General features: G+C 34.9%; 1 protein-coding gene across 1 annotated transcript; it reads left to right on the forward strand.

Annotated features, from left to right (window-relative positions):
- Nucleotides 1-7,255: 7,255 nt before the first annotated feature.
- LOC133337379 (ral guanine nucleotide dissociation stimulator-like 1) lies at nucleotides 7,256-56,783 on the forward strand. The gene is made up of 6 exons (XM_061545608.1): nucleotides 7,256-7,307; nucleotides 53,210-53,311; nucleotides 54,095-54,874; nucleotides 54,937-55,089; nucleotides 55,470-55,619; nucleotides 55,692-56,783. The coding sequence occupies exons 1-6, from the start codon at nucleotides 7,281-7,283 to the stop codon at nucleotides 56,736-56,738; spliced, it is 2,259 nt and encodes a 752-aa protein (XP_061401592.1). The 5' UTR covers nucleotides 7,256-7,280; the 3' UTR covers nucleotides 56,739-56,783.
- The last annotated feature ends 15,306 nt before the right edge of the window (nucleotides 56,784-72,089 follow it).

Consider the following 72,089-nt stretch of genomic DNA (forward strand, 5'->3'; position numbering starts at 1 on the left):
TAATAAGCTTATTTAGATACAGGCGTGGATTTTTATACCCTTTGTAGGTTTTTGTATTTTTTATAGATGTTTCTGTAATATTTCAATTCCATTTCGTAAGTATTTCGTGTATAAAACTTTTAAAAATTTTAAGACAATATTATTAAAAAGTGTTTAACTACGATGTGTATTATTATAAAAATATTTAAAAATATAATCTTTTTACATATCTGATCGAAAAAAATGAAAAAACTATAAAAAGTACATTCGGGGTACATCTTCGGCATTTTAAAGTGGGGCACATTCGGCCATATACAGCTTGTGCAATATTATTTCCGTAAAATGTTTTTGAGTTTGTTTTTAAAACTAATCCTTTAATATGGTTCGAAATTGGATATATAAGATCAAACGTGCTTGTATTGACGAAAATGAGATAGAAAACCTCTATTTCTGATGGTGTGTGCGACCTTGAGATGTAAACGTCCGCCGCTAGAAAATAAAGCCCTATAATTCAAACATTGTGTGGCGTATTAAAACCAAATAGAGCCTTTAGAGGTTTTGAATTTCAACCAGACTGATAGCGATGACAATTACCCGGCTATGACTATATATATTGTGCCCCATCAAATGCCGAAGGTACCCCGGGTTGCACATTCGGCAATTTGACTTTGTTTACAAAACTGTAAAATTTTTTAACTAATACTATTTTTTAATATCTTTTTGGTACTATTTTTTATAATTAAGAGTCAGAGGACAATAATCAGCCATAAAGTTGTTATATATGTTAACCCATTACCACATATAGAGCTCTAAAAAAATATCGCGCTGATGGCTTTGTTTATTACTTTTTATGCAGGTACAGGGACGTACGCAGGACACACCCCACCCCCCCCCCCCCCCCCCCCCCCCCCCCCCCCAAAATGAATTTTTTCACAGTAAATTTATGTTTGCAATTTTTCATTTTGTAATGGCCCCCCCGGAGAATGAAATTTTTTGTGTTTTTGACATCCTGTTTTTGACAGTCGAAAACCTTGACCAACCAAACCTGAACTATGCCAAATTTCATCCAATTCGGATCATTAGAAGGACTGTACTTTGTTTACAATTTAACAGGAAGAGGTGTTGTTAACCTCTAACCGGACAAGAGGGGGCAAATATCGACTTAGAAATATTCTATGCATATTCTCGGAATAAACATGTGCCTCAGAAAGTTAGAGTTCGTGGTAGTCGCAAAGACATAATACCCTGTACCACAGTGTGGCGAAGGGTATAAAAATATAAATAGTACCCAACACAGGCGTGGATTTTTTTTAAAATATTTTTTGATGATTAACCAACACTGTCGTGGATTTTTCAAAAATATTTTTTAAAGTCCATAAACGGTCGTGGTTTTTTTTTTAAATATGATATATTTTGAAAGATCAATTCTTTCTACAGAATTTATGCTATCTGATATGAAAGACACTTAACATTTGAAATAGCTGGGAACTTGAAATCTCAATTTGTAAAAAAAATCAAAAACAACAATTTTTCAAATAGGAATTTAACATAAATTGTAAGCTTTGATGGTACAACTGGCACACTCAACGTCGGTTGTTAGCCAACTAATCCACAAAACCCAAAAACCGTCATACCTCAATTTCCAACTTTAAATCATTAAATTTTGTTCAGTCTCGTTGTTGGTTGGCTGGTTGGTCGTCGTGCAATTGAATTCCTCCATGTTTGGCGTTTCAGCTGTCTGTCGATGTTTTTTTAGGTTGCTCGAAAATTAACATTAATTCCGCACGGTGTTGGGTTGGTATTTGATTTTTTTTTTGCTGCTATTGTTGTTTATTTGGTAAATACCACAAGAAAATCAATCTGAGTTTTTTATTTATATTTTTTCTCCATTGTTGTTTTTTGTGCATTAAACAAGTCAATATGGATTGAATATTGGCTTAATTAATGCTGCTGAAAAAAATTATGTAAAGGTTTTTGCTGGTATGCAAACACGGCAACATTTTTTTATTTTTGTACAGCCATATTGTTAACTTAAAATGCCGCAAAGGTGTTCTGGAATTTATTTATAATTTTTTTTTCCATTTATTCAGACAGTGAGCCAGCCCAGCTATCGAACCACCACCCAAACCACATTAACCAAGCTTGTCTTTTGCAATCAAGTTGAAAAAAAAACTAAAAAAATATATATAGTTATTGGAAATTGTTATGACGATGGGTTTGGGATTGAATGAATGAATTTGTGAGGGATGCGTGTGTCTGGTACACCGTGACACTTAACAAGGTATTTGATGGAGACGATAAGTTTTTTATTTACATATACTTATGTATATATGTTTTGTTGAGAGGTAGTCAAGGTCCAGTGTCTAAATTAATTTATTTTATTATAGTAAATAAAAACATTTTTTAATTCTTTTTTTTTAATTTTGTATTCCATCAATTATCAGAGGCGGGGATTTTTTAATCGATTTATGGATGTCCGTCCGTCTGTCCATGTTAAATTGTAAACAAAATACAGGTCGCTTTTCGATTCGAATTGGATGAAAATTGGCATAGGTCACTTGTTTGGCCCAAGGATGAACCCTATTAAAATTGGGAAAAATCGTTTCAGATTTAAATATAGCTCCCATATATATTTTCGGCCGATTTAGGGTAAATAGTGCACCAAAGACCCTATATATCAATCGATTTGCACGAAAGTTATGCCAACTGAATTGAGTATAGAATGATGAGTGGTGAGTTTCGGAAAAATCGGTTCAGATTTAGATATAGCTCCCATATATATATTTTCGTTCGATATTAGGTAAATAGTGCACCAAAGTCTTTAGATTTTCAAGAAATTTGGCATAGCGTACTGTGATGTGTGCTAAGTGATGTGTGCTAAGTACAGTGATGTGTGCTAAGTTTCGTGAAAATCGGTTCAGATTAAGATATAGCTCCCATATATAGTTTCCTCCGATTTTATGTAAATGGTGTACCAAAGTCCCTATATATCTTTCGATTTGCACGAAAATTGGTATAACGTACGGAATTGAGCCTAGAGTGATGTCTATATGTATTATTTTTGTCCGATTTCATGTAAATTGTGTACCAAAGTCCGAATATGTTTTTTGATCTGTACGAAATTTGGCATATCGTACTGAATTGAGTCTAGAATGATGTGTGTTAAGTATCGTGAAGATCCGTTCAGATTAAAATATAGCTCAGATTTAATGTAAATGGTACACGGAGGTCCCTATATATCCTTCGATTTGCACGAAATTTGGCACAGTGTACTGAATTGAGTCTAGAACGATGTGTGTTAAATTTCGTGAAAATCGGTTCAGATTTAGATATAGCTCCCATATATATGTTCGACCGAATTAAGGTAAATGGTGTACCAAAGTCCCTATATATCCTTCGATTTACACGAAATTTGGTATAGCGTACTGAACGAAATTTAGAGTGATGTGTGTTAAGGTTCGTGGAAATCGGTTCAGATTTAGATATAGCTCCCATATATATTTTCGTCCGATATAAGGTAAATAGTGCACCAAAGACCCTATATATCAATCGATTTGCACGAAAGTTGACATAGCGTACTGAATTAAGTCTTGAACGATGTGTGGTAAAATTTGTGAAAATCGGTTCAGCATTAGATATATCTCCCAAATATATTTTCGTCCAATTTTATGTAAATGGTGCACGGAGGTCCCTACATATCCTTTGGCACACTTAATTGAGTCTAGAAGGATGTGTGATAAGTTTCGTAAAAATCGGTTCAGATATACATATAGCTCCCATATATATTTTCGCCCGATTTAATGTAAATGGTGCACCAAAGTCCTTATAAATCGTTCGATTTGCACGAAGTTTAACACAGCGCACTTAATTGTGTCTATCTCCCATATATATTTTCGCCCGATATAATGTAAATGACACGAAATTTGGCAAAACGTTCTGAATTAAGTCTAGAATGATGTGTATTAAGTTTTGGAAAATGTACCCATTACCCTCTTGTATGTACCCATAGTGGTGAAGTGTATCATATAGTCGGCCCGTCCGACTTTTGAACTTTAAATGACACACTAAGGCGTGATATTTTAAAAAATAATGTTTTACATGCGTGGATTTTTTGATCTTATAAAAATGTTTTTCAAGGCCTACAATATGCGTCGAGTTTTTTAAAAATTATTTTTCTATACCTATCGTAGATCTGGATTAATAAAAAAATATTCTTTAAGAAAATCATGTTAGTGTTGCTTTTGGACATTCTTTCACTTATTTTTAATGATCCATGCCTTCGGTGGTTTTTCTAAAAATATTTTTTAAAAATAATCTGCGACATCGTAATGTATATATTTTTTGGAAATACATATCTAGGATGGATGGGGTCTTAAAAATACTATTCTTTAAAAATGCATATTTTTGGGTCATTGAAAAATAATCTTTTGTGTGGGCATTGACAAATATTTTTTTTAAAAAATCCACCCCGGTATTGGGTCCATGGAAAACTATTTAAAAAAATATACTTATTGTCCTTGGAAGCCTTATAGTTTCTTTTAATTCATGCCTATGACTCTTGGATGTCCTGGACATTTTTAATCCACTTTTTGGCTATAGGAGGTGAAGACAAATTTTTTATTCTATGCCAATGGCTTTTCGAAACCTTAAAAGACTTACTTACTTACTTTTAAACTACTCCCATGAATCATTGATGCCTTATCTGTAAGGGCTTTAGGTGCCTCACAGATAGTTTTTAATACATGCCTATGACTCTTGGATGTCCTAGACATTTTTTAAATCCACGTTTATGGCTTTTGGAAGGCTTAGACATTTTTTAATCTACGCCTATGACTTTTCGAGGCTTTGGAGATTTTTTTACTCCACAATAATGGCTATTGCTATGCCTTTTTTAATCTACGTCTATGACTCTATGGCCCCACAATGGCTCATGGCATCCTTTGAGATTTTTTAATCCACAGCTATAACTCTTTGAGACCCCAGAGATATTTTTTTTTAATCCACGGCTATGACTCATGGTGGCTCTATAAATATTTTAATTCATGTCTATGGATCTTGGAGGTCCTGGAGTCACTAGAGAATTTTTTTTACATTCACACCTATTTATCTTGAAGGACTAAATTTATTATTGATCCACGCCTATGACTTTTTGATTCCTTATAGATGGTTCATGGCGCCTATAGAGATTTATAATCCACTCCTCTGACTCTTGTAGGCATTTAACCTCCATTAAAGACACTGGGTTAAAAAAGCTCGTATAAAAGTATTAAAGTCGGACAGGGCCGACTATATGATACCCTTCACCACTTTGGGTATATTGAACATATGTATCCTTACAGTTGTATGTTCCCTCGATGGAACATACTCATACCTTTCTGTAACCTATGATAAAAATTTAATTTGGGACAAATTTATGGAAAACGATTTATAACAAAATCTATTGAGGCTATTCGGTACGCCGTACTGTTAAAAATGTAATTTCAATCAGACACCCGTTAGAAACACATATGGAAGCTATGGCTACATCTGTACCAATTTCAACAAAACGCAATAACGTCATTCAAGTCTCAATTTGATACGTTGTCCAAAATTTCGTGTCAATCGAACAAACATTAGGAGTTTGGTGCACCATTTATGTAAATCGAACCAAAATATATATGGAAGGTTTATTTAAATCTGAACGGATCTTCACGAAACTCACATCAACACACATCATTTTATACTCAATTCAGTACGTTATGCCAATTTTCGTGCAAATCGAATAATGGTGCACCAAAGTTCCTATGTGGTGCACCATTTACATTAAAACGGACGAAAATATATATGGCAGCTATATCTAAATCTGACCCGAATTTCACGAAACTTAGCACACATCATTCTAGGCAGAATTCAGTACGCTGTGCCAAACTTCGTGCAAATCGAAAGATATTTAGGAACTTTGGTGCATCATTTACCTTAAATCGGACGAATATATATGGGAGCTATATCTAAATCTGAACCGATTTTTCCCAATATCAATAGGGTTCGTCCTTGGGCCAATTAATATAAAATCCACGCCTATTGGTCTTAAGAAATTTCTTTATAAAATCCACGCCTATTGGTCTTAAGAAATTTCTTTATAAAATCCACGCCTATTGGTCTTAAGAAATTTCTTTATAAAATCCACGCCTATTGGTCTTAAGAAATTTCTTTATAAAATCCACGCCTATTGGTCTTAAAAAATTTCCACGCCTATTGGTCTTAAGAAATTTCTTTATAAAATCCACGCCTATTGTTCTTAAGAAATTTATTTATAAAATCCACGCCTATTGGTCATACAATTTCATCCAATTCGAATAATAAATGTTTGTTTACAATTTAACATGGACAGACAGACGGACGGACATGCATAAATCGACTTAGAAAGTGATTCTATGCATATTCTCAAAAGGAACCATGTGTCTATCTGGTTTCCTTTGGATGACATAATACCCTGTACCACAGTATGGTGAAGGGTATAAATATTGTTAAGAGTTCACGGCTGTATTGGGTCCCTGAAAAAATATATATTTTTAAAAAATCCACACCAGTTTACAGTCTGACTAAATATTCTTTACAAAATTCTGGGTTACTGCTCTGCCGACAAAAAAGAAATGAAGTCATTTTTACTAAATAAAAAACTTTTACTAATTTATTTCGATTATTGAGTTAATTTGTGATTTTCGTGTTAAACTACAAAAACAATTTCCACACCAACACACCCATACATGTAGACAGATATGTATTTATTCCCACACATCTTTAACCATTTTTGGTTAATTATTTTTTTGTTAGTTATTTGTTATTAATAGTGTGTCTAACTGATGGTTTCTTGTTTTCTCCAATTTCTTTTCTATTTTTTCAGTACAAAAAATACGAAACGAAATACGTAGATGTGTCTGGCAGGTTATTAAACGTCATTAACAGCAGCAACAACAATAACAACTAAGAAGATAACGTCATTATCATCAACGTCAAGATCAAGATCATTAGCCAACATTGTCGTCGTCGTCTTCGTCATCATCATCATTAGTAACGCCAGTCGTCTGTCCGGTCAAACAAATTTTCTTTAAATAAAATCCAACAAATTTTTGTGGGCTTCTCTTTATTTTCTTTTTTTTTTTTTTGTAAAATAAATTTGGATTATTTATTTTCAAAATTTAAAAATATTCTGTTTAAAATTTGTTTCTGAAAAGCAGCTCAAAAATGTTGTTTTGTTTGCTGGAATTATTTTTGCAACGAAATCCTGAGAGTTTCATTCCGAAGACGAAATCTGCCAAATAATGTCTCAAAATGCTGCCGATAGTTTGGTAAGTACAAGGAAATGTTTATTTTTTCGTCTTCAAATTTTCGAATGGATTATTTTTTGTTATTGTTTTTATTTAAACAAAAAATGTGTAATTTATTTATTTTTTTCGCTACACAATGACGGGCGTAATAATTTATATTGTTTTCGTTTTTTTCTTGACGCTTTTGATGTTCTTCTTCTTATTTTTTGTTTGATCTCTAGCGTTTGTTATTTTTTGGTTAATGGCTATTAAAGCCATTTTCATTATTTTCTTCGCTTTATTTTTAATAAAAAAAGTGTTTGGTTTTTTATAGAGATTTGATTTGAGCGGATTTCTCTAATAAAGAAGCTGCTACATCATTTTTTCAAATACAATATGTTATGGTCGTACCCTACATGCCGGAAGGGGGGTATGTTAAGAATAGAAATCAATCTTGCTGTGACCTATCAGAACTGTGGCGAATTTATAAAAATGATATTTAAAAGCCTAATATGGTCGTGGATTTTTTTAAACAAATTATTTTTCAAAACCTATAATAGGTGTGGTTATTTCTTAAAACTTTTTAAGGTCTATCACAAGCATAGATTTTTTAAATTATTTTATAAGGCCTATTGTAGGCTTGGATGAGACTGAACAACTGATAGAGACTGAAAAAACTCTCCTCCGAAACCTGTGCCTATATTCAAGATCCATCGAGAAATATATTACGGAACCGATATATGATATCATCAAATGTTCAAATGTTAAATATCTTCAGCCGTAAAATTTTTTCTACATAATAATTCAAAAATTTTCCCAGACCTCTATATTCGTTTGCGAATCATTTTTGATGGTTTATAAATAGATAAAATAACTTTAAATGCAAATACGTCAAACATTTGTGACGTAGATCTCTTTCGAATCCTGTGCCCATATTTGAAATCCATCGGATAATTGAGAAATGTATTACGAACTTTATATATTCTCGACAGTATGCACACAAGTCTAAGAGAAAGTTCTCCGAGGCATTATTTGTGTACCCTACTCAACTATTATGTGAGGATATTATAAGTTTATGTGGCCCAAGAGTGCTCCAAATTACAAAAATTCCATATTATGACTTCTATGTTCACTCCGGGAAGACAATACCGGAAAAGTTTGATTTTGTTAAAATAACTTTAAATGCAAATATGTCAAAATAATTAAAATATGCCAGAAATAGTCAAAGCCATTCACAAAAATTGTGTTGTGTTTTCCGAAACCATCTACTCCAAATAAATATCATACAAAAGGAACTGGATTTCGTTCTGGTTCTTTCGTTCATCTGGTTATTTTTGTCGTTGTTCCTTTTTACTCTCGTTCACATAGGTCCTTCTGATCCAATCGTTTTTCTAGTTCTTCCCGTTCATTGACCAAATTAACTGCGATGAACCAATTAACGATTTAACTAATAGGAACTATTGAACTTAATGAATGGTCTAGTTCATTTTGCGAAGCGAACCGAAAAACACCGAACCGACACTCTATGAAGTTCCCTAAAGCGAAAGTTTGTGAGATCTCTGAAGTTTAATTTATGGCGGTACCAAGGTAAATAAAATATTTATCTACCTCGAAGTTGTAGTTTCCAATTTCCATACTTGGTCCTAGCCTTTTGGACGTCTTGCGGGTTGATACCATCAGATTGGTCTTATCGCAATTTACTGCCAGACCCACTCTAGCAGACTACTTTTCAATTTGTTCAAAGGTGGCTGTTACCGCTCGCAATTTTCTACCCATTATATCGATGTCAACGGCGTAGGCGAGTAACATGTGCTGTTTGGCATAAAGAGTTTCATTTTTGTTCACCTTGTTATCACCCTTTCTAGCAGGATGTTAAAAAGGTCACACGATAAACTGTCACCTTGTCTGAATCCTCGTTCGGTATTGAATGGTTCCGAGAGGTTATTTTCAGATTTAACTGCTGATCTTGTGCCAGTTAAAGTTATCTTGCATAGCCGTATTAATTTTGCAGGAATGCCGAACGCATACATGGCTTTAAACACCTCTGAACGGAAAGGGATGTCGAATGTAGCTTTATAATCACATATCGTCTTGTATCCTTTTTTGTGCAAGGACGCAGGATGCTGAGGTTCCAATCATGGGCATGTATTCCTCTAGCCAAATTGTACTAATCACCGGTCTTGAATAGTTCGGCTGGTAACCCATCGGCTTTATTATTCTTCAGCCGATTAATTGCCATTCAGACTTCATTTTGGCTAGGTGATTTACACTCTATACCGTCATATCTAATTGGTTCTGGGGTATCTTCTTCACCGTCACTATTTGAGACCAGAAGCTTTTCAAAATGCTCCTTCCAGAGCCTCAACATGCTGTCAGTATCTGTTACCAGGTTTCCTTCTTCATCTCTACAGAAGGATGTGCCTGCAATAAAGCCTTCAGTTTACTCCTTAGTAAAAATTCCGGATTTCATTCCGACTCCTGTACATCTCGATTTGCTCACGCTTACGTTTTTCTTGTTCTTTCGTCTTTTTTTCTGAAAACACGTTTATCCTCTCTCTTTTTCTCCCGATAATTCTCCATCATATTACTCTTTGGTAAAAATTCCGGACTTCATTCCGACTCCTGCACATCTTGATTTGCTCACGCTTACGTTTTTCTTGTTCTTTCGTCTTTTTTCTGAAAACACGTTTATCCTCTCTCTTTTTCTCCCCATAATTCTCCATCATATTACGTGTTGCTACTGTCTTCAAGGTTGCCCTATACGCTGCGTTTTTCAGATCAGTAGCATTACGACACTCCTGATCGTGGTTCTTGATGGTGGTTTTTGCAACCCACGTGTTGCTTTTGCTGTAGTTTGTTTGATTTCTCGCTGTTTGGTCGGGAGAAATTCAAGTGGCCTTGTGTATATCGAGATGCTTGTTTCTGGTGCTGCTATCTACCATGGTTTTTGCAGCTGCGAAGTCAACCTCATGTCGTTATGTGATGTTTCTTCATGGAGCCTGAATTTTCCGACGGTAGGGCAAAGACTGATTTAGAAGAACTTCGCTTTTATAAGGATTAAAGCAATTCGCTCATCTACTGCAGCGAATCTGGAGACGAGGTCTCTTATTCTCCTGTTAACCATAAATCCGCTGTCAAATTTATGTCCCATTTCATGTCAGCTATAATACAGTGCGTAATCATCTGATTTATTAACGCCTGCCCCTTTCCATTTTTATCCACAAAAAAACTGTCAAATTCTAACTTTAATTAAACTCCTTACCTTTTTTTGACTTCTAACTAAACTGCTATTATTTTGTAATTTTTTATTATTCCCAACCACATCATCAATGTGACATGTCGCACGTTCTAAACCCAACACCCCCATCATTGTTAAATAGCTTTCGGAATTGTCAATGGCAGACAGAAACAAAAGTTCAAGAATTCTCATTCACGTTTCTGTTGATAAAAGTGTGGCCAAAACAATTTTGTAACGATTATTTATAATCACGTTTTTCGAATTGAATGTGAAACTTGTGTTGACGTGTGCTAAGAATTTTAAATATTCCCAAAAAATATTCTTTTAAAGGGACCTTCACCTACAAAAAAGACACAGTAAACCCGAAACATGTAATTAACGTAAGACAAATTAACTATTTAGGGTCACGATTTGTCTGTTACTTAAATAGAGGTTACTGTAATTTTACAATGTAAGACTTGGTCGTGAATTTAGTTGTCAATTAAAAGAACATAAATAAATTAATTGCTATTCAATTAACTGTGTCAGTATTTTTTTAACGCCCATAATGACAAATGTGGGGGATGGAATTGGATGTTTCTTAATCTTAATTTCCTAAATAAAATATATTAGGGCAATTCACTATTTTCCTGACTATGATATATTGGCAAAAAAATTCCGTAAAAAACTTTTTCAATTTAGGTGCAACTTGATAGCCTCTATCTAAAATTTTCCTTGTCGAAGTAATTTTAAATGCGAATATGCCAAAAATCTTTAGAAATCTGTATGACAGTTCTCTATTAAACATTCGCAAAAAAAAGGTATAGCCTCCGTCTGAAGTCTCCTTGTCGAAGTACCACAAATTAACTTTAAATGCAACTAAGTCAAAAATTTATGTAAAAAACACTTCCTTAAATTTGAATCCTAACCAAGTATTTTTTTTTACTTGGATACGTCAGGTCTCATTTTTCTGTCACTAGGGATACATTTTTGAAGGGTTATAAAGTATGTTTTAACCTTCTGATCTGTGTTTAACCTTCTGACCTAAAATGTACTTTTTCTTCAGTCTATGGTTACAACTTTTATCTTCTCGTTGCTTATTCTGGATAATTCTATTCTATATAATTCTTATTCTAAATTATTATAATTCTTATTCTATTACTTATATCAATATCCATCTCTATTCAAAGTAACCATAAATTATATATACATCATATTGTAATTGATCAACTCAAAGATCACTAAATAAGATAAAATATATGTGTTGCCAATTGCATAATTCACAATATTTAACATTGTGTCCGCATTGGGAAGGACTGGGAATTCTGCACCTTACTATTCTTCTCATTCGGATTATATCCTGGGGTACTCCATTTTTGTTCAAGGCTTCCCATATTACTGTTTATTATTATTAATATAATTAAATATTTTAAAAATCCACGCATTTTAAGAAGCAATGAAAAAATTCTTTTACAAATCAACATCTTATAAGAAACTACGTAAAAATTATTTTACAAATTCACCCCTTTTAAGAAGCTAGGAAAACATTATTTTAAAAATCCACCCCTTTTAAGAAGCTAGGAAAAAATTATTTTTATAATCCACGCCTTATAACTTACTTAGCTGGAATATGACAGAACGCTTGTTCCATAAGCCGAACTTAAAAAAAGATTTCCAAGCGCGGCGGTCTTGTGCGCATCTCATCAAATTTGATCTTGGCTCGCTTTTATATGCCTTTTGAGCTCGGGCATCTTCATCCATTCTCACAAGATGGCCTAGCCAACGTAGCCGCTGCAGCTCGATCCGTCGATGTCCGAGAATAGATTGTATGGTTCATTCGACGGCTATATTCACCATCGAGGCAGATCGGCCCATAGATCTTCCGGATAATTTTTCTCTTAAAATCCCATGTTCTGCCTCATTTGCTTGCGCAAGTACCCATGCTTCAGATCCATACAGCAGCACGGTTAATATCAGCGTCTTGTAGACTGTGAATTTGGTCTGGCGAGAGGTGGCCTTGCTTTTGAGTTGCTTACTTAGACCATAGTAGCATCTGTTGACCAACACTAATCTCCTCCGGACTTCAAAGCTGATGTTATTAGTTTTGATTATGGTAGTACCGAGGTATATAAAATCGTTCACTAACTCGAAGCTGGAGTTTTCTAGTTCCACAGTTGGTCATCTTGCGCGTTGATACCATCAGATTGGCCTTTTCGCCATTTACTGCCAGTCTCACATTGGCAGACTCGCCTTCAATTCGTTCAAAGGTGGCTGTTACCGCTCGCAATGTTCGACCCATCATTTCGATGTCGTTGGCGTAGGCGTGAAATATATGCTGTTTGGTGTACAGAGTGTCATTTCAGTTCACATTTGCATATCGTACGACCTTTTCCAGCAGGATGTTAAACAGATCACACGACAAACTGTCACCTTGTCTGAATCCTCGTTCGGTGTGGAAGGGATCCGAGAGGTTCTTTCCGACATTAACTGCTGATATTGTCCGGTTAAAGTTATCCTGCATAGCCGTATTAATTTAGCAGGAATGCCAAACACAGACATGGTTTTTAACACCTCTGAACGGATAAGGCTGTCGAATGCGGCTTTATAGTCGACGAATAAGTGGTATGTGTCAATGTGTTTTTCGTAGGTTTTTTCCAGCATCTGGTGAAGAGTGAAAATCTGGTCAATGGTGGATTTGCCAGGCCTGAAGCCGCATTGATATGGTCCAATAATGTAATTGATCATTGGCTTCAGTCGTTCACACAGCACGCTGTTTAGAACTTTATATGCGATGGGTAGTAGACTTATTCCTTTATAGTTGGCACATATCATCTTGTCTTCTTATAAGAAGCTAGGAAAAATCCACACCTTATAGGGTCATCGATATGTTTCCTACTTGGCATTCTTCACAACGATGCACTTCTTCTACGACGAAGGCATTTTTCTGGTAAGCTGATATGATGTGAGATCGAATAAATCAGTTGCAGATCTGTCGTCGACTTCTAATGCTTCCAGTTCGTACATCATCTTCTCCAGTTAATTGGTTTATTAGTTAATTGGTTTATTGCCTCTTTTATTTCATTCAAACTGCTAGGATTATACGACATATATTCAGTGTATATTCCATTAGACTGCTATTGTACAAAGCCTTATTTTTATAGTCCTTTCCGACGTCACTAATTTCTTTGAAATGTTTTCAAATTTTGGATTTTTCCATATTTTTTTATTATCGGCTTAAAATTACTATATTTTATTGATTGGGTCCTGGTACACCTTCTATTTGTGATATTATCTAGTGTCCGGTGTAACTTTCTCATAAAGCACAATATGACATCCCTTATCTGAATTATGATAGCATCTTCCTTCAGATATGTCCGATAAATTAACTTTAAATGCAAATACGCCAAATTTGTGTTTCAAAAGAATCTTCTTCAGATCTCCCCTAATCCCCTATCTGAATTAAGATAGCATATTCCTTCAGATACGTCCAATAGATTAACTTTAAATGCAAATACGCCAAAAATGTGTTCCAAAATAATCTTCTTCAGATTAAAAATCTCATCTCAGTACAGTTTAGTTCATGTACACATTAATCCGCGCGATATTCATGTTCCCATTTTTGTTTATTTTCATTTACATAGTTTAGCTCTTCTCACTTCTGTTTTGGGAAAAGCAAAACGTGAGAATTATTATATTTTCAAAACCCAAAAAATGATTGATGATATTGCTGGGAAGATATACCCTTCCACTCACCGCATAATCTTCGTTCACACCTAAAGATATTTGAAGAAAAAACATGCATATTAAACAAATTATATATATATATATATATTTAAATTATTTACCACCGGAAACTGGCCATTCACTATCTTAGATTTGAATGCCACAATGTGAATTTCAGTTTACAGCAGCTTGAAACCATTAGCGATTTAAATTAACATGTTCGGTGAATGCATTGTTGCTTCTACTGCTTTTACAACGACGACTGCTACTAGATTCGTTTATGAGTAATCGCTTAATTGTGTAGATATTGTTGCAAACTCATATAGAAATGCATAAATTAAGTAATTTTTATGGTTGTTGTTGGTATTTTTCTCCTCACATTTCATGATTTGACTTTGAAAAGCGTGGGAGTTTTTGAGACCAATTCTCTCGATGATGATGTTGTTTATTTCTGTTGTGCTAAAAAATATGGCAAATGACGCTTACTTGTTGTCTTATTATGGCGTCAAATGCAAACAGTTTCTCAAACGAATAACAGGAAATGTTAGGAGAGAGAGAGGGTGAAACCAGAGCAGACAACAGAGAGTGTGAGAGTTGAGAATAATAACAGAGACTCGATTCTGTTGAGTTAACAGAAGTGCTGTTGATTCAAAGAACAACATGAACAGAACAAAATTTGTAATAGATTAATGTTAAGAATTTGTAATTCAATAGCAGAGAATGTTAATGAAATGAGATAACAAATAACAGATATGAAAATAAGAGAAATGGAATTAATTTACAGTGGGCACTCAAGAAAAACTATTAATGAAAAAATATGGATTTCCTGTTCATTCATGTAGCTCATCTCGAAAGAGAAATTAATAAAAACATTTACATGAATTATCCCTCGCCCTAAAAAGGCATAACACTCAAAAATTCAGCTTGATCCCGGCTAGGATTTGAACCCTGCTTCCCATGGCATTTGTTGATTGTCTTGATTTAGATTAGACGAGTTTACTTGCGGCAATTCTTGTCGTTCTCTTTTGAACTTGCTTCATGCGTTTATACAAGGCAATTCGGTTTCCAAAATATTTTTCTATTTGTTGTTTTTTCTCATTTAAATCTATATAAAATGTCAACAAATACGAAATACACAAAACGAATTGCCAGAAAATTGTCGGAACGAGCAATTTTTTTTCATTTCTATTCCCCTTGCCCCTCTCTCCTACAAAGACTTGCCGCAAGTATACTCGCCTAATCTAAATCAAGACATTGTTGTCGTTTTTTGTTGTTTTCCTAAGTTGCACAAACATTGAAGAAATATTGTAGTCTGTATGGAAAAAAAGTCAGTCACTACAAGAAAAATCTGCTCTGGTGTGATGCCAAATGTCCGAACCTTGACACGGTTGAATTGAATTCGTAGATGCAATTTCGCTACAATATTCAATTTAAATACAACATATCAAGTAACAACATTTGTAAGCCACATTGCCAATATGCCTGATGAGTCGCTTAACCAACGGCGAAACGCATCACATAATGCTGGGAATGTAGTATCTCTCTGGCTTTCCTTTTCATTGCAACATCGATCATGTAGCTCATCTCGAAAGAGAAATTGATACAAAATATGACATTTGTTAAAAGAAAATTATGACTCCAAAGAAATTCGCCAGGGTTCGCTGGATACGTAAATATATCACGGGTTTACAAGTGACATAGGGGATGATAGATACCAAGGAAAGACTCTGATGGGCTTCAACATGACAAAGCCCAGGCTTATCTTGGTATTATAGCTGCCGAGACGAGACATGAATTTGGCTGTGGATTTATGGTTAACAGGAGAATAAAAGACCTCGTCTCCAGATTCACTCCAGTAGGTGAGCGAATTGCTATAATCCGTAGTAGAGCAAAGTTCTTCTACATCTACATCGATCTTATTTGCCAAATTATCTTATTTGACCAAATACATTTTTTTCGAGCACCGAGCGCACATGACCGCTACCATGGACATTGCATTAAAATTCTGGTAGGTAGTTTTAATGACAAAATAGAAAGGGCAAATATGTTTGACCCCACCGTCGGAAAATTCAGCCTCCATGAAGAAACATCCGACAACGGCATGAGGTTGAGGACTTCGCTGCAGCAAAAACATGGTAGTTAGCAGCACCAGAATCAAGCATCTCGATATACGCAAAGTCCGAGGACCATTGGCTTGTGGCAGCGAAGGTTCGCACCCGTCTTAATGTAGCAGCAAAGGTGCGATCTTGAAAAGCTTCTCGTATCAAATAGTGGCGATGAAGAAGATACCTTAGAACCAATAAGAAATGACGATATAGAGTGTATACCACCAAGCCAAGATGAGATCAGAATATCAATTAATCGCCTAAAGAATAATAAAGCAGCAGGTGCTGATGCATTGCCAATCGAACTATTTAATACCGGTGGTCAGATGCTGATCAGGAGCATGTATCAACTGATTAGTACAATTTGCCTAGAGGAATGCATGCCCAATGATTGGAACCTCAGCATCCAGTGCCCCGTGCACAAACGTGGAGACAAGACGATATGTGCCAACTATAGAGCAGATTTTTACTCTGCGGCAGATCCTGTAAAAGACCCATGGAAAACACATCGACAAATTCCATCTATTCGTTGACAATAAAGACGCAGAGGCTATCCGTTCAGAGGCGTTTAAAGCCATGTCTGCGTTTGGCATTTCTGCAAAATTAATACGGCTATGCAGGGTAACTTTGAGTGACACAAGGTCAGAAGATAAAGTCGAAAAGGACCTCTCGGAGCCCTTCGATACCAAACGAGGGTTCAGGCAAGGTGACAGCCTCTCCTCTGACCTTTTTAACATCCTGCTGGAAAAGGTCATACGAGATGCAAATGTAAACAGTAATGGCACACTGTACACCAAACATCATATGTTACTAGCCTACGCCGATGATATCGACAAAATCAATGGATTTTGGGCACGTTTTTCTAACGATTTGGTTTTAATTTTGCATTTTGCGGATTTTAGACAGGTTTTCCAACAGGTACATCTCCGTACCAAAAGTGATTAATATTGACCCAAGATTCAGGGTATCCGCTATATATCGGCACCCCCGGGATTCTGGGGATTTCGGACATGTTTGTTTACTGATTTGGGTGTAATTTGTACCAAAAATTATTGATTTTCACTCAATAATATACACTTTACCTTTACGTAAAAGGATTTAGAGCGTATAAAAATGTAGGACCGGCCAAATTTTAGATGCGAGTTTACTTTTTTTGCACTCACTTCATACATTTTTATCCTTTAAATGAATTTTCTACAAAATAGTTCCCATCCCCAGAATAACCTCCCTCTATTGAATGTATTTGGAACTTGTGTAACTTTAAATGCAAATACGTCTAGACTCCAGACGAACATGTAACCACTATTTAATACCATAATTCGTCTTTTAACACTTCCCACTCCAACCCTCGTACCTCATCATAAAATTAAATCTCTTAAATTGTTGTATCCATCCCACTACAAGAAAAATTATCTAATAATACACATTTGAACGTCGTCATATCAATTATCTTTGATAAAAAGACAACAAAATGCGAAAATAATTCTGAGAGTAAAACATTTTCGTTAGAACATGTTCTTGGCGATTTCTTTTGTTGTTGATTTTTTGTAGCTCAAAAACAGCAAGATAATTTCTTAGTGCACAAAAACAATTTGTCAAAACAATACAAACGATGTTTGAATGCGACAACAATTTTGTTATTTTGTGATTGAGAACTGTGAATGCTGTCTGAATGGCTGCTTGACAGATGAGAAACAACCCCCAAATGTGACAAATGTCACATTTTCTGTTTGTGTTTTCTTCTCTCTTTTTACTCTTCTTTGTTCTGCTGAGTATTACATTTTGTTAATCTCAAAACAAAAGCAAAGAAGAATGAAAACAGAAGATGAATTTGTTATGCGAAAACAGGCGTAAAGCATTTTATTAGGGTTTTTTGTACTGAGTGCAGAGATGGGAGTGATTAAACACAATAATTGTCATGTTCAAAACTCTAGAAATGCGTCAGTACAGTGATTCACAGTCAAAATCCTGCAAGCATTTCGAAGCGAGTTTTATCTTCCAAGAGAATAAAGTGTCACAACTTCTTTCTTTTAAAAGAGAGATTTACAATAACAATTGTATTGCACCGTTACATTTAACTTCTTGTAGTATCTTTTTCGTTACTTCACTTCGATATTAAAGCTATAGTTTACAATTATTCTCGAATTTTGGAAATTAGACAAAAATAAATATGCTTAGTTTTTTCGTGAATTATGGTGAGATCGGTTGAAATTAAAGTAAATAATTTTTGAGTTTTTTTGGGAATGTAGTATCTCTCTGGCTTTTCATTGCAAATTCGATCATGTAGCTCATCTCGAAAGAGAAATTAATAAAAACATTTACATGAATGATCCTTCGCCCTAAAAATGCATAAAAAAACTCAAAAGTTTAGCTTGAGCCCGGCTGGGATTTGAACCCTGGTTCCCATGGCATCTGTTGATTGTTGTCCGGCGCCTTAGCGTTAAATGCCACCTCCTTATCTTCCTGAGGTTGCACAATATGCAGTTGTATACCATTGAAGAAAAATATTGTAGTCTGTATTGGAAAAAAGTCCGTCACTACAAGAAAAATCTGCTTTGAAAAGGAATGTTCTGGTGTGATGCCAAATGTCTGAACCATGACACGGTGCAGATGCAATTTCGCAACAATATTCGACATAAATACAACTTATCAAGTAACAACATTTGTAAGCTACATTGCCCAATATGCCTGATGAGTCGCTTAACCAATAGCCAATCTTCTGGTGGAATATCAAATCAAGTTAGATATTACACCAGAATTTTTTTTACACTTTACCTCTGATTTTGCACTAATCGAAATAGAATTTTATTCTGATCAGGAATATATAAACTTGTTGTGGTCTCCGGTAAATATTTCGAGGTGTTGCAAACCATAAGGTGGAGTGTATAGAAAAACTATGGATACTCTTGTCTGTGACTCACTGCACCTACATGTCTCAACACAAGACTCCAACTCTGACAGCAACGGAAATTTAGTTCTATACTAAATTTGCTACCATTTATTACCTTTTGTACTCTTGTAGCACTTATTCCCCAAAACTAATTCCACATTTCATGATTCGACCTCTATGAGTTCACACAAATCCAAATTTTACCGAATTGAATACCCATTAATATATAACTCAACAATTCAATAGAAATCATATTTCCAAATATTAGGATTCCAGTTCACCCAAATCCAAATTCTAAAACTTCCTACATCCTGCAACCCAACAGTAATCCTAACTCCAAATATCAGGATTCCACCTCTATGGGTTCACTCAAAATTCAAATTTAGTACAATTTAGAACACATTAGTACGATTTTTTCCAAATTTCAGGATTCCAGCTCTATCGGTTCACTCACATCCAAATAGTACCAAATTTAGTACAATTTTGTACCAATTTCTACGAATTTCTAAAACTAAATTCAAATTGTACCAATTAAAGTACATCTAAATTCAAATTGTACAAATTAAAGTACCATTTAGTACACATAAGTACAAATTTCCCAAAGTACATATATATATATATATATATATCTAAATCGTTCGCTTTAACAATACTCTAATTTCCAAACATAAGTGTTGTAGCTCTATCGGTTCACACAAATTCAAATTGTAACAAATTTGGTATACATTAGTAAACATTTCTATACATACATAGATACGTTAATCCTACACTTCAACAGTAATATAATTTCCAATTTTAAGTGTTCCAGCTTTATCGATTTACCCAAAATTCAAATTGTACCAAATATAGTACCATTTAGTATCCATAAGTACGAATTTTCCAAACTACATCCATTCCAATCCTACAATCCAACAGTAATCTCTATTCAAAATTTCTGTGTTCCAGTTCTATCGGTTCACCCAAATTCAAATTGTACACAATATAACCTTGATTCGGATACTAACTTTCAAGTTTTTATGTTTATCCTTTCACATGCTACGAAATTGTACCAAATTTAGTACACTTTAGTACTTTTCGGATAATCAGAATTCGAAATTCCAAAAATACCCGGTGATAAAAACAATTCTACTTCATCAGTGACCCTCACACCTAATTTAAAAGTTCTAGCTCTACCGTTTTCCAGCTCCATCCGTTCCTTCAAATTAAAATTTTACCAAATTTAGTAAACTTTAGTACTTTTCGTGTACACGCTTCCAAAACCACCTCCTTATATTGACCCTATTTCTCAACCTTGATTCACTGTCCAAATTTCATGTTTTAGCTCTATCCGTGCACATGCTACAAAAATGTTCGAAATTGTTCATTTTATTACTTTTCGAATCTTAAATTTCGAATTTCCAAAAAAAAAAAAAAAAAAATCCATTGGTAAATCTTATCTACCCTCCATCAGTGACCCTCACACCTAATTTAATCGTCCAATCGTTCTTTCAAAATAAAATTGTACCGAATTTTATACAGTTTAGTACTTTTCGTGTACATGTGAACACACTTCCAGAACCACCTTCTTATATCGACCCTATTTCTCAACCTTCACTCACATTCCAAATTTCAAGCTTTTATAGTATGTTTACATTTATCCGGATTTCGTTAACCCAGTGGGTTTCAATTGTCAATTCCTTTGCATATATGTCAAATAAATCTTCATAAAGTAGGTTAACCCGATAAAAAGTTCTAATGTATATGCCGTTTTAGCTCTATCCGTGAACATGCTACAAAATTGTACCAAATTTAGTACACTTTAATACATTTCGGATACTTATAATTCGAATTAAAAAAAACCCGGTGATAAACACTATTCTCACACCTAGTTTATAAGTTCTAACTTTACCGGATTCCAGCTCCATCCGTTCCTTCAAATTCTACCAAATTTTGTACTTTTCGTGTACATGAGTACACACTTCCGGAACCACCGCCATTTCGGTTACTTATAATTGAAATTTCCAAAAAAAACCCTGTTGTAAATCTATTCTACACTCTATCAGTGAACCTCACACCTAATTATAGAGTTCTAGCTCGGTTCGCCAAATAAAAATGCGCCACATTTAGTACCTTTCGTGCCGTTCTAGTACGAATTTCGACACCTTTTGGCTAACTTTGACCCTCACCCCAAATTTCAAGATTTTAGCATCAGTCGATTTGTGTAGGCATTGATGAATCGTTAATCAATCAGTAAGTCAATCACTTTACTCTTTTATTACTATAGATTGTGTATGACTAATTTATTTAATTGTTAATTATTATTTTTTAAAAATTATCCCCATCAATTTGAAACTTCCCATCTCTGTCGTGTAATGTTTCTAACATTTGGATGAGTAGATGTTCTATAAATGATGCGTTTTCTCCTTGTATTGTTTTGTGGATGCATGCATTCTCTCTGTTTCCATCTCTCTCTCTCTCTGCCTAGCTCTCATTGTTTACCTTTTTGCAGAGATGGATGGTAGGGAGTCCCCACAAAAAGGAATTTCATACGCACACTCACTGTGTGATGTTTTGTTGTTGTAAAAAACTGTTGTTTATTATGGGGGCAGTTGTGCAGTGTGGCCTCTCTCGCTATCTCTCTCTCTGCCTTCAATATGCCCGTTGTATGGCAGAATTATTTTTGTTTGGTTCTGACAGTTTGTTGGCAGCGGTGAGCGCGTTAAATACACACAATTGTTGTGAAAAGCGGCGCGGCGGTCTATAGAATTCTGAATTGAAATTGAAAGAATATTCGAAATAATTTTAATTCTGTTCGTTCTTTGTGTATATTATTTTTTGTTGTTCTTAAATTATTGCGGTTTTTTATTATTGTCTCGTGTGATGATGACAAATTTGTGTGTATGAAAACAAGAAAATGATTTAAAATTTTGTGTTTGAAAAAAAAAGAAAATAGCAAAAAATATAAAAATTTATAAGCAAATAAAATTTTCAAAGTGCGATAAATTTTTGTGTACCAAAAGAAAGTGGGAGTAAAAAAGGAAAATTGTGTGTGTGTGTGCCAAAGTGAAGGAAAGAAATTTTGGTTTACCTTGAAATCCTTGGAGACTAGTTTTAAGTGGTCATTTATGGTGTCTGCCTTTAAGTGCGAAGAAGAAGCAGAAAATCTCTGCTGAAGTAAAAAAAAAACGTGAAAAAAGTGCAACGAACCCTTGAAAGTGGTAATTTCCAACCACTTGAATACTGAAGTCGTCCGTCTAACATTACACATATTTTGCTGAAAATTTTCCTAAACGAGACGACACTGCTCTGCTGCTCATCCCTTGGAGGGGGTTACAACTGCACATACACAGCCCAGCTCAATTTCCAATTTAAAGGAAAGGAAAATAAAAATAACAACAACTTTGCCTTTGTTTTCTTAACCAATATAAACAACCACCATACCGCCAACACCCTGACTGCGTGCCTGGCTGCTGTCACACTCCCTCCCGCCAAGCCGAACAGGAAAAATAATACCACTCCTTGTCTGGCCAGAAAGGGAGTTCCAATTCAACACACACACGCACACGAAAACAAGTAACGGGACTTTTTGTTATTGCAATTGTTGCATGTGTGGTGGTTAGTTTCAATTGGCAAGGATAGCTGAGTGACGAACAGGGAAAACCCCCATAACGTACACCACCCGAAAAACCAGTTACACTTGGGAGTAACGGTGAATCATCATCACAAGCTTATTTTTGGGAAAGGGGAGTAGTTTCCCCCCTCTACAACCCAAATAACCTGGGATCAAATACAACTACGTTGACATTTTATTGACAAATCACTGCCAGGCTATCCAGCCAGTAAGAAGCCTTACCTTCTTTCCCCTTTGTTATCCCCCCATAACCGGTAGCCATAACGGCCCACACAACCATCACAACGGCTTCAATTACCACAAAATCCATTTCCAAATCATCCTCATCGAATTCATTAAGTATTCGACAGAAATTTGAGGATTTATTAAATTTGGTAAAATATGATTTGAAGAAATCACCCTCAACACCCGCCGCCTACGCGTGGGCCACATTTCCGAAACGTTATCGGGGCAAGGGGCAACGACAACCGTTATTCGTACAGCCACAACAGCATCATCAGCAGTCGACGACGACATCGACAACACCACGTCGCCAACGTCAACGATTACAGCCAGGAGCCGGAGTTTCGGATAAACGTTTTCAAATGGTAAACAAAGACAAACTAACAATTAAGGATAATAAATGTTGCGTGCCAAAGGTTGTAAATAACATGAAAAGCAATGTGACTAACCAAGAAACAGGAAAAAACAATTCTTTAAATATTCTTCCCTTCGCAAAAAAATGTAACAGCAACAATAACCAAATATAACCAAATTTTTTATTAGAATATCCAAAAAAGATCAACAGCAGTAATAATTATCCTCAACAATTTAAAACGTTTTTGTGTTCGAACTTTTTATAACCTCCACCATAAGGATATTCAAAATACCTAAAACCATTCAGAATATTATAAGCGTATTTTGGAGTAGGGATACGTAGTCGAACGTCGACGAAAGTCGACTTTTAAGTCGATTTTTAGATTTTTGCCTTTGACTAAAAAGTCGACTTTTCGATCTTTTGATTTTGTCAAACCTGAATTTTTATACCCTTCACCACACTGTGGTACAGGGTATTATGTCTTTGTGCATATGTTTGTAACAGGCAAAAGGAAACGAGATAGACACATGGTTCCTTTTGAGAATATGCATAAAATCACTTTCTAAGTCGATTTATGCATGTTCGTCCGTCCGTTTGTCCATGTATTTCTGTGAGCAATGTACAGGTCGCATTTATGATCCGAATTGGATGAAATTTGGCACAGCTCATTTGTTTGGCCCAAGGACGAACCCTATTGAAATTGGGAAAAATCGGTTCAGATTTAGATATAGCTCCCATATATATTTTTAACCGATTTAATGTAAACGGTCCCTATATATCTTTCGATTTGCACGAAATATGGTACAGCTTAATCATTTAGGTCTAGAATGATGTCTGCCAAGTTTCGTGAAAATCGGTCAAGATTTAGATATAGCTCCCATATATAGTTTCGTCCGATTTCATGTTAATGGTGCCCCAAAGTCCCTATATATCTTTCGATTTGCACGAAAATTGGCATAACGTATTGAATTAAGCCTAGAGTGATGTCTGCCAAGTTTCGAGAATATCGGTTTAGATTTAGATATAACTCCCATATATAGTTTCGCCCGATTTCATGTAAATGGTGCACCAAAGTCCCTATATATCCTTCGATTTGCACGAAATTTGGCAGAATGTACTGAATTGAGCCTAGAGTGATGTCTGCCAAGTTTCAAGAAAATCGGTCCTAATTTAGATATAGCTCCCATATATAGTTTCGTTCGATTTTATGTAAATGGTGCACCAAAATCCCTATATATATTTCGATTTGCACGAAATTCGGCATAACGTACTGAATTGAGCCTAGAGTGATATCTGCCTTGTTTCGTGAAAATCGGCCTAGATTTAGATATAGCTCCCTTTTATTATAGATTGATTTTAAGTAATTGACGCACCAAGGAACCAATAGGAACAAAACGTTCTGAAATTAGAATAACCTAACCTGTGACAAGTTTGTTTGACATCGCTTAATATTTGGATAAAGCTTCCATATATATTTTCGCCCGATTTCAAGTAAATTGGGCATCAAACTGCTCATGTTAGTCAGATTGACATCAAATTTTGCACAATTTACAAAATTGAGCATATAATTACGTAGTTGCGTTTTCTAGAAATACAGATATAGTCATATAGTCGGCCCCGTCCGACTTTACTACTTACTGGTTTTTTAATTAATTGTTGTCAACAAATAAAATAAAGCTCTAGAATGTATAATTGTTAAGCAATTTGGGTTTTGAGATAATAAACCAAGTATTTATGAAGAAGATCGAAATTCGATCTTGGAAAGACGACTTTGAGATTTCCTCAAAGATCAAAAGTCGACATAGACTTTTCAACTTTTTAGTACATAAAGTCGATTAATCGATTAGTTCAAAGTCGTTTTACTTATCCCTGCTTTGGAGATTTTAATTATCCCGGATGGAAAATTCGTCTAAGATATTCAGAATGTCATAAAGTATCCAAAGGATAACTATGTCAACAGTGTTTGGGATCATTATCCTAGTGGAAGTAGTGGCCGTTCTTCAGACACAATTTATTGGCGCTCTGCTTCAAATTTGCCTTTAAAATATTAAAGTACGCATATTTGTCCATAGTAGACTCGGTGAACTCCAATTGTCCCACGTCACTACTAGCCATACATCTCCATATCATTGCACCGCCGTCGCCATGTTTCACAGTCGCTTCCAAACGCCGTACCCATTTTTCGCTATAGCATCCTGCGCCCTTTGATTCCAAAAACACAAAACATGCTCTCATCTGGGAAAATAGCTTTTTCCCGAAAATCCCGAGGTATATTTAAGTGCAACTTGGCGAAAGCAATGCGTTTCTTTCTATCAATTATAGATATGATGGACTTTCTACGTGCCACACGGCCATGATTCAGGATTTTTCTAATTGCGTAAGGGCGGATGGTCTTGTGAAGCTGTCCTTTTAAGCGTTCAGCAATTTGGATGCTGAAAGATGTTGGATTTTGTTGCACACGTTGCAACACTTTGCGCGTTTAAAGGCTTGTGGGTATTGGCGGCCATCCAGAAAATGGGCAATAGGCAATATATGTGGATGTGGAATATGATATTTAAACATTAGCCGAAAAAAGCTCTTTTATAAGATTATCAAAAGAATTTAATTAATCCCGTCAAAAGGTTTATTATCAAATAAATAAATTTATAAAAACTAATAGTGTTCAAAATTTAACAAGGACAGGAAGGAAATGAAAAATAAACAACTAATGGGGATAGGGAAAGTCTACGAAAATTTAGAGAAGACGTCACACTAAAGCGAAAAGTTGCTGCAGACGAGTGGAATTTGAGTTCATCAAAATCAATTTGTCGACTCTTGAAAGAAAACAACTTTAAAACTTACATAAGCAGAGTTATAGCACAAATTTTCTATAGAATTTAGGTCGGGAATTAATGAACCCCCTCAAGTGTTGACGACCCAAGCTACCCCCTGGACCTCTCTTTTGCCTCTTGTCCCACTCCCGACGACGTTAACGAAAGCCTGGGGAGGCAGTCAGGTCTTCTCCTCAACCTTTAGAGGAAACCAGCTCCTTCCGTCTTCCTCAGTAGAGCATCCCGAATCAGCTCTGGGATGACTCGCCCTTGTCAGACGAGGAAGACATCATGGAAACTACGGTGAAAAACACTGTAGCGACCATGGCGTCTCCTCCGAAGCAAGGAGAGTTTACTGACTAGGGAAGTAAACCCTGGCGAGGTTGAAGATCTGCACTTAATCTCCACGACCTGTAGTGATGTCGCGAGACTACTCACGCTGTTGGCCGTCGAAACGGATACTGGTACTGATGAGACCCCTGTCGATGGATGATTGGATGATGGATGATTTATCAGTACCAGTAACTGCTAGGCAAGTCAATTCCACGGAGATCGCTGTCAAGAAGATGTATCGGAGAGCAGTTAACTACTGTAACCGATACGTCGGACGGGACAGCGACTCCATCACGGGAAAGGAGTTCCTTTTAATCAAGAGGAACCTCAAATTCAAAGTTTGCAGCACTGGTTACCAAAGGTTTTTGTTTTTAATGTTTGCGAAGGATTCTGCCAATGTGGGACTGTCAGCAATGGCGAGAAGACAAGGCGCAACTGTAGAACTTGAAACGATGTTTTATACCTCGATACTGCCTTTAATAAAGCTATAGGCTTCAGTTTTGAAATTCGTAGAAGGATAGTGTTGGTCAACAGATGCTACTATTATCTGAGTAAGCAATTTAAGAACAAGGATATCTCTCGCTAGACCAAACTCAAAGCATCTGAAGCATGGTTATGCACCGATCTGCGTCGAAGGTTAATATCGCCGTCGAATGAACCACCATACTCGGACATCGACATAGTCAGATGTATCGGGCTGCAGCGGTCATGTTGTGAGAATGGATGAGTATGACCCTGCTCAAAATGCATATTAAAGCGAGGCAATATTCAGTTGGGTGTGAAATGTTCATATCGGCAAATGAAAACTTTTTGTATATATTTGCTGCAGATAGTAGGGATTTTTTTGGGTGCTGCTCTTGATAAGTATTTGTTTTTTAATATTGTATGTCTTCCACGAATTCCCTCGCAAGCGTCCTTGTAGAAATTTGCGGATTTTCCATAATTTTTCTAATAATTATGCGCTTAGTACGCTTATCCAAAGAAATATCAAAAATAATATAAATAGCTTCTACATTTGAAAATGTTTAACAATTATCCATGTGTAAACTCATTCTGTATATCTATATTGGTCTTCTTGATTATCCCCTTTCAAAGGTCAATTTATTGCAATCCCAAAAGATTCCTATTAGAAAATGTACTGTACTCATTGTGTTCATCATTTCTCTGCATATTCTAATTAGAATCTTTTGAGCTTTTAACAGAGTCCCAATTAGACAATAGATGAATCTTCTATTAAATGCGTGGTCGAATTAGAAATCTTTCCAAAACTCAATCCATTCTCAAAAGGATAGGGAATTTCCTGAGATATGCCATAATTTAGTAGTTCTAAAGAGCTTGTTGAGCTCATATTTTCGAATTGGAATCTGTTGAGCTTTTAAAAGGATTCTAATTGAAAATAGAGGAAAGTTGTCGTACAAATAATACCTCAAAATATTTCTTTCCTATTAAAAATTCAAAATATTCTTATTAGAAATAAAGAACCACCCTGACCTCCATTCTCAAATAGAAAGTGAAAACCTATCAACAAATTCTCTTATGGTCACATAAAGTTTAGAATATTAGTTTGAGGTTTAATATTAATCCACAAGTACACCAACAATAACATTACAAATAGTTAAGCATATAACCTAAATATAGCTGACATTCTGTCAGTATATAATAAAAAAATACTGAACAAAAAAAAAAAAAAAGCAAAACACAAAAGAAAGAACAAATTATGTTGTTATTGCGCTGTCTGTTTACTATGTCGTGAAGCATAAAACCAAAAATGGACGAATAATTCGAAATGTGCCTGCCGCGCAAAATATAATGAATGAAAATAACAAAAACAAAGAAAAGACAACAAAAGTTGTAGCTCAAACGAGTCCGGCTCAATTAAAAAAAAATCTGTGTAGTTTTTTTTGGACATAATTCATTATTATTTGCAATAAATTCTGATATGACAGGGTAGAAACTTTTTTGTGTACTACTGTGTGGTTATTTTAATGGACTTAGAACTTTTTTTGCGTCTTCTTTTTTAAAACAACAGTAAAGAAGAGCTCACGAAGATGTGATCACAGATTAGCGGATGGAACTTTTCGCAAATTATTGCCATAACAATTTCGTAATTAGCAGAAATGTGTTACAAAACTTTATATTCAAGAGGTCAACATAAGAATTGGTCCCTCAATCATGGTGGAGCAAAATTATGGAAGGAAAATCTAAATATCGAAATTTATTTATACAGAGAAGACCTCTAGTAGATCTATTTTCTGTCCATGATCTTTTGGTTTTATTAAATCAGGGGAAAACATTTTTCAAATCTCCGACTGGTGTATAAATGTAGTAATGAAACTCGTATAGTAACAACTCAATAGGTACAAAGTGAAATTAAGAAGGCTAAATGCAGATCATGGGCATGTTTTACTGAATTGATTGAAGGAGTTAACGAAGCGGCCAGATTTCGTAAAGTAATATCTAAAGATCTAAAATAAATCTCGTATTGGAACAATTCAATGGATACAAAAGTGAAATTATGAAGGCTAAACGCAGGTCTTGGGCATGTTTTAGTGAATCGATAGAGGATGTTAACGAAGCGGCCAGATTTTGTAAAGTAATATTTAAAATCTAAAATCTATGGGCAGTATTAAGCGAAATGATGAAACGTGGAATAACTCCGGTAGAGAGAGAGACTCTCGATCTAGTATCGCCGACCTACTTCCCCGGTTCTATATATTTCGATGGCTGTGTGCAACAAACACATCAGCTTAGAGTCGAACCGATGAAGAGAAGAAGCTCAAAAAAGCTCTGATAAACTATCCAAATTGGTATGGTCACTAACAGCTTTCAGCGCTACTTGCAGTTGATCAAATATTGGTCATACTAAAAAATAAAGTCTAGTCACATGCTGCCAAAAAACTATAGACCGATTAGCCAATCTTACTATCTACTTGAGACACTAGAAAGGTTGCAGGACGTTGAAATTATGAGAGCAGTGGATGCTGGCCTACATGAGGTGTTATGGCAGTAATTTACCGAGTCCGAGTTAAAGTAACCTACATCCAAATGCTGCGAAGCCGAATCACGTGTTACCAAAATATTATAGACCGATTAGCCTAACTTCCTTTCTACTTAAGACTCTCCATATTAGAAACTCTTTCGATGTGAACCAGATCAGTAAATCTGAGCAGGAATATCTAAAAGCAAATCGGTATATACTGCCTTACATAAGTTGGTTGCGCACATTGAGAAGAATATGGATAATACCAGTTTCACCTGAATGTTCAGGAATGGAATGCTAGAGAGCAGAATTATCAATTTATATATTAGGGAAAGGTTCGGGCGGAAATTATTCAACAGAGGTATACTACAGGGAGGAAGAGAGATAAACTACGATATCATGTTATGTAAAATGTAAATATCAATATTTCGTAGTAGTATTAGTTTTGTTCTTAAAACTTAAAAAAATGTTGGTTGTATAAGTTTGATACGTTCTGACCCAACTTCCCGAGCTCAGTCAATCACGTCTGCTGATTGACACCACGGGCATCTCCTCTGCAAGTTCCCTCAGCGGAGACCGTAGAGTGCAGATGCCACCGAGCGGTGGTTGTTGCTGTTTTGCTCTCCTTGCTCGACACTTTTCTCCCATTGGAATATGTAAATGTAGTAGTAAACGACAACCGATCCTCAGCGATCACCGCAATCCTCTGTGATTGCATGAACCACAGCGTTCACTTGTCGTTTAACCTCCTTAGAGTTAACTTGTCGTTTAACCTCCTTAGAGTTAACTTGTCGTCTAACCATAGAAGTAACTAGTCGTATAACGTCTACGCGTTATTAACAGGTCTCAGCGCCGCCACCATAAATTACAAGAGGTAATTTATTTGTTGTAATAAGGAAAAGAATACCACCAATAAAACTAAGATTATTAAGATTATTTAACTAATACTTTCTTGTGTTTTATTTCTTTGGACCTTTCTTTTCTTTTCCATTTACACCATTAACTGCTTGGGAGCTCTCGTTGTCGCCTGCACCCCGCTCCCTTGAGTTAATACATTGAACACCCCAACCACACACAATCACCACCACGGCGAGGAGTAGACCGAACCCCTCGCCTAAACATTGGTATTGTAGTCTCCTCAGAGAAATCTGTTCTGTAATCGACAATCCACGTTGGATTTGACTTAAATTTTATTAAGTTTATATACCATCATTATTAGAATATTTGATAAGAATGCTAATTTACAAAATGAAATGAAAATAAAATATTGGTAAAGTTCGATCTTCTTAAAATAAAGGTGGTAGCTATACCGATGATGTTGATTGGTGCTGGACCTTGAAATTATTTCGATCATGCATGTATCAAAGACAAATCAGCTGATACTGCCCTACATGAGGTGGTCGAACACATAGAGAAGATCCATGTTCTTCTCAATGTGTAGTAATATCAGTTACACATTGTCTGATTTCCTCGATATTTAAAGAGCTTTCAACAATGTGAAACTGGAACCCGTACATTCTGCTCTCGAATGTACAGGTGTCTCCCCAACTTTAACAGAGTGGATTGATGGAATGCTAGAAATCAGAATTATTATTTAATCTATTGGAGAGAGAGTTCTGTGCGGAAAACATTCAGCTGAGGGACATCACAAGGAGTAGTTCTCTATTTCTGTCCTGTTAATAATAAACTAGGATTACCCTGTTATATAAAGTGTAAATATCAATGTTTGGTTGGAGTAGTTATGTTCTCGAAACATGAAAAAATTTCCTGTACTTTCTATTCAGAGGAACCAGTTTGTAATCCAAATATCTGCTGGCCATATCCGATATCCGATAATAGAGTTGCTAAGGCACAACTCTCTTTCTGTGGTGTCACAGTTGTCAGATTTACCGATTAAGAGAACTGTACGAAGTCGAATCGGTTAGTACATTGACGATATTCAGAAGATCTACAGCGAGAAATGGTTTGAGGTAGGGACAAGTAGTCGAGCGCAAATGTCGACTTTTAAACATTTCAAGTTTTGCCTAGGACTATAAAGTCGATTTTTAGACTTTAAGATTTTTGTCTCTGACTAAAAAGTCGACATTTCGATCTTTGTATTTTGTCAAGCCTGTTCAAAGTCGACTTTCAAATTTTACCGACTAGTGCAAAATCGACAAAAAATTTAATTTTTTATAGGAATTATTGTCAAAGATCAACGAGAAAGCACAAAGAATCCGATATAAAATGCCTCGGCAAAAAATGTTAGATATGCTCGTACATAGCTTTTAGCTTTAGCCCAACAATAATTTCGACTTATATTGGGTGTATTTGTTAGTCTTCTATTAAAAGGACTCAATAAAAAGGTTCGGAAACTTAGACTAAAAAATTGTTCTTACAAAATACCTGGCGTCTCTGACACACGGCTTTATTTGATGCGCATTTAAGGTATGTAGTTAATAATCGTTATTGGGCAAGAATTCGTTACAGCTCTAAGTAAGACTCTCAAATTAGGTCGAACGTGACGCAAGTTCTTCCATATTGGCTCACGAGGCACTTATAGCTTTGGTTTCCATATCATAACCATAAACCCATAATTCATCCATAGTTATAACCCCTTAAAGCAGATCAGCCTATTTGACACTAAGTCCAACATCTCTCTGTGAAAAATTCACATTATTCGTATTTTCCTTCCCTGAAAAGTCCTACCACAAATATATGACTCAATGACTACGCAAATTTGTGGGTGTTTTATTTTTCGCTGTCATAGGTTCCGCAACTGATAAACTGTTGTGTGGCACAAACAATGTGACACAGTAAAGTTCATTCAACAGTAGCGGCCCCCAATTTTAGCACCATCTGGCTGGTATATGATGACGATGATGGTCAGAGATAGGTGTGGTGTGTTGTGTTCCAACCGCATGATGGTTGGAAACGAGTTGCAAAAAAATAATGTGTACTGAACATGTGAGTGTACATTTAAATATAAAATGTATGTACGTATGTATGTTCGATATCCATTACGGTACACCCCCAAACTAAATGGAAAACTACAACAACAACAACGGCAATACGAACTAAATATTATTGTTATTATTATTGAACAACATTTGTGTTGTTTGATGTTTTGCAAACATCATGGAATTGTTTTATAACTGATTCATACATGACTATAATATCTTACTGCCCTCCACCGACTTCATGTATGAATGTGGGAATGTTGTATGTGCAATTATGTATGACTGACTGCCTGACAGACGGAGTGACTAGCTGCTAGAAATATATATTTATGCCTCCCCCTATTTATATTTGTTTTGTGTGTTTCTTATATGGCAATAGAAAAAAAGTAAATTTGTTCAATACATATTTATGGATATGAGAATGTTCTTCTTCTTTCCTTGTTCGCAATTTTTTGTATTTTTGTTTCTATTCCTCATTTCTATTTCTATTTTATATTTGCACATTTCCGTTAACAGTGGCAGAAATAAAACAAAAAATAATAATGGCAATACTGACTGACTGACTGGCTGACATGTACGTTTCAAATGTGGTTATGGCCATATAAAGAAATGGGGGTATTTTTGTGGGTGCAAAAAGGTTGCCAGATTTTGCAAAAAAATTCCATATATATTTTAAAAAATCAAATCGGACTTGGGTCTTTCAGAAAATATATGTTAACAATCCACGCCTAGGTTGGTTGTTCTAAAAAATATTTGACTTGAGTTGGGTCCTTGAAAAAATATTTGTTAAAAATCTACACATGTCTTGGGTGCTCAGAAAACCTATTTTTTTAATCTTCACCTTTTTATACCCTACACAAATATGTTGTCAGGGTATTATAGCTTTGTGCAGCCCCAAAAGTTTGTAACGCCCCGAAATATTGGTCCTAGACCGACCTTTAAGTATACCGATCGTCATATCTCGACAAGCTGAGTCGATCTAGAGATGTGTGTCCGTCCGTCTGTCCATTATAATTTGCAAACACGATACAGACTACAGTTATGGACCAATCTTCGCGAAATTTTGCGTCTAGGATTGGTTCTGGTCAAAACCCCTATTGTTTTTGGTACATATCGATTAATATTTAGGGACAAAAAACTTTATTTCTGTTTGATTTTTTGGTCGCTCTAGAGGCCGCAATTATGGCCAAAAACTTCGCGAATTTTTATTCGGGGAAGGGGATCGGGGCAACGAATAAGCATGCCTGTTCTGATAAAGATCGACCAATATTTAGCGGATCATTTGTGTGATAAATGTGATAAATAACAAAATGAACAAAATTTGTATTCTATAGCGTATATATTTACCTCAGAAGGACATAGACCCGAGAGGTTGATAGTATATCCAAAGGGAGTGGTTGACCTTTAAATTGATAACAATTATATTGTCGTATATATTCGGATGTGAGTTACACGTAAATATTTACAGGTGCTTACGTATTCAGATATTATTTAGTAAACCATTACCACACTGGAGGGCAGAAATATAGCGCTGATCGCATTGAAATGTTCCATGAGATTCCAGTTATGGTCAAGGACAATGCCTATAATTTTCGGTGATGATCAGATAATAATTTTGGGATGAAGTGGACCAAAAACCGAACATCACAACACAACCCACGGTGAAGGGAATCTGGACAAGTAATTAGAAGGACTGTATTGAATATTAGTAATATTCGGAAAATTAGTCAGTGCAGTTGACCTCTAATCGGGCAAGATTGTGCAACTATATCGATATATTGCCCAGGCTCGGAATAAAAATCCGTATAAAGTTAGAGATCCGCGGTAGTTTTGTAGGGTATCGTATGGTCGCACCCGTCTGACTATACTGCTCCGCTCATTGGTTTAAATCCACGCATGTGTTGGTCCTCCGGAAAATATTTTTTTAAAATCCTGGCCTTTCTTGGATTCCTCAGATGACATTTTTTAAAAATCCAGTGCTGTGTTGCGTCCTACAGAAAATAATTTTTAAACAACCTATGCCTGTGTTGGGACCTCGAAAAATAATATTTTAAAAAAATTATCCCTGTGTTAGGTTCATGAAAAAAATATATACAACTGTGTTGGGACCTTCAGAATTTTTTTTAATCCAGGCCTTTCCAACTTCAGAAGACATTTTTTACAAATCCAGGACTGTGTTGGGTACTTCAGAAAATATTTTTGAAGAATCCAGAACTGTGTTGAGTTCTTGAAAAAATATTTATAGAAAATCCACGCCTGTGTGGCTCGTAAAAAAAATTAATAAACCTAAACCTTCTTTCAGAAAATATTTTTTAAACAATCCACGTATGTGTTGGGACCTCTAAAAAATATTTTAAAAAAAGAATCCATGCCTGTGTTGGGACCTCTAAAAATATTTCAAAAATCGATTCCTGTGGTGGGTTTATGAAAAAGTATTTTTAATAAATCTACGCATAGGTTTTTTTTGTTAAAGTCCACGCCTAAAAATTTTATTTTTTATATGCCTGTGCTAGGTCCCTGAAAAAACACATATTTTTAAAATTCATGCCTAGGTTCTTGTTCTAAAAAATATGTTTTATAAAAATCCAAGCCAATCCAATAATTTAAATAATCCACATCTGGGTTGGTTGCTCTAATAATTTTTTTAAACCACGCCAGTGTTGGATGCTTTAAAAATATTTATACAAATCCAAGCCTTTATTGGTTACTGTAAAACATATATTTTTTTTTAAATATCCACATCTTGATTGGTTGCTATAAAAATATTTTTAATAAATCCATGTCTGTGATGGTTCGTCCAAAAACAAATTTTTAATGCAAATTTTCAATTATTTTTTTAAATGAACCACAGTTTAAATTTAATCTTATAATATTCTTTCCTCAAGAAACCTTTTTCCCTCTTCACTCCCTCTCTAATTTATTTTCTCCACACCTATATTTATTATTTTTCTCCACACCGCAATAACTGTTTCCCATCCATTGACACCCAGGCCGCAATTTATCAAAATCTCTTCACTGCCACTTAGCCGCTGACATTGGCAACTCTGTGTGTGCAACAACGTGAAATGAAAGAAAACAACAATAACAACAACATAATGTAAAATTTGTTGTTTACAATAATTATTGTTGTTGTTGACTCATTGATGCGATGCGAGATATGATGATGATGATGCCTACACATTTGTTTTAAGTTGCAATTTAATGTTCTTTTAAATGAGTTTGCCCAAACCCCCACTCCACTCTCTCCCATTCCCTCTCCTTCTCACTCTCACCCTTTATCATAATCGTACTCTCACTTGCACCACCCTCACCATAGTGGTGGTTATCATGTGCATGGCATCTGTCATTCATTTGTTCGTTCGTTTAAAAAATAAACATTGATTTGACTCCCTATACTCGTCTGTCCGGCCGAATGATGGTGCCACACAGTTACAATTTACAAGGGCCAAATATCACATGTAAATAAGGTTGTTGTTGTTGTTGTTGTTTTTGTTCTTGTTGTTATTATGATGTACTACTGCTGTTCTCTTCAGGGCTTCTTATCTCTCTGTTTTTCTGTTGTTTTGACGAAAAAAAAAAATTTTTCACAATATTAAAGTGAGAGACTCTTGTGGATAACTATGTAACGGATGTTACAAGTTCGAAGGGGGGAAGTAGAGATTATTTTGTTTATACCTTTTTCTCTGTATCCCCACAAATATCCACCCCCATGCCACCTCTCTCTCTATCGACTAAGCCAATTGAAGTTCTAAGTACTGAAAAGATGCAGTTGTGTAATTGAGAAGACCATTGTCGGTCGGATGACGTATTTAAAATTGAATAAGAATTCCCTCATCTAATGAACTTCCTTCCACTTGCCCTCGTTTCTGGAAGTTGTTTTGGTTTTATATATTTTTTGGGGGGAAATATTTACTTGTGATTTGTGTTTCCAGTAGTGATCGGAATTATTTATGCTTATCATTGATTGTTGGGGGTGGCGTTAGCTACTAGATTTCGTCAGCCCATTTACAGGAAGTGTGAAAGATATGTTTTTTTTTCGGGGGGAAACTTCCAATATGTGTTGTGCTGTTTAATGTAATAATATTTTGGGGTCCATTGATGGGAAGGTGGAGACGATTGGGGGTAAATATTTAGGATAAGTTTAATTGTGAATAAAATAAATCGATAGTTTTTGGTACTCTAAAGAAAATTATATTAACCAATAAGGAAAGTAGTAAAGTCAGGAAGGGAAGACTATATGATACCCTTCACCACTTAGGGTATATTCAAAAGATGAATCCTAACAGACGTCGCATTTTTAGAAGGACCATTAACATGAAATTGGATCCATAAACAGGTCATTCTGCAACCTATACTACATTTTTCATTTGGTCAGATATAGAGTTGCTTCTTACAGTGGGATAAAACTATGAATATCAATTTAAAGCAAATATCAATCGGACACACGTTGATTATTTGGATAAATATCTGATAAACATGAGGAGTTCGGTGCACAATTTACTTAAAATCGGATGAAAATATCTTGTAGAAGCTATATCTAAAACAGAACCGATTTCAACGAGACCTGCCAGAGATTAATTTATATTAAATACATTTCATTGTAGAAAATTGTGTGGCAAACGGATAAACTTTGGGTATTTAGTGCACAATTTACATAAAATCGGAAGAAAAAATATATAGGAGCTGTATTTAAATTTTCACGAAACTTAACACACATCATTCTAGAATCCAATTCAGTACACTATACAAAATTTCGTGCAAATCGAAAGATATTTAGGGACATTGGTGCGCCATTTACATAAAATCGGACGAAAGTACATGTGGGAGCTATATCTAAATCTGAACCGATTTTCTCGAAACTTAGCACACATCATTCCTGATATAATTTAGCCAGTTATGCCAAATTTCGTAAAAATCCAAAGATATTTAGGGACTTTGGTGCACCATTTACCTTAAATCGGACGAAAATATATATGGGAGCTATATCTAAATCTGACCCGATTTTCTCGAAACTTAGCACACATCATTCTGGACCTAATCGGAAGATCGGAAGATATATAGGGACTTTGGTGCACCATTTACATTAAATCGGAGGAAAATATATATGGGAGCTATATCTAAATCTGAACCGATTTTCAGGAAACTTAACACACATCATTCAAGACCTAGTTCAATACGCTGTGCCAAATTTCGTACAAATCAAAAGATATATAGAGACCGTTTACATTAAATCGGACGAAAATATATATGGGAGCTATATCTAAATCTGAACCGATTTTTCCCAATTTCAATAGTGTTCGTCCTTGGGCCAAATAAGTGACTTGTGCCAAATTTCATCCCAATCGGATTATAAATGCGATCTGTACTTTGTTTACAATTTAACATCAACAGTCTGACAGACGGACATGCATAAATCGACTCAGAAAGTGTTTCTATGCATTTTCTCAAAAGGAACCATGTGTCTATCTCGTTTCATTTTGCCTGTTATAAACATATGCACAAAGACATAATACACTGTACCACAGTGTGGTGAAGTGTATAGATATAAGTCTGTGTTGGGTCCTTCAGGAAATATTTTTTAAAAATCGAAAACTATTTTTTTTTAAATATAAGCCTGTGTATTGTCATTCAGAATCTACTAAAAATATTTTTAATAAATCCACGCCTAGGTTGGTTGCTGTAAAAAATATTTCTTTAAAAATCGACTTTTTTGTTGGATTCTTAAAAAATATTTTTTATAAATACAACTCCAACACATATCTGCTTCAAATCTTTAAATAAAAAAATATTGAAAATAATTTTTAAATTGCAATTTAAGAACTAATCAAATATAAACCCTTCGGACAAAGAAAAATAGTTCCCCCATTTTCAAAAGAAAATATTAAAATAGGCCCTGTTTGTATAACAACAGTGTTTACATCCCATCCCCCAAAGCAACTGTCCCGCCAGCCAAATGTAAACATTGTAATACCTCTAGGTAAGCAATGCAATTTTTTTCTTGTCTTTTGTTTCGTAGACAGAACAGAACTGAAACGAATATTCAAAGTGGTGGAATGATACAAAATGCTGCTCGTTAATAATTCATGCCTTCGTTTTTTATTTACTAGTTCATATTTACAAAGTCCACTTGGAGCGTTTTGGCATTTTTTGTTACGCTTAGATTTTGCTTTTTTTTTTCGTTGAAATGCATTGACCCAAATTCAAATCAAGGCAGCAGGCAAGGCAGGGTGTACCCTACACACGGCACAGTGATTGTGGTGATGGCGTTCACGATGATGATGACGATGAAGGTGATTATAAATAAAGTGGCATAAGTAAGCACACACTCTGTAAAGTGACTAGACGAGGCGAAGACTTACCACAGATAAATAGAACCACACAGAAAAAAATATAAATAAATACCGACAGAGAAGAAGAAGAAGCAGAAGACTTGGCGTGACCTCCGCTGAATTAGGGGCAAAATACAAAAGGTAGAGATCTGTAGAAAAAGAGTTCAAATGCAAAACATAAATATTTTTTGTATTTTGAAATAACAACAACAAAACACAAAATCTGAAAAAATAAATAAACATCTCACAGTGACGCTGATGACCGTGATTAAATCGTGAGAAGGTCAAGGGCCAACTCAGGCGTGGATTTATTAAAGAATATTTTTTTCAAGGGCCAACTGAGGCGTGGATTTATTAAAGAATATTTTTCAAGGGCCAACTGAGGCGTGGATTTATTAAAGAATATTTTTCAAGGGCCAACTGAGGCGTGGATTTATTAAAGAATATTTTTCAAGGGCCAACTGAGGCGTGGATTTATTAAAGAATATTTTTCAAGGGCCAACTGAGGCGTGGATTTATTAAAGAATATTTTTCAAGGGCCAACTGAGGCGTGGATTTATTAAAGAATATTTTTCAAGGGCCAACTGAGGCGTGGATTTATTAAAGAATATTTTTCAAGGGCCAACTGAGGCGTGGATTTATTAAAGAATATTTTTCAAGGGCCAACTGAGGCGTGGATTTATTAAAGAATATTTTTCAAGGGCCAACTGAGGCGTGGATTTATTAAAGAATATTTTTCAAGGGCCAACTGAGGCGTGGATTTATTAAAGAATATTTTTCAAGGGCCAACTGAGGCGTGGATTTATTAAAGAATATTTTTCAAGGGCCAACTGAGGCGTGGATTTATTAAAGAATATTTTTCAAGGGCCAACTGAGGCGTGGATTTATTAAAGAATATTTTTCAAGGGCCAACTGAGGCGTGGATTTATTAAAGAATATTTTTCAAGGGCCAACTGAGGCGTGGATTTATTAAAGAATATTTTTCAAGGGCCAACTGAGGCGTGGATTTATTAAAGAATATTTTTCAAGGGCCAACTGAGGCGTGGATTTATTTTATTAAAGAATATTTTTCAAGGGCCAACTGAGGCGTGGATTTATTAAAGAATATTTTTCAAGGGCCAACTGAGGCGTGGATTTATTAAAGAATATTTTTCAAGGGCCAACTGAGGCGTGGATTTATTAAAGAATATTTTTCAAGGGCCAACTGAGGCGTGGATTTATTAAAGAATATTTTTCAAGGGCCAACTGAGGCGTGGATTTATTAAAGAATATTTTTCAAGGGCCAACTATTTTTCAAGGGCCAACTGAGGCGTGGATTTATTAAAGAATATTTTTCAAGGGCCAACTGAGGCGTGGATTTATTAAAGAATATTTTTCAAGGGCCAACTCAGGCGTGGACAAGAAAATATTTTTGTTTACAGTTTTGAATTTCAATCCCTGCTATTCAATTACCAACCTCATTTGAAACTCAAACCGAAACAACAAAATAATTTGCAATTAGACTCTTAAGAATGCAAAAAATGCTTAATATACACATTTTAAAAATTCATATACATGAAATTATAGATTTTATTTGAATTTCATTGAACTTTGTTTTACCTCTTCTACCTCATAGATATTCATTGATTTCTATTCGAAATCCAATGTTAATGACCCAACATTTGGATTTGGCTTCATGACAAAACAAACTCAACAAACAAACACTTCCACAAAATTACATAAAATAAACACTTCAAACTGTTGAAATAAAAAACTTAAATTCCAACAATGTGAATTGTTCAATATCCACAGACAATTTTATTTTTCGTTTCGAAAAAAAAAATTGACAATCAACTTAACCCTGACCTTCAACTACTTAACATCTCCACAATTTGTTTTGCAACGAAATAACTGAATACAAAAAAAAAAAATAACTCACATGAAAACCGTTTTGTATTGTGTGGCTGGCTACAAAAACAACAACAAAATGTTGCTGTCTGCCGGAATGTCTATTTGCCTCTCGAAAAAATATGTCTGGCCAAAAAATATATTCGAAGTGACCACAAAACATTTCCTTTATAACCAAAATTGGGAGTATGGAGCTGTTTATTTATGAAAAGCAATGAAAAAAAAACAACAACACCAAAAAAAAACATAACAAAGCATCCCATTCAAAGCATTTTAAAAAAACGCATAAGGCTACTTGAAAATGTCAATTTGTAATATAGATGTGGAGAAGCAGGAAGTTACAGTGGTTCCCATTTGCCCTGTAGGGGAACACGCAGCTCACATTAAAAAAAAAATAAACTGGAAAAAATCTACATACATTTAAATCTGAACCGATTTTCATGAAATTTAACACAAATCGTTCTAGACTCAATTCAGTACGCTATGCCAAATTTCGAGCAAATCGAAAGCCTTATAGGGATTTTGGTGCACTATTTACATAAAATCAGACGAAAATATTTGGGATCTATATCTAAATCTGAAACGATTTTCACGAAAATTAACACACACCATTCTAGACCTAATTCAGTACGCTATGCCAAATTTCGTGCAAATCGAAAGATATATAGGGACTTTGGTGCACTATTTACCTAAAATCGGACGAATATATATATATATATATATATTCGGGAGCTATATCCAAATCAGAACCGATTTTTAAGAAACTTGACACACATCATTCTAGACTTATTTCAGTACGCTGTGCAAATCGAAAGATATATAGGGACTTTCGTGCATTATTTACCTAAAATCAGACGAAAATATATATGGGAGCTATATATAAATCTGAACCGATTTTCACGAAACTTAACACACATCACTCTAGACTCAATTCAGTGCGCTATGCCAAATTTCGTGCAAATCGAAAGATATATAGGGACTTTGGTGCACTATTTACCTAAAATCGGACTAAAATATATATGGGAGCTATATATAAATCGGAACCTATTTTCATGAAATTTAACACACATCGTTCTAGACTTAATTCAGTACGCTGTGCCAAATTTCGTGCAAATCGGAAGATATAAGAGGACTTTGGTGCACCATTTACATAAAATCGGACGAAAATATATACGGGAGCAATATCTAAATCTGAACCGATTTTCACGAAACTTTGCACACATCACTCTTGACTCAATTCTGTAAGCTATACCAAACTTCGTGAAAATTGAAGGATATATACGGACTTTGTTGCACCATTTACATTAAATCGCACGAAAATATATATGGGAGCTATAACTAAATCTGAACCGATTTTCATGAAATTTAACACACATCGTTCTAGTCTCAATTCTGTAAGCTATGCCAAATTTCGTGCAAATCGGAAGATATAAGAGGACTTTGGTGCACAATTTACCTAAAATCGGACAAAAATATATATGGGAGCTATATATAAATCGGAACCTATTTTCATGAAATTTAACACACATCGTTCTAGACTTAATTCAGTACGCTGTGCCAAATTTCGTGCAAATCGAATGATTTTCAGGGAGTTTGGTGCACCATTTTCATTTAATCGGACGAAAATATATATGGGAGCTATATCTAAATCTGAACCGATTTTTCCCAATTTTAATAGGGTTCGTCCTTGAACCAAATAAATGAGCTGAGCCAAATTTCATCCAATTCGAATCAAAAATGCGATATGTACTTTGTTTACAATTTAACATCAACATACAGGCGGACGTACGGACATGCATAAATCGACTCAGAAATTTATGCTATGCATATTCTCAAAAGGAACTATGGGTCTACCTCGTTTCCTTTTGCCTTTTACAAACATATGCACAAAGACATAATATACCCTGTACCACAGTGTGGTGAAGGGTATAAAAATGCACGCCTGTGTTGGTAACTCTAAAAAATGTTTAAAAAAACCTCGTCTGTGTTGAATACTCTAAAAAATATTTTTCTTTAGATCTACACCTTTGTTAGGCCCATGAAAATATTCTTTAAAAATAATATTATTATTTTCGAAAAATCGAATTTTTATGCCTCTCAAACCACTGTTCCAAACGCTTCTTAGAATCGTCCAGTTCATAATTTTATTGCATCTTCATACTGGATAAGTAGCAACGAACATAATATTGATTTTATTTTATTTTTTTCAAAACATTGTTTTGTCATTCCCAAGCACTTCCGTGAGTCATTCAAAAATTGTTGTTGTTATTTTTTTGTAGTTTTGGGGTTTCTTTGCTCAATTCGATTTATTTAATTTTTTGTTACAAAAATGGTTGGGCATGAAATGCTGCTGCCAGGCAAACAATAACATCTGTCAATTATTGCAGTCGTTTTCTGTTGCAGCAGCAAACTTAAGTGCCTTGTCATCACTCAATATCATCATCATAAGTTCCAGCAAACAAATTGTACTGCAACCATTGTTGGTGTAAGTGGGGTGAAGGCAGCAAAGAGGGTGGGAGGTAGGTAGGCAGAGAAGTGGTTTTGTCAGACCTATCAAACCTACCAGCATTTCAATTATCAACAAAAAAATTAAGCTGGGAACTTATTGTGTTGGCGCTTTAATGTGACGTCCATTTTTTTCATCCCGCTTTATGAGAATTTTCGTAATCAATTGCAATTTGTTTTCGTTTCATTTGTGGGATGTATTTCGAAAGCCTCTTTAGTCGTAGGTTTTTTTGTGCTAAGAAGGAAACGTACTCGTACTTTCCACAATTATTAATTAAAACTGAAATATCGAAATGCGGCGACAAGAGATAAGAAGATGCACTTCACAATTTCGTTGTCAAGGCAATGGAAAATTCAGTTTTTTTTTTCTCGATTGAACTCAATTGATGGCAATCAATTAAAAATGATAAGGGAAAATCTCCCAAAGGAAATTTTCAAAACACATTTTAATCAATTTTTCAATTGATAACTACCTAGACACGAGACTTGATTAAATACAAATATAATCCAGACGTCGAAGTGAAATGTATAGATTAAATAGAAGTTCAATAAACTGGAAATAAATCTTTGATTTTTTCGAAACTGGTTTAAATTTTAAGTGCTACTAGGCATAAAAAAATCCAACCTCAGTCCCTGATGATATTTATTTCAATAGAAAATTACTTCATCCTCAGTTCTTGAGGGTATTTTTCTTATAGAAAAAATCCATCCTCAGAAAGATTTCTTTCTTTGGAAAAAACTCAAAAACTCAAGTTCCTGTGGATATTTTTCAATACAAAATAAACAAATCTCACGTCTATAGAAAAAATCCAACCTCAGTTCCTGCTGTGTTTTTTTTCTACAGAAAACATCTCTAGCGCGGATTTGGAATTTCTTTCTGTAGAAAACATTTCGTCAAGTATTTATATTACATTTTATTCTAAGAAAAGGACCTCAGGAAATGCGATTGCAATTTTCCTATAGAATAGTCCGTAATTGAGATTGAAGTTTTTCAATAGACAAAAAATCAACCTCAGTTCCTCCGTACTATTTTCTCTGTTACGACTTAGCTTATCTTAATAAGAGTGACGGGCGATGTGTACATATTTTAGAGCTAAAATCAAATTATTAATCTTTATAATTTTCCTAATCCACTCCACCTTCAATAAACATTTCAAATTTATATTCGTTTAAATAAATTTATTGTAACCCATATCTACTCGATCTGATATATTTTCTTTTTTCAAAATTAAAATTCTTATAAAATATTCTAAAAACTACAGTATCTGAAAAAATCCAACCTCATATATTTTCTTTGAAAAAAAAAAAAAAATCGCGGAAGATGAGGACTGATTTTTCCCATTGAAAAAGAGTTTTCAGGAGCTGACGACAGATTTTTTCTACTAAAAAAGTCCTAAAAGCTTCTTCTATTGAAAAAGGGTCCTCAAAACGTGGGTACAGATATTTTTCTATTGAAAAATGTTCTCAGAAGCTGAGCACAGGTTTTTTTCTAAAACTAAGCAAATATTTGTGTTTTATAGAGCAATATTATCTCAATAGTATCAGGGCCTTAAACGCGGTATTTTATATAATACGAATCAAAAAAAGGTGTTACAAACAGCGCCATCTACACTTCACTAGTGGTATCAACGAACCCCCTTTATAGTTTATGTCTGTAGTGATCCCATGGTTGTAACTACATTTCACCACTGATGGTTAGTATCTGCGGGAACTAAAACGTTATATGACACCATTTTAAGCGAATGCTCATATTCACCCTACTAGTGTAATTTAAAAAAAAAATGTTGTCTACTAAAAACGTCCTCAGAAACTGAAAACAGATTTTTTTCTGTAGAAAACAGGTCCTCAGAAGCTGAGAACAGATTTTCTTCTATTAAAAAAGTCCTCAGAAGCTGAGTAAATATTTTTTTCTGTAAAAAAATATTTTCAGAAACTGAGCAAAAATTGTTTTCTATTGAAAGCAGGCCTCCGAATAATATTTATAGAACAATATGGCGTTAAGAATATTATTTCAAAATTATCAGAACCTTAAACGCGAAATCTTAATATGAATAAAAAAGGTTTTACAAACCGCGCCATCTACACTTCACTAATGTTATTAACGAAAGCCCTTTATGGTTGGTGTCTGTATCGATCACATGGTTGTATCTACAATTCATCACTGATGGTTTGTATCTGCAGTATAGACACGAGGCGCCATCTGATGATAATTGTGGGAAATATAACGTAATGTGACACAATTTTAAGTGAATGCTCCCATTTACCCTACTAGAGTAGTTAAAAGAGTGGAATTTTAAAAAATATCAGAGCCTCTGGCTTAGATTTCTTAAGTATTATTTTTAACCACTATCAGAGTTTTAGGCGCGAATATTATAAAATATTAATTTAAATCATTATCAGAGCCTTAGGCATGGATTTTTAAAATACTAATTATAGACCACTGTCAGAGCCTGAGGTGTGGATTTCTTAAATAAAATTTTTAGACCACTATCAGAGCCTGAGGCGTGGATTTTTTTAAATGCTAATTTTAGACCACTATCAAAGCCTTTGTCGTGAATTTTTAACTACAATTTTTAGACCACTATCAGAGCCTTAGCGTGGATTCATTAAATACTTATTTTAGACTTTCATCAGAGCCTTAGGCGTGAATTTTTTAAATAACATTTTTAGAGAAGTTTAGAGTCTATATAATTATAGAATATTTCCTGTGGATTTAAATTCTATTAAAAACCCCATATATTTTCGAGAAGAAGTTATGGAAAAATCTTTCTCTGTCCGGGAGCATACTTTTTTTCTGCGTTCTGAGGGCATTTCTGTGAGATTTTAACTGAAGAAAGATTTGTTTTCGGGTAGAAAAATCTAATTTTCTGAAAATTTTTTTCAGAAATCAAAATTTGTGTGGATTATTTTTTTAAATTCCTTAGTTTTTTTCCTGGGCTAATATTAGAGTCAGTTTTTTGCCATGTTTCATATGCAACAATTTGTTTTCCTCAGAATTTTTCTAAAACAAAGAAAATACTGAAATAATTATTCACACAACGAACAATCGACTTCTGAGAGGTCATAAAATACAAAGCGTTAAAAAATAATGAAAATAAAGATCAAAAAAATTCGAATTTAAATACAACCATTGTTTCTGCAATTATTATTGTTGCTGCTGTTGTTGATTTATGGATGATTCAAAATCATTTAAACAAAACTATGAATATTTAAAGAATTGTAAAACACCTGTTTAGCTTTGGCATGAATCATTTATTTCACCCGCATACTCTCTCACACACACACACCTCGACCCACACCCACCACATTGTGGCTAACCTGTGTGAGAGGAAAATTGAAAATAATAACAACATTTCGTAAATAACCAAAAACATTTTCCATCTTGCCATTTTCCTCAATCGCATCGTGTCTTGCAGAATTTCACGAATACATCTTCGTACATGTGTCCGACAAAAACAAATAAAAAAATTGCCGTCAAGGTTTTGAAAAGTCCACAGAATCCAACATATCAAACAAAGACGCCGCCGCCAGCAACGGGTCAACGGGATTTCCATCTGTATCAGAGTGTGGATCAGCATAAAGCATTAATGCCACCCCTGGATCATGCCACACATATCATCAGTCATCAGCATCATTGCAAGCATCATCATAAACATCACTTGCCCCAACAGCCGCAATCATTGCCTCTCTATCATCAATATGAATATGAGCCATTGGCGCCACAGTCGCAATATGAGACACAGGCTCAGCGGCTGAGTCAGGCGGCCCAGGAGTTGCAACAGCAGAAACATCAGCTGCAACAGGAGTTACAGCAACATTTCCACTACAATGACACCTCCTCGTATGCGAATCAAAATAATAGTTACTTTTATTATGACAAAAATCGTTCGCCAGATTCGCCGCTACCAAATGCGACCACACCCACCAACAGCAGTACGCCACTGCATCAGAAATTCTCTTGCCATTCATCACCGCAAACTCCAAAACATTACTCGCCGCATCATCATCCGCAGCAGCAGACGCAAAAATGCCTTACACAGCGTCAATCATCAACGCCATGCTGCATGCGATCGGCATCATCTCCACCACCACCCACATCGGCACCGAACAGTCGGCGTCAATCATCATCGGATCGTATGGCCAAAACACCCACCTCCTCCCTGACCAAACCCAAGAAATGGCGTCGACCCTTTAGCTCATATCATTCCTGTGATGATTTGGATGCCACCAATAATGCCGCGAATTTGAATAAATCGAAAAATAACTCCACCACCACCACCGATCATTCGCATCAGAATTCAAATGAAAAAATGGTTGTGGCAAGTTTGAAATATTTGTGTGCCTGTACGGGTGCCACACTGCGTAATTTATCGAAGAGAACCAAAGATCTGCACAAGAAAAATTGTTATTCCTATGTGAAGGTATGTTGAGAGGAAAAAGTTGCAGGACGAACTTTGAATTTTGATAGTTTTTGATTTGCTGATTTCTTTTTTTTAATTTGTTCTTATAAAAACCTTAAGAAGCTGAAGCCAGATATATTTACTATTAAAAAGAGTCCTCCTAAGCTGAGTAAATTTTTTCTACACAAAAAAGGAAGCTGAGGAAAGATTTGTTTCTATTAAAAAGTCCCCAGAAGCTGAGCACAGATTTTTTTCTATTGGAAAAAAGTCCTCTGAAGCTGAGTAATTGTTTTCTATTTAAAAAAGTCCTCGAAAGGTAGTCACAGATTTTTCTATTGAAAGAAAGTCTTCAGATGCTGAGTACAGATGTTTGTCCATTAATAAGGCTTCTGAAGCTAAGCACATATTTATTCTATGGAAAAGAGTCCTACGATGTAGAAGACATTTTTTCTATTGGAAGAAAGTGCCCGGAAGATTTTTCTATTGAAAGAATGTCTTCAGATGCTGAGTACAGATTTTTCTCCATTAAGAAGGCTTCATAATTCATAAGTCCCAAAACGATGGTATATTCACGAACCATAAAGGTGCTACAAATAGCGCCATCTAACCTTCCGTACTGATATCAGCGCCAACCATGTATGTGTCGATCAACTCTAATGGTTCGTATCTGCGATACAGACACAAGGCGCTATCTAATAGCAATTGTCTGAACTAAAACGTAACACAACACCATTCGAATGACCCTATTTACCCTACTAGGGTAGTGGCTCAGCTACTGCTAGGCGTGGAATTTTTAAGTAATATTTTTACTGAAGTTAAAAAGTCCTCCGAACTTGAGAACAGCTTCTTTTGTTCTTGAAAAAAGTTCATGCTCAGATGTTGAATACAAAAAGTTCTCAGAAGCACAGCACAAATTTTTGTCTATTGGAAAAAGTTCTAAAAAGCGTAGACCCTTTCTAACTTGTGTTTGTGTCGATCACAAGATTGCATTACCACTAATTGGTCGAATCTGCCGTACAGACGCATGGCGCCATCTAATAGCAATTTTCACAACTAAAACGTAATATTACGCCATTTTAACCGAACGCCCCTATTCACCCTACTAGACTAGGCATGGATTTTTAAATAATAATTTGCTTCTTCTTAAAAAAGTCCATCATCAGAAGCTGAGCACAGATTTTTTCCATTGAAATAAAGTCCTTAGATACTAAACACAGATTTTATCCATAGAAAACAGTCCACAGAAGCTGAGCACAAATTTTTTTTTTGAAAGCGATTGGTTAGTTTTTTTCTACTGAAATAAGTCCTCAGAAGATGAGCACAGATTTTTATCCTGAAAACAAGTCCTAAGAAGAGGAGAGAACTTTTTCGCATTGAAAAAATCCCAAAAACTGAGTACGTATATTTTTTATTGAAAAAAGTCCTGAGAAGCTGCGGATAATTTTTCCATAGAAAAAATCTTCAGAAGCTGAGGAAAGATTGTTGGCTATAGAAAATAGGCCTACGAATAATATTTCTACATGTTAAGAATATTATTAAAGGTGTATATAAACCTTGTACGGGAATCTTTTAAATAATATTTTTATGCTCGATAGCACAGATACGAAGGAGACATATGTTGCAAGTAGAGCCATCTACACTTCACTATCGTTATCAACGATAACATTTTTTAGTTTGTGACTCCGCTATAGATCACATTTTGGCACTTACAATTCTCTATGGACGGTTCATGCCTATGATACAGACAAGGGGCGTCATCTGACGTCAATCGTCTCAATTAAAAATAATGTGACATAATTTTAACCGAGTGTCCCTATTTACCCTACTAGTGTAGTATCATGGCCTTAGGCTGGATTTTCAATTTTTAAATAGTATTTTTAGATCTCATCAGAGCCTTTTTAGAGCACTATCAGAGCCTTAGGCGTGGATTTTTTAAATACTAATTTTAGACCACTATCTGAGCCTTAGGCGTGGATTTTTTAAATACTAATTTTAGATCACTATCAGAGCCTTAGGCGTGGATTTTTTAAATACTAATTTTAGACCACTATCTGAGCCTTAGGTGTGGATTTTTTAAATACTAATTTTAGATTACTATCAGAGCCTTAGTCGAGGATTTTTAAATACCAGTTTTAGACCACTATCAGAGCCTTAGGCATGGATTTTTTAAATATCCTTTAAAACATTTTATCTGTGTAAACGATAAAATTTTTCTGATGAAATTTCCTTTCCCACACCCCAAAAGAAAATCTAATAAATTCACCCATACATCCATCAATCAGATCAAGAGGCAGATTGTTTGTATGTTTTGCACCCCACGCCATCTATCACCAGTCGTATTCGATTGATTTCAATTTAATACACTTTAAATAAACATTAACAAAATTAGAAAATTTATTTCAATGTAATTTACGAAACGAAAATAAATATCAAAACAGGAGAAAGAAAAAAAACGAAAACAAAAAAGAAATTGACTACAGATTTAATTTTGGCAAATGTTTTAAGAAATCAAAGTCCAATCGCTAATCAATTACACACACACATGTGACTAACAACATATTCGATTTGAAAATAAATAGAAAAAACTGAAAACTATTTTTAATTGATACAAAATCAAGATCAAGAAACAAAAATCCTGAAAAATGTAGGTGAAGTTTAAATCGGTAAAAATAAACTTTATTTTTTTTTAATTAATTAAATTGCAATACCCTATTTAATTTAATTTCAATGTTCTATCATTTTAATTTACTAATAAAAATATAGACAAATGAAAATTCTTTTCCAATGTATTCCAGTTCTTTAAAATGCCTAAAAGTATGCAACACTTTGGGTATGATGCCGTCCAATTCATTTGCAGTTTAGTAATATCGTAAACTACAGATACGATAGGAGAAGTTCTAATCAAAAAAATATTTTTAAATTTACCTTCTGCTGAACTATAGCTTCCCAATGGATTAATAATTTAATTTTGGAGAAATTTTTCGATGACCTCAAAAATTATTTTGATCATGTTTGCAATTTTCTGTTCTATTTTAAAATATAAATAATTCAATTTCAAATATATTGATTTATATTTTTAAAAATCTATGTGTACATGAGTGTGGGTGTGTGTATTTCTGCCCACACTGTACCCAAATAGCCATGAAATATGAAACCAAATCCCCCATGGAGAATGCTCTGGTAATAATAATTGACCGAACAAAACTTAAAGCAAATGGCCAACCCTCTGATAGCCTCTCCAACGGGGGGTATTTCATAGTTTATGACCTCGTGTGACTTAATAACAGAAATTGTGCAAATGTTTTGGAAATGAAATAATTTCCGCTCATATGAAAATAAAAAAAAAATGTACACACATACAGTGGGAATGGCAATGAAAAAAAATTGTTAGAAACTGAGGTCCGATTTTCAGAAAAAATACCTCAAATGCTGTGGTTACATTTATCTATAGAAAAAAATGTCATCAGAAGCTGAGGCCCATCTTGTTTTTTATAGGAAAAAAATCTTCAGAAGCTAAGGTCTATTTTTTCATAAAGCTGAGGCCAATTTTTCTAATGAAAACAAAGTCCTCAGAAGTCGAACACATATTTCGTAAGAAAAAGTCCTCAGATGCTTAGCACACATTGTTTACTATTGACAAAATACTCAGAAGCTGGACACAGATTTTTTCTACTGAAAAAATGTCCTCAAAAGCTGTGCACAGATTTTTTTACTATTGGAAAAAGTCCTCTGAAGCTGAGCATATATTTTTTCTATTGAAAAAAGTTCTTTGAAGCTGAACAAAATTGCTTTCTTTTATAAAAAGCTGAGTCCAGATGTTTTCCTAATGAAAATATTCCTAAAAGGCTAATGACAGATTTTTTTAATGAAAAAAAGTCCTAAGAAGCTTAGGACATTTTTTTCTTAGATACTGAGGACAAAATAATATTTATAGAACAATATCAGATTTGTTAATAAAGCAGTTATGAACTGTTATGAACCAGAAGGTATTACAAACCGCGCCATCTACACTTCACTTCCGGCATTTTCAATTTTGTAGCAATTCACCACTGATGGTTTTGCGCTACAGACATGAGACGCCATATAATACCATTTGTTTCAACTAAAGCATAATATGTCACCATTTTAACCGAATACACCTATTCATTCTACTAGTGTAGAAGCTGGGCCTAAATTTTTTCTGAAGTTAAAGAACTCCTCAGAACCTGCGAACGGATTTTTGCTACTGAAAAAAAGTCCTTAGAAGCTGAGCACAGATTTTTTCTGTGGAAACAAGTCCAAAGAAGCTGAGCATACATTTTCTCTATGGAAGAAAGTCCTCAGAAGCTGAGCACAGATCATTTTCTATTGAAAAAAAGTCCCCGGGGGTTGAGCAAATATTATTTTCTATTATTTTCTAATATTTATATAACAATATCGGCAATATAAGAACAGCGCCATCTACACTTGATTTCTGGTATCAATTATATCATTTTACAGTTTGTGGCTGTGTCGATTACATGGTTGTATTTACAATTCACCACTGATCGTATCAGCGCTACAGACACAAGGCGCCATCTGAACGTAATTGTTGGAACTATAACGTAATATGACATCATTTTAAGCGAATGCCCTTATTCATCCTACTAGAGTAGTTAAGAGAGTTGAATTTTAAACAATAGCTTAGAATTCTTATGTATTATTTTCAGACCACAATCAGAGCGTGGATTTTTTAAATAATATTTTTAGACCACTAGCAGAGCTTTAGGCGTGGATTTTTTAAATAATATTTTTCCAACACTTTCAGAGCCTTAGGCGTGGATTTTTTAAATAATATTTTTCCAACACTATCAGAGCCTTAGGCGTGGATTTTTTAAATAATATTTTTCCAACACTATCAGAGCCATAGGCGTGGATTTTTTAAATAATATTTTTCCAACACTATCAGAGCCATAGGCGTGGATTTTTTAAATAATACTTTTCCAACACTATCAGAGCCTTAGGCGTGGATTTTTTAAATAATTATCTGAGCCTTATAAAACAACGCCATCTACATTTCACTTCATGCATAAACGACATTCCATTCTGGTTTGTGGCTGTGCTATCGATCACATGGTTACACATACAATTCACCAATCATAATGTGACGACAATTGTCTGAACTAAAACGTAATATGAAACCATTTGAATCGAATGCCCATATTTATCCTACTACAGAAGTATCAGAGCCGTACGAATGTTTTTTGGAGCAGAATTCAAACCTTAGGATTGCATATTTTAAACAATATTTTTCGAGCATTATCCGAGCCTTAGGAGTGGATATTTTTATTAGAATTTATAGAGCAATATCATTACATTTTATTTGGATTTTTAAATCCTATTTTAAAGTTATATAACAGTCTTTGACTTGGTTATTTGAAATAATATTTTTTTCAAAGAACTGGTATCATTATAATTTAATTTTCTCCTCCCGTCTTTTGAGGATTTTCATTATTAATTTATTTCTCAAATATTATTTCATTCTCAAAAACTTGATTGCATGTTTGTTTTTATATGTAATTTTCTTATTTGGTGTAAAAATAATAACATTTATTTCGTTTATTTTCTTATACTAATCAAATTCTTGGAATTAATTTTCATTTTTTTCTCTATCTTTACAGCCCACGTGGCGGGTATGGGGTGAAGAAAAGGATACCGACATCATTTATACAGTATACCTGAAAAAGGTGTGCTACCATCGACCTACACCCTCAGCAGCCAATGTAAGTATCCTTCGTGTGCCAAGCACGATATGTATTTTCGGTTTTCAAGTTGAGTTGTTTGCTGTCGTAGTTATTTGTGTAATGATTTATTTGAACTATCAGTTGACGTTCAAGGATAGATGGCAGTGTCACTGCCATTAGCTCTAATTGGAGAAAATACATTTTTGGGGAGAAAAAAGCTAAATGTGTTTGTTTTTATTTTTGTTGAAAGACCAATGACCGGACGTTATTGGAAATGAAGGATTTTTTTATTTTGGCATTGGGAGGAAGGAGTTTATTATTCAATATTAAAAAGGGAAATTGGACATAAGCAGGATTGTACTTCTAATTATTTATTAAAGAACCTAAATAAAATGGGGATTTTAAAAAATATTTTAATGTACTCAGGCGTGGAGTTATAAAAAAAAATATTTTTTCCAGTAGATTTCAGGCGTGGATTAATCAAATATTTTTCAAGAACACATCAGAAACCTTGCATTTCAAGGACCCTAAACGGTTGCACCTAAAATCAGCATTAACGAACGGTTCGTGTCTACGCTAAGACGCTATGTGCCATTTGACGACAATTTTCTGAACTAAAAAGTAGTGTGACACCATTTTAACCGAATGCCCCTATTTACCCTACTAGAGATTTTTATTCTTAAATAATAGTAGTAAAGAGGTTTTAGGTGTGGATTTTTTAAATAATATTTTAGAGCAGTATCAGAGTCGTAATATTTTGAATGATTTCCGAAAGCCTTGGTTTTAAAAGAAAATATTTTTACTGTTGTTCTTTCATTTCAGCCCGATTCCGAAGATGACATCTCCTATCTGGAATGGGAAATGGTCAGAGTTCGTTTTGTTAAGGCGGCCACCTTGGAACGCCTTGTCGAAGCTCTGGCCACCGATGATGGTGAATTGGAATCGACCTTCATCAACGTTTTTCTCAATACCTATCGTACCTTTTCAACGCCCAAAGAAGTTCTTGGTCTATTCATAAAACGTTTCAATGCGCTAACGGAAAAGCAACGTATCGAAGACATCAAACATAAAGATGATGTCGATTACGATCCCAGCGCCACGATACATGAACAGCACAAAAAAACTCTAGTCTCGGTGTGGAAAATGTGGCTGAACGGATTTCCCGAAGATTGGAATGAAGAGAATCTCCGATATTTAATATCCTTCACAAGTAAACATTTACCCAATTCTGATCTGCATTCACGAGCCCTCAATCAATTGGAAATGATATTACGCCAGCAAGTGTACAGTAAAAAAAGTCTGCCACCATGGTTGGGTGATCAATTTGCCGATTTATATTTGGCTCCTGAGTTTCAGAGGCGTGCCTGCTTCCTAGAGACCTATCGTTTTCCGCGCATCGATGTGCGGCATTTTGCCGAACAGCTGACGCGTATGGATTGTGATTTGTTTAAGAAGGTGATATCACATCAGTGTTTGGGCGCCACGTGGTCGCGACGATCGCAGGGTTGCTGTGAAACGGTGGTGGCGACAGTAACACAATTCAACGAGGTCTTATATCGAGTCATAACAAGTATACTGATAGAGAGAGCTTTGGAACCACAGGTGGGTGTTGGAAAATACATAATTTTGGGACCGGAATTTTTAATTTTATTTTCTCATTCCAGGAAAGAGCGGTGTATATAGCAGTATGGATAGATATAGCTCAAGAACTGAGGTTACTTAAGAATTTTTCTTCCCTAAAAGCCATTGTCACAGGTCTGAATTCATCGGCTATTTATCGTTTAAGTAAAATCTGGAGTGTATTGCCAAAGGAAAAGGTGAGAGTTGGGAAAATCGATATTCCGTCTTAAGAGGATTTTTTCAACGACCTCTAATAAGAGTGGATTTTTAAAATAATTTTCAATGACCTCTAATAGGCGTGGATTTTTAAAATAATTTTTTCTATGACCTCTAATAGGCGTGGATTTTTAAAATAATTTTTTCTATGACCTCTAATAGGCGTGGATTTTTAAAATAATTTTTTCTATGACCTCTAATAGGCGTGGATTTTTAAAATAATTTTTTCTATGACCTCTAATAGGCGTAGATTTTTAAAATATTTTTGTTCTATGACCTCTAATAGGCGTAGATTTTTAAAATAATTTTTTCTATGACCTGAAAAATCTAATATTTTATTGTGTTTTGTATTTGATTCCAGTTGGAAATCTTCCAAGAATTAGCCAGAATTTGTTCGGAGGATAATAATGCCTCAGTTCAAAGAGAGTTGCTAATACGGGAGGGTACAGCGAAATTTGCCGAAACTGTGGGAGAAAACGATCGTCACATGCAGAAGATAATACAGAAACAGGTATGTTTCCGAACTTCTATATTTTCTATAACAACTTCGATTAATCAATCCTTCCCTCTCTCACATTTCCAGAGTACCCACACGTCACACGGTACAATACCCTATTTGGGGACGTTCCTTACCGATTTGACAATGATACATCAAGCCAACCCCGATACCGTGGGTGAAGATAATCTCATCAATTTCGAAAAGAAACGTAAAGAATTTGAAGTGCTGGCCAAGATAAAACTTCTACAAGGAGCAGCTAATACCTATAATTTAGAAGAAGATCCGCTATTCAATCGTTGGTTTTATTCAATGCCTGTACTGACAGAGGAGGATGCCCACACATTATCCTATCAGTTGGAACCACCACCACCAACGGCACCACGAAAAAGTAACACCTCCTCAAATATGTCTTCGGCAAATTCCTCAATATTGGGTCATCGGAAAACCGATTCGATTGCTTCGAACTCCAGCAGCGGGGCGGGATCACAATTCTATTGTGAAATTAGTTCACACAATAGTTCAAGGCACAATTCCCTGGATCGAGAGGCTCACAATAATCATATGTCGGCGACAAGTAGTGTGTCGAATTTATCTTTGGACTCCAGTAATTCGGGAGGGGGTTTGAATAAGTCAAAAATGATTCATTCACAAAGTTCAAATGGTCTACTGAGAAGTAGCCATGGTTCGACAAGTGGATCACACACGCCAACTCATGTTGGATCGCCCTTGATTAATGCCCAAGTCGTTAATTCACCGGGAGCCAATGCCGATTTTTATATTGTAAAAATTACCCTCGAAACGGAAACAATGCCTCAGGATGGTATTGTGGTGTACAAAAGTATGATGGTGAAAAATAATGAACGCACCCCGCAAGTGATACGCAATGCTCTAATGAAATTGGGTATTGAAGATGAAGCCGATAATTATACGTTGGCCCAACGACTGCCCGATAAAGATGTTGATTTGCCCCGCAATGCCAATGTGTTTTATGCCGTGGTGGTAAATAAGAATTTCGAATTACGGTTTATTTTGAAACCAAATCCGGAGCGTATGACAAATGGTGGTGGAGTAGGTGGTGGTATTCATGGTAGCCACGGTGGCAGTCGTAGTAGTCGCAGCAGCAATAGCTAGTGGTTAACTAAGACCCTGTAAAAATATGGGGTCTTGAAATATTGCTATGGACTAAAACGAAAAAGGAGAAGAAAAGGAAAACAAGTAACGCAGAGCGTCGTATATGCCGACATGGGTGCTTCAAACTGTTTCGTGTATTGGAAATTTCGAAACCCATCTACAACAAGTTTGGTTTGTTTTGAGCTGTCATATGTAAGAAGCCATGTGAATGGAAAACTGACAAAAACAGACACACACACAAATTCGTTTATAAGTATATACATATTTATATATAAATTTAGTTGTATTATATATCTATTATTTTTGTATTTTGTATGTAACCACAATGTCGAAATGCGGTGTTTTTGGTGTATAAAAGTGAGGTTAGAATTTAAGTAATAGTTCAAAACTGCCCATATATGAGCCTTAAATGTTGGCTTGTGTGAAATTTTTGTCCAATAGAGGAATTGATAAATTGATTAAGCAGAAGTTTGGAGATGAAATTGCAGGGTATATATTTTTGAATCAGTAGAATTTCTTTTATGGGTATTATGAGTCCAACAGGAACGTGAAATAATAAGCATATATTCCCTAAACTTGCCATGGTTTATGTCATAAATCTCAAAACGAAGAGTTAGAGTTGTTTTCCCAGCCAAGTCAAAAAATTAAGGTTTATGGGCTCGGAAAACGGTTCAGATGTCTTCTTGAAAAAATAATTTACTTTCTTGGTTGCCATGTTCGGAAGCATAATGCAAAACTGCCCAGTTAAAAATCTTATGGAACCGATTTTATAAATTGCTGCTAGGCAATAGCGTAGTAGTCAATCGGAATTTAAGGGTTAGAAGGAAATCGTGACAAGAATTAAATGAGAGATTATAAACTCTGAACCTTGAGACGTTATTGGCGTAGCCCCGACAAGACCAGACTCAACTCAAAATTCCATGTGTTGTAGACCCTCAACCATTAGAGAATCAAGTTTCTAGATTAGTTATAAACGATCCGACGTACATTACAATATTTTCATAAACTTCAATCAATTTAGACGCAATAAGATCCATATGCGACCTTGCGACTGGCTTTATGGACCCAAACTAATAGAAAAATTATTTTCTATATCCGACCCGTATGAAATTTGAAGATTTCAATATTTGTTAGTGCTTCGACCCAACATTTAAGACCCAATGTTAAAAGACCCGACCCAATTATTGATGTTTCCACAGCAGTTTAGACACAATAAGACCCACAGCCAGCGGTTGACTTTATAGACCCAAACTAATACAAAATTTATTTTGTAGATCCGACCCGTATGAAATTTTGAGATTTCAATATTTGTTAAAGACCCGACCCGATTAACATTAAAGACCCGAACCAATTGTTGATATTGCCATATCAATTTAGACTCGATAAGACCCAAATCCAGCCATGCGACTGGTTTCATTGACGCACATTAATAAACAATTTATTATCTGGACCCGAATGTAATAAGACCCGACTCAATTATTAATAGTTTCATATCAATTTAGGCTCAATAAGACCCCTTACTAGCCCTGCGACTAGGTTTATAGACCCAAAACTAATAGAAAATTTATTTTCTAGATCCGACCCGACCTGTATGGAATTTTTTAGATTTGTCACTGCGACAACTAAAGACGTTTGTGCCCTTAAGTATGAGTTTGCCAGACCCTATGTGACCCTGCCTTCAACCATATAAGTTATTTGGAACCTATGTGTTTCAACTTTTAGACCCGACCCAATTGGAATAACTTGAATTTTATGTGATTCAACTTCTAGGCCTGTCCCGATTGTTAGTTATTCGAAGCTTATATGCTTTGTGCCAAGACCCGACTCACAATTTTGATATTTTCTATATCATTTCAGACCCATTTCAAGGTCTGGGACTTGTTTTATAGACCCATATAAGTAGAAGCGTTGTCTTCTGGATCCGACCCGAGCCAATTACCAATTTAATTACTCGAAACGTATATGCTTTGCGAGAAGACCCGACCCGACCCAACATATTTATATTGTTTATTTCATTTCAGACCCACTAAGACCCATTTCCAGTTCCGTGGCTGGCTATATAAATACTAATTTTTTGCAAGCTTTGTCTTCTAGAACTGACCCCACCCAAAAGTGATAAAACAGTTGTTCAAGCCATTCGGTTTCAACTGATAGACCCGACACGACCCATTGCCAATGTTTGTATGGGATTTGAAGCGTATATGCTTTGTGACTTTTTATATCATTTCATACTCACCAGGACCCATTTCAAGATCTGTGACTGGTTTTATAGACCCAGATTAGTAGAAGCGTTGCCTTCTGGATTCGACCCGACCCAAAAAAGATGAACCATTTGTTAAAACAATAATGGTTCAACTGCAAGACCCGACCCGACTCATTACCAATTAAATAATTATACTCGAAGCGTGTGTGCTTTGTGAGTAGACCCGACCCGACCCAACATATTGATATTGTTTATTTCATTTCAGACCCACTAAGTCCCATTTCCAGTTCTGTGGCTGGCTATATAGATACTAATTATTGGAAGCTCTGTCTTCTACAACTGACCCGACCCAAAAGTGACAAAACAGTTGTTCAAGCCATTCTGTTTCAACTGATAGACCCGACACGACCCATTGTCAATGTTTGTATTGGATTCTAAGCGTATATGCTTTGTGACTTTTTATATCATTTCATACTCACCTGGACCCATTTCAAGATCTGTGACTGGTTTTATAGACCCAGATTAGTAGAAGCGTTGCCTTCTGGATTCGACCCGACCCAAAAAAGATGAACAATTTGTTAAAACAATAATGGTTCAACTGCAAGACCCGACCCGACTCATTACCAATTAAATAATTATACTCGAAGCGTGTGCGCTTTGTGAGTAGACCCGACCCGACCCAACATATTGATATTGTTTATAGCATTTCAGACCCACTAAGACCCACTTCCAGTTCTGTGGCTGTTTATATAGACCCAAATTACTACAATTCCTGTATGTTTCAATTTATAGACCCGACACGACCCATTGTCAATCTTTGTATTGGATTTAAAGCGTACTGGTTATATAGACTCAGATTAGAAGAAGCGTTGGCAATATGACCCGACCCAAAAAATTATGAACCATTGTTAAAACTATAATGGTCCGACCCGACACGACTTATTACCAATTAATTAATAGTACTCGAAGCGTGTAAGCTTTATGAGTAGACCCGACCCAAGAAGTTAATGTTTGTATTGGATTCGAAGTGTATATGCTTTGTAAAAGACCCGATCCAAAATGTATCTATATCATTTTAGACCCATTTCCAGATCTGCGACTGATTTTCTGATTATATAGACTCATTATAAAAGAAGCATACACTTCTCAAGCTGACCCGAACCAAAAATGATGAACATTTTGTTGATGCTAGACTCGATACGGCCCATTTCTAATTTCTTTAATGGTCTCGAAGTTTCTATGGGTCGGGTCTTGTTGACTCGTGACAAGACCCGACCAAACACCAATAAATCTCCAAAAATCCATTTATTTGAATTTGGAGAAGACCACTCGCAAATAGAAAATAATCACAGAAGATAGCAAAGCAAGAGTCATGACTAAATTAAAAACTATAGCATATTTTTAGGCGTCAAATTATATTTTAATGGATTAGGAAGAATGTGAATATCGGCATCAAATATAAGTAGTCTGTAGTATCAGAAACCGATTCAAGCCATTAAAAATATATTATCCCTGCAGAACCGCTTCCATCAACTTCTCCTCAAGCTTCATGCAATGTTTTTTTTTCTGTATTTTCTTTTATAAAAAACAAAACAAAAACATCTAACAGTCCCCTTTCCAATTTTTTGAAAATTGTGGTTACTTTATGTTGTAAATATTTATATATACATATTTAGAAAACAAATAAATTATTATAAAACATTAAATCGAAATAATAATATTAAATGACAAATTTTATAAATATTTTATAATTATTATTATTTTTTTGTAAAGCCAACAGCAATTTTAATTTAATGTAAAACGATATTAAATATTTTAGTTATTTATTTTTTTGTATTTTAATTTGTAAACAAAAAAATGGGAAAGAAAAAACTATTAATATTATAATTATTAATTTAATAAAAAATGCTTTCCTTTACCACTTTAATTTTATTTAAAAAAAAATATGCTTTAAACAAATTTTAAATTTTTTTGCCTTCCTCCTTACGTTTTTGTATTATAATTTAACGTAGACTTATGTTTTTAATGATTATCATTTTTGTAATTTATAAATAAATAAAAAAATTCAATGATAATTATCAAACAATTTTGATATTTTCTGCAAAAGATATACAAACAAAAACAATAATAAGAAAAAATATAATAATTTTGTTATTTTCATTGACAAAAGAAAAAATAATTTTGGGAATAACAATTACAAATTTAGAAAAACAGAATAATATATAATAAACCGTATAAATAATAGACACAAATAATATAAATTATTTTGTATTTTCTATTTATACTATAATAAAAAAGTAAATTATTAAACCCAGAACCAATGTTTTACATAAAATATACTACATAAATAATAAAAAATATATAAATAATAAATTATATATATATATATATATATAATAAAAATTAATAATTTAAAGAATAAAAATATATATAAATAATAAATATATCAATATAAAATCTACTGTATTTTTATCAGTGTATTATATTTATAAAAACAAAATAAATTTAGTAATCTATAACAAATTATTCATTTAATACAACAAATTGTAATAAAACCATATAATATTTATTATACATACATAGAAAATTAATTATAAAACCAAAATTTAAGAAAAAAAACTGAATATCGTTGACATGTTGCAAAAAGCAAAAATATATAACAAACAACTGACCAAGTCTCATTTATTGTCCATTAATTTGCTTTTTACAGAAAAAATAATAATAAAACATACAAAAAACAATAAGCTTTCTACAAAAATATATATAAATTTTGTTTTTATTTTCATTTTTTTTATTTGATTACAAAGTTGGGATTTACTTTAGGCAATTTTAATTGTCTCAATTCTGTAGTTCGTATGAGAAAGAGAGAGTTGGGAGAAAGACATTTACCTCTCCCCCTCAAAACTGACAATTTCCTCAAGTAGACTTGTCTAATGTAAGTCAGGACAGAGTAACATTTTATACACAACAGCTTGCAACCTTACGAAAAAGGGAACCATTGTAATTAACTGATTTTTAAATTTTTTTTGGTCACGCTTTTTTAACCCTGCTAAAAATTATCCACTTTTGAGGATAGTCGCCGCATAACGGCAACTCTCAATCGGTATTTAGGGAAGTTTTTTAACCGAATTTGGTGTAATTCTCATTTGGTAGCAAATATTTCTACCAAAAATTATCAATATTGGTTCAATTTTTTTAAGATAGCCCCCATGATTTAAAACTTTGGGGATTTTGTGCAATTGGTTGTAATTTGGTACTTTGAGTTCCCATTGTGTAGCAAATTTCCTTACCAAATATTATGGATTGCGTCCTACTTTTCAGGATATTCTCCATTTAGCGGTACGCCTGATTAATCAATCAGTATTTTTGGTTCTAATTTGGCTCTCATTAGATGTCAAATCTTCCTATCAAAATGTATGAAGGACCGGAACGTCTATTGGTATTTTTAATGTAAATCTCATGGTGGAGGATATAAAAAGTTCGGCACGGTTGAACTTAAAGACGTTTTTTACTTGTTTAGTATTCCCGTTGCTCGCGAAGAAAATGTTTTTCAGATACAAAACGGCTGACAATCAATAGGCTTTGCAGATGTATCCATTGGGATTAGCTTTGTCTATGATTGTTACTCGTAGGTCTTCCGAAACCATTTAGTCTGAGTAGCAGTGTCGACTTGCTTTGTTTCCGGCTTCTGGAACATATGCTCCACTGATAGTGATTGAGCCACTGATAGTGATTGAGGCTTGGCCCCAGGAAATGTTGCTGTCCCCAGCACATCCTGGTTCGTGTTCGCCACTTTAATCGGTTTCGGATTGGTCCAAAAACTTTGTTACTTTCATATCCCAGGTTCTGGCTATTGGCAGCGAAACTGTTGGTGAATTCAATCAAATACGTCCTTCTGTACGATTTTCGTACGGGTGAATGGTTACGATTTTCGTGTTGAATGATTTTCGTTCGGTTGGTAGGTAAACTTGTGATTGAACTTGAGGTTCTTCTTGTTGCAGAAAAGTCCCTTGCCCACAAGTATGCTCCTGTCCCGCTTGATAAACCGCTTACAGAAATGTTTCGCTCTCAGTTATTTCTTTTTTTGTCGGATGCATCCTTCGCTTTGGCCCATTTGGTGGTTGATTGTGCTGAGAGAAATCATCGGCACCAAAACCAACTTATATGACATTTTGCCTCAGTAGCATCGACATGCCTATTGCCATGGTATTGGGTTTTGAATTTTCGCCAAGATCCGTATTCGATTGGTTTTCTCGATTATAAAAGTGGTCCTCCTTTCTTGTCCTTCAAGGAAAATTATTCCCGCTTAAGCCGGAATACTTTCTTGGCTAAGATGGAAAGGTACACTTTTCTCAATTATATTGACGTCCTTAAGCGTGATAGGGTCGGAAAGTACAAAATATGGCTCCTATTAAATCAACAAAGCTCCGTTTGAAAAGAGTAGCTACGCTGATTGGAGATTATGAAACTCTGACTGACACGAGGTCGCCTAACACCTTGGAAAGACCCTTTATAAAGAATTTGTTGTTTAGGGACACCAATCTTGGGAAATTTCATTGAGAAGAACAATTGTTTGAATGAAATATTGCTTAATCCTCCAGAAAACTTATATAAGCTTTCTACTTTTCGGTCATAACATTCCCTACCACAGATTCCGTTTTGAATTTGAATAATTTTGTATCCTGGTACTATGTCCTCCGAACTAGACATGTTTTCCCGTCTAGGCTTATGTAGTAACTTTCATCGGATTGATTGTGTTTTTGTTCCCACGAGGACCTTATCCAGTATTTACTAAGAAAGTAAAAGTTTAGTTTCTCCGGTTAACCATAATTTGGAGTTGAGGTGGGAAATGTGTATGTGCCGAATACATATTCATTATTTCGAGCCTAATAAGAATTGAAACAGTTGTGCCCTCCTGATCTCCGTTACGACAGAACCACTCTAGTTTCTGGTAGTACATCCTTTACCAACAGTCCGAAATTTTCGTTGGAGATTCTATAAAATATGTCATATATACGTATGAATGGTCGATACATTGACATTTACTAATAATAATTGACGTTATAGGTACATATTATATCAATATACAGATTTTGTTTCAATTTAGTTACAATTACAATTTGGCATTTCGTTTTCTCAGAGGTTAAAAAATCTACTTTTAGAACGTATCCCTAGCTGCAAACATCTTCCATTCTCCCTTCCAATCATCCATTAGTTTTGCTAGAGTTCGTTTCTTGTCAGACAGCGCATTGTGACATTAAATGCTGCGGACTACTGTCTGTAATACGTTGACGACGAGATTGCGCATCATATATCTACTCCTGAGAGACATTGAACCGAGAAGTGGACAGTATATATAGGAGTTGTTGACCATTAAAATAATACCAATCATAAAGGTGTCTACGTGTTATGATTTCGTTTAGTCTTACTATTATCCCACTAGAAAGTCGGAAATTCCACGCTTATCGCTTTGAAATTTTACATGAAGTTCTGGTTATAGTCAAGGATGACGCCTATAATTGTCGGCGATGTTGAGACGATATTTAGGGAATGCAATGAACCGAAAACTTAATTTCTGTCAGATTTTAGTCGTTCTTGAGGCCATTATTATATGCAGCACATCAAATATTTTACTCGGTGAAAGGGATCCAATTAAATACTTAGAACGGCTGTTTAGATGATGATCAACCAACATTCCGAGGGTTAAATCAAGAAAAAACTTAATTGACCAAATTTTTATTGTATAGCGTAAATATTCACCTCAGGAAAACAAGATGTGGAAAATATGCTAGGGTTAGAAAGTGGAACTATTGACCTATAATTATAGGTCAATTATAATTGGTCAATAGGGTGCAGATGTGTAGGTTATCATAAGTTCGACCCCGTCCGACTATACTGATTACAATTATTTTTTTATGGAAATTGAATATTAATCCTTTCCCCAATATACAGAAAATAAACAAATATTTCTTTTGTTTCACAAATAAATATGATAAAAATTGACTAAACATAATAAATAACTTGAAAGTGTTCATAGTACCCACTGATATATTACATATTATAATAATAAATATTATAAATATATATTAACATTAATAATTATGATAAACAATAATAATAATGCTATTATTATACAGCCTATTTCATATAGCAATGAAACGTACAATTATCAATTAATTTTATTATAGAATATTAAAAAAACATATTAAAATATATACTATAAATTGTTGATATTCATATACAACTAAAAACAAATTTAATAAAATATATTTCATAGATATACAAATACATATAAGACTACATAAATAATGCAGATGCTGTATATAGATGTATGTATGCTTGGAAATCTAATTACGATTATTAAAAATACAATATAATAAAAGAAAAAAATATTTGACAATATTAAAACAGAAAAGTGTTTGAAAATTAATTATCAGAATGAGTGCAAGGTATGTGTAGAATTTAAGACTATATGACAGATATTTTTAATTTTGGAATCAGATGCTTCTAGATTGTATATTATGTTCATTATATGAACTATAGGACTTTATTTAACATGCTTCAGAAAGTCCGATTTGGGCCAAATATGCACCGTTTCGTTGTATTATTTGTTGCCGTTTTAAAGATGAAAATCGCTTGGTGCCAAGTCCGGACTGTATGGCGGATGCATTAAAACATCCAAACCAAGCTCCCAAAGTGGTCCTGGTGGTCAATTCTAGACGTTTCTGTTAAATTGCTATTTTCAAACGGTCCAGTTGTTGGCAGTGGAGATCAGAGTTTAGCGTTTGGCCATATGGCCTTCCTGGCCTTCTGGTGCTTCTTTGAACACGATCGTTCTCTCCAGTCACCATCCGTTTAAGAAATGGGTCTATCTTATTCCGTAGATGAAAATTCGATCCATTCTATTTTTTCTGTTAATTAGTGTGGCACCCAAACATCGAGCTTCTTTTTGAATCCGGATTTGTGTAAATGGTTTAAAACAGTTTTATGGTCGATTTTTAGCTTCTGGGCGATTTTAGACTGCTAACATACCGGTCAACTTCGATCATGTCTCCGATTTTATCGACATTTTCGACGTCCAGCCTAATGGATTTCTTTGTCCCCAACCTAATAATATCAAATGAGTTCAAGATTTCTGAATTGTGTCTAGAAAACTCCAGAAGGAAAAAAATCGTCACAGGAGATATGGAGTGATTATTTTTTTGCAGGGAATCCTTTTATACTTGAAGACATAGCTTTATATTTAATTTGTAACAATTGTATATATTTTTGGAGATTACATTTCTTTGGTAAAATCGAATGAAAACTTCATTTGTAGAACATTTCGTCCTTCTAACTCGATTCCTTGTATGACCTTTTCATCCTTAATTTTTTGAACCGAATCCAATTATCACAAGATGTCCTCGAAATGTTCTATAAAAGTATTGAGCATTTATTTACTCATACTTACTACAGTAATTTGAAATATAATAAAAAACATAATTAATTTTCAGAAAGTTGTCAAACAAATTTTGTTCAAAAATAAAAAAAATATAAATTTTTCATTTATTTTGTAAAAATTTAAACAACATTTTTTTTCTACCAATTGTTAATAAAAATGTGGAGTTGTGCTTTGTGATTTTGTTAAAATAAGGTTTTCCAAATTCTGATGCTGAACTTTTGGACGATGGACAAAAACTTTATACAGCAAAAAATGGAATGCAGGTAAGAGTTTTATTTTGAATTTCCAATGGATTCATCGATTCAAGTTTCAAGATTTATATCAAACGATTTTCGGAATTTTCATGTCACTAGCCGAATTTTACAACCGAAGTGGGTGTAATTTGGCATTTCAGGTTCTCGGAGGATAAAACCCGAGATATATAACAGAATTGCGTTATAAGTGACTAACTGATCATCAACGCCCAGACGAAACTACTAAAGCTTGGCATGTAGGTCGGGTTTGGTGCGTAGGCGTGTGAAAAGGCGGGGTTTTTGGAAATTCGTACTAAAAGGTACTAAAAACTGTATTACGGGGAACGGTTAGATGTAGAACTCCTACGTTAGGCGAAGTAGTATGTGTGAAAAAATTTTGGAATTTAGTACTAAAAGGTACAAGGTACCTTTGAACAGCGCTCTTAAAATCTCGGTTTAAAATTTTGCCGATCCGCAACCAAATTTTGTATATGACAATCTTGTTCTTTATGTGCGTAAACCATTGAGCGACTGTAATTGTAATCTTTTAATTTTTTGGTTAAACTTTTGGCTTCGATTAACTTTTGTCTTCGATTTCTCAAAAATCTCAAATAGGCTAATAAGATTACGAAATTAGCTGTATGGTTCACCATATATATTTTTGTTTTGTTTGTAGTAAGGAAAATAGTAAAGTCGGACTGGGCCGACTATATGATACCCTTCCCTTCACCACTTTGGGTATATTGTACATATGTATCTTACAATTGTGTGTCAATATTCTCTCGAAGGAACATAATCGTGTCTTTCAGCAACCTATGATAAATTTAATTTTATTCGGGCAGATTTAGAATCGGCTGCGTACCATGGAAAACGATTTAAAACTAAATTGATGCACGATATTTGGTACGCCGCTCTCAATTCAATACGTTGTGCAAAATTTCGTCTTAATCGGTCAATCATTAGGAATTTGGTGCACCATTATGGTAAAATTGGACGAATATATATGCATATGTGGGAGCTATATTGAAGTCTGAACCGATTTTTCCGAAACTTAACAGTATGCTATACTCAATTCGGTACTCTGTGCCAAATTTCGTGCAAATCGAAGGATATATAGGGACTTCCGTGCACCATTAACATAAAATCGGCCGAAAATATATATGGGAGCTATATCTAAATCTGAACCGATTTTCACGAAATTTAAAACACATCGTTCTATACTTAATTCAGTACGCTTTTTCAAAATTCGTGCAAATCAAAGGATATATAGGGACTTCCGTGTACCATTTAGATAAAATCGGCCGAAAATATATATGGGAGCTATATCTAAATCTGAACCGATTTTTCCCAATTTCAATAGGGTTCGTCCTTGGGCCGAATAAATCCAATTCGAATCAACAATTTAACATGGACAGACGGACGAACATGCATAAATCGACTTAAAAAGTAAAGTCGAACGGGGTCGACTATATGATACCCCTTACCACTTTGGCTATATTCAAGAGACCTCGCATTTATATATATATATATATATATATATATAATATGTGAACCGACTTAACCCTACGATCAATACCCAGGTACATTTGTACCTGTTTATACCATCCACCATAGTATGGAGTTTATATTATGTTTGTTTATCCGTTTGTAACTCAACGAAATAATCATTTCCAACCGTCTGTCCGTCCGTCCATGTATTTTTGTGAACAAATTTGGCACAGTTCACTTATTTAGCCCAAGGACGAACCCTTTTGAAATTGGGAAAAATCGGTTCAGATTTAGATATAGCTCCCATATATATTTTCGTCCGATTTAAGGTAAATGGTGCACTAAAATCCCTATATATCGTTCGATTTGCACGAAATTCGGCACAGCGTAATGAATTAAGCCTAGAATGATGTCTGCCAAGTGAAAATCGGTCCAGATTTAGATATTGCTCCCATATATAGTTTCGTCCGATTTTGTGTAAATGGTGCACCAAAGTCCCTATATATCTTTCGATTTGCACAAAATTTGGGAAAACGTACTGAATTGAGCTTAGAGGGCTTTATGCCAAGTTTCGTGAAAATCGGTCCAGATTTAGATATAGCTTCCATATATAGTTTCGTCCGATTTTATGTTAAAGATTCAGCGAAGTCCCTATAAATCTTTCGAAAATCGGTTCAGATTAAGATAAATATATATATTTCCGTCAGATTTAATGTACATAATGTACCAAAGTTCTAATATTGCGTAGATCGATTGATTTTAAGTAATTGACGCACCAAGGAACCAATATATGGTTGATAGGAACAAAACGTACTGAAATTAGTATAACCCAACCTGTGACAAGTTTCGTTGAAATCGATTCATATTTGGATATAGATTCCACATATATTTTCGTCCGATTTTAAGTAAACGGTGCAAATGGTGTTTGTCAGATTGACATGAAATTTTGCACAACGTACAAAATATAGCAGAGAATAACGTAGTTGTGTTTTCTAGAAGTACAGACATAGCCCAACGGCCCAACATTTGTCCCATTGTAACAAACAAATGACATGCTTATAGATTGATCTAAGTTGATTCAATTTCATGTTAATTGTCCTGTTTAATATACCCATAGTGGTGAAGGGTATCATATAGTCGGTCCCGTCCGACTTTACTACTTTCCTTACTGGTTAATATATAAAGCCTGTGTCTAAATTTTATTGCAAACTATCCAGAACAAATTATTGCTGGTAATATCCCACATGTTGATCGTAGTGTCCGATATTAGGTTTTTAAAAAAATATGAATCCCATTATTTCATTATCTACAATACAACACTGTAATGCTTTATTTGTCAGAGGAGTCGCAGAAAAAAAATATTTTCTTTCGAATTCCTAAAATTCGTTGCAAAGGACTTACAGCTAAGCTCAGTATTTTTGTAAGCTAGTGCCTGAAATCAATCAATTTTGCAGGTGTTTCTCTAATTAAACATTGTTGTTATCAAATTGTTTTCTGCCATACATATTAACCTTCCAAATAAATATATAAGCCATTAAAAACAAACTGATTCTGAAAATAGTTTTCTTTTTTATATCCTCCCTTTATAACCTAACAAACCGCCAAACGCACACCCTAATTGTTTTAACATTTTGCTAAAAACTAACAAAACCAGAAACTTTTTCACGAAACTAAATCAAATGTCGACGATTTAAATGTTTAACGTGATTTTAATAATGCCTCAGTCACCTCACCTCCCGGCCGTGCCCTCCTAGCTACGTGATGTGTTGTTTATTCTAATTTTGGGCCATAAAATCCATTCATTACAGGCCATGAGGAGGTCCCACTGTGCGACGATATCGCCGCCATTGTGTAGTCATTACAATTGGTGATGATGGTTACATGGGTTTTTTGCTAAAGCAGCAAAAACAATAACAAATATTCTCCCTGTTAGACAGCCAACAACAACCAGTCAGTCAGACAAACTGCCAGCCAACAATCCCTTTCTTTCATTTATTCTCTTTTCGTCCTTCTTTTGTGTCCTGGCATGCAAAGTGCGACACAAACGACCCCCTGTCTTCAAAAACAACACCCCGAACGAAGTAGACAAAACAATTGAACATAAGTTCCATTTGTTGTTGTTGTCATTGTTGTGCAAAACCCCTTAAATGAAGACACTGTCATAAACTATACACTTGTACACAAATACACACTAACACACACACACACACGCACTCGTGCACCCAACTCATACCATCAGACAACAGTTTCGTGTACACTACGAACATACACGACCCTGTTAATGGCAAACTAGTGTAACGAAGCAGGAGTAGACAAATTTTGCTACAACAACTACAACTGCTGCTCACAACTACACATGTTGTCGTCGTGCCAGAAATCGGGTTATCAGTGACGTCATATTTGACAACAACGAATACAACGAACGAACGAAGGCAAAGTGTCGTCATTAAATTAGCACAGCAAAGAACCGAATTTGAATGGAGAGAGACATGGGCTGACAGACAAACAGAAGATGATGCTTGGAAGAGAATACAAAATGAAAGAAGGAATTCAAAGCCACGGGAGGCAAAATGCAAATCAATCGTTAAGCTTTAGGTGGTGTTGGTCATTGTCAGGCAGGTTATCTACCTAATGAATGACGCAATCGTTCGATGATAGACGAAGAGGAAGGAATTTTAAAGAGAATTATTAGAAAAATAAAACAGACTAGTAAGCAAAGGACTTGAGTCGAACGGACCGATTATATGATATCTCCTAGGATTCTTATTTTAATCTCCAATAATATATACTCTGATTTAATGTCCCTCTCTAATGATTTTTGTTATATGAGTAAAATATCCCGACGATCGGCCCATCTTCGGAGTACTATTTACATTAAATCGGACGAAATGAAATATTTGACTTAAATGTATTTGGAAACCTATGCAATATTCTATGTCAATCGGGCATATTCAGCGACTTCAGTGTACCATCGGAAATCAGACAAAAATATATATGGGTTTCGATTTTAACATTTTGCACCATGTACCAAATTTCCCTCTCTATCTATTAACCGTAGGATCTTTGGTGCACTACTTAGATGAAATCGGACGAAAATAAATATTAGAGCTATACCTAAAATCTGAACCGATTTCAGCAAAACTAAACTCGCTTCATTTTAGGCTTAAGTCGGTACGATGTGCGCAATCGAACAAACATTGTCATTTAAATGAAATTGGATGAAAATATATATGGGAGCTATATCTAAACCTGAACCGATTTCAGTTTGATTCAATTCGTTACGCTATGCAATATTTAAAAGCAATCGGATAACCCAATGGGTTAAAACATATATGTAGGCACGGAGAGTCTTCAGTTCTAAATTTACATTAAATCAAATGAAAATATATCTTAATACCAGATTCGCTCGAAAGGACAACTTTCCGATTAAGTGCTGTCAACCAAGTATATAAATGCTCGTATATATTTTTCCAACGGATCAACATTACCCAGAATATTTGCTTCGAATTCTACTATTTCGAGCTGAAATCGAGACAAACCCCGGACCATGATTCTGCTCAGGTCAATATTGGTGAAATGCAGTGGATGCGAAGAATGGGTTAATTTCTTCGGAATTCTTTGGATAAAACCGGGAACAGGATTATAGCACAAGGGACTACAGCGCACCGTTTTGTGCCAATGCATACCCATAGGGTCTTTACTGCTACCTTTACATCAATATATATCTATCGGAACCGATTCTATGTACCGGATTGACCCGAAAGGAAAACGTTCCAAATGAGGGCTGTCAACCCGGTGAATTCAAAATTCTGTCGGTTTAAGTTGGGTACGGGTAGATTTCATTGCAGAGTGATGCGTCATAGAACCCAGTGGATAACGCCGCATTTCTCCAATTCAACTGCTATGGACTTTAAAGGATGGTCGTGTCGATCCAAGAAACGAAGCTGAGTAACGACTGCAGGTGATGGTGGAGACATAGCATTCCA

This window comes from Musca vetustissima, unplaced genomic scaffold (assembly GCF_032173495.1).
Source record: "Musca vetustissima isolate MV318-11 ecotype Yass unplaced genomic scaffold, APGP_CSIRO_Mvet_v1 utg31854, whole genome shotgun sequence".
Classification (NCBI taxonomy): domain Eukaryota; kingdom Metazoa; phylum Arthropoda; class Insecta; order Diptera; family Muscidae; genus Musca; species Musca vetustissima.

What these genes read in the sequence shown, in the direction of transcription:
- LOC133337379 (XM_061545608.1), top strand. Translation starts at nt 7,281, where the DNA reads ATGTCTCAAAATGCTGCCGATAGTTTG. An exon ending in AAAATGCTGCCGATAGTTTG is followed by an intron (nt 7,308 to 53,209) that starts GTAAGTACAAGG and finishes CTATCTTTACAG; the next exon opens with CCCACGTGGCGGGTATGGGG. An exon ending in AGAAGATAATACAGAAACAG is followed by an intron (nt 55,620 to 55,691) that starts GTATGTTTCCGA and finishes TCACATTTCCAG; the next exon opens with AGTACCCACACGTCACACGG.